The sequence below is a fragment of the Setaria viridis genome, chromosome 8 (genome assembly GCF_005286985.2).
Source record: "Setaria viridis chromosome 8, Setaria_viridis_v4.0, whole genome shotgun sequence".
Taxonomy (NCBI): Eukaryota; Viridiplantae; Streptophyta; class Magnoliopsida; order Poales; family Poaceae; genus Setaria; species Setaria viridis.
The window spans coordinates 16,246,044-16,318,132 of NC_048270.2; positions in this window are offsets into that span (position 1 = coordinate 16,246,044).

Sequence of the window (72,089 nt, forward strand, 5' to 3'; positions counted from 1 at the left end):
CTTTTCAGGGAGTTGGTCCAAACACTGCGCCGATTATCGTGGAGTCCTCTTCATCTGATGAACCTATGGCGCAGGCCCCCGAGCAAGGCATGGCGGCTTCTCGAGTGCAACATGAGGAGATTCGCTTCAAAATGGTAATTTTCTGTTTCGGCTTCTATCTTAGCCGATTTGCTCTTACTTACAGCTGGTTTTATTTCTCTTCTTTATTATTTTCAGGAACAGGATACCCCCGACAACAGCCTCTTTTCTTTTGCGGTCGCCATCTCTGATGACGAAGAAGTCGCTTCTCGCCAAGTCGCCTTGAGTTCCGTTCCTGATGACGTCCGAGCCAAACTTTCTAGCATCCGATCCCTCCTTCAAGGGGACATCGGCCGATTAGTAGAAGACGCTTCACCGATTCGGCAGCTCTTTAATGACGTCAGCGGACGAGTACCAGAAGAGGCAGAGGAGGCCCTGGCACCGGCGGCCTTCATCGAGTCTATGAGGATCCCGGTCTTCAGAGCCCTTCGCCACATGGCCGATCGCGCCAAGCTGACCAAGGCTCGCGAAGAGGAAGACGCTTTCAAGCGTCAGGCTCAAGAGGCGAATCGGCGTATTCATGTTCTAGAAGATTCTCGTCCGGCGATCATAGGTGAGATAGACCGTCTCAAACGTCGGAGGGCGGAGCTTGCCAAGGAAATGGAGCAAGTGACCAAGGCAATCAGTGCCGAGGAGAACAAACTCCAAGAGCTTCCCTCTGTTATTGCCGATTTAACACGGGAGAGGCAACGCTTTGCTCACGAGGCACTGAGACTCCATCGCAGCACATCGGAGGTTCCTGGATCGGCGGAAGAAGACCAACGGGTTCTTGACTCTGCCGATCAGATCCGGCGTCGGGCCATCACGACTATCGATACCCTTCTGGGTAATCTGTAAAACACTGACCGTTTTGTACGAATCATTTACTATCTTCTTTGACCGCCCCTCGCGACGCCCTTTCTATTTATTGCCTTCTTATTACCGATGGGACGTAGCTTTAACAGATTTCCACGCATTTTTTTATAAATACCAACCTCGGCGCTTACTCCTGGTAGTACCAATCTTGGCTCTCGGTTTAACTTTTCTGCCCCTTCTCACCGGCGCAATTTCTTTGCCATGGCCTCGTCATCTTCTTCTTCCTCTGTTAACCAGGTGAAGTCTTTGACCTCTACCTTCCTTTCTTTTTTAGACCCTAAGGAAGAGAATATCCCCCCTCATTCCTTCTTTATTTCAGCCTCAGCATCTTAGCCCCGAGCTCGTGCACGCCATTGAGCGCATTCACTCCGAAGATCCATTAACGTCAGAGGACAAGATACTGATCGTGGCTCACCGAGAGGAGCTCCAGGACCACATTACCATGGAGGCTCGCGTAGTCTTGGATTCCGTGGTGAGTGAAAGTAACCGTCAATCTCCACCCGTTAGGAGCCATCGTTGTGGCGATCTTGAAGACGACACCGCCACGGCGGCCCGAACGATCCTGGACTTCGTGGAGAGGAACGGCAGCCGGCGACCTCCCATCGACAGGAGTCATCCACTCCCTCGACAAGTCGTTCTTGAAGACGCGGGAGCGGGGACTTCGCGCCCTCCCGTAGATCTCCCCCGTCAAGTCGAAGCGGAGTTTTCAATGAAGGCCATAGAAGAAGAATACTTTCGACTCATGATAGAGTTAGGTCGGGCTGAGAGGGAGCGTAAGAAAAAGAACAATTAGTTGCTGTATTTTTTGTTCTAAGGGCGACTTAGTGTTTTGTCGGCCGTGCAATCCGTCGTCCGTACCGAATGAATGTAATCGGCCGTTCCGGTCGACTTTATTTGTGTCTCAAAACCGAATAGTATCGGTCATGTATGATTGTGTTGACTCCTTAGGCACCGACCCATATACTTGGGTAATACCTCTTTAAGTATCTCCCATTCAGAGCTCTAGTGAATTCTTCTCCTTCTATTGTTTCTAAGATGTAGGCATTTCCTGGAGCGCATCTGCCGATTTTATACGGCCCTTCCCAGGTAGGAGACCATTTGCCGAATTTAGGATCTTTCGACCCGATCGGTAGTACCAACTTCCATACCAAGTCTCCGGGGGAGAACTGCTTGACTTTGACCTTTTTATCGTACCACCTGGCCACTCTCTTTTTATTCTCTTCGATACTTATCAGAGCCCTTAGTCGCTGGCTGGCCAAATCATCAAGTTCTTCCTTCATCAAAACCGCGTAGTCATTGGCCGACAACTGATCCTGAAGTGAAATGCGCCTTGATCCTGCCCTCGACTCCCATGCAAGTACTGCATCGTGACCGTATACCAACTGATAGGGAGATAACTTGGTAGCCCCATGACAGGCCATTCTGTATGCCCACAGGGCTTCGGTTAAGCATAGGTGCCACTTCTTTGGGTATTCTTCAACCTTCCTTTTGATCAACTTGATTATTCCTTTGTTGGAAGATTCTGCTTGACCATTGGCCTGAGCGTAATACGGAGAAGAATTTAGCAATTTGATGCCCATATCGGTCGTAAATTCCTCAAATTCTCCCGATGTGAACATTGTTCCTTGATCGGTTGTTATAGTTTGAGGGATACCGAATCGGTAGACGATATGATCCCTTACGAAATCGGCCATGATAGCCGACGTCACGGTCCTTAGTGGGATTGCCTCCACCCATTTGGTGAAATAATCGGTAGCAACCAGAATGAACTTGTGCCCCTTGCTCGATGGTGGATAAATTTGGCCGATGAGGTCTATTCCCCACCCTCTGAACGGCCATGGTTTGATGATGGGATTCATGGCCGATGCGGGTGCACGCTGGACATTTCCAAACTTTTGACATTCCTGACAACCCTTATAATATTTGAAACAATCCTCGAGGATCGTAGGCCAATAGTACCCGTTGTTTCTGATCATCCATTTCATCTTATGTGCTGATTGGTGAGCTCCGCATACCCCTTCATGGATTTCTCCCATTAGAGTCTTGGCTTCTTCTGTCCCAAGGCATTTAAGAAGAACACCATCGATCGTTCGGTAGAACAGATCATCTTCGAGCAACACGTACTTGGTAGCATGAAAGCGCACTCGTCGCTCCACCTTTTTAGACGGATTGTTTAGGTAATCGGCAATTTCCTTACGCCAATCATCGGCTGCAAGCTCTAAGGCCATGGCGCCCGGAATCGGCCGATACCCAGATGCGTGTTGAGCGAGTTTGTTTGCTTCCTCGTTGTGGTCTCTTGGGACGTGCTCGATTACTGCCGATCTGAATTCTTTCAAAAGCTGTAAGCAATCTTCGTGATGGATTCGCAATATGTCATCTTTGCACTCAGCTCTTCCGGTTAGTTGATCCACAATTAGCATCGAATCTTCGAAGACCTCAACAGAATCGGCCTTGACTTCCCTCAATAATCGTAAGCCTTTTAATACGGCTCTGTACTCCGCTTGATTGTTTGTGGCGGCGTTTTCTATCGGCAGAGAAAAATCATATCTTGCCCCCCGAGGCGATATGAGAACGATGCCGATTCCCGATCCGACTCCGCATGATGACCCATCAAAAAATAACTGCCAAGGAGCTAGTTCTACGAAGGCGATCTCTGGCCCACAGTGCTGGGCAACGAAATCGGCCATGACTTGACCCTTGACGGCTTTTGCCGATTCGTACCGTAGGTCAAATTCTGATAAAGCTAAAATCCATTTACCGATTTGCCCTTTCAATATCGGCAGTGACAGCATGTATTTCACTACATCATCTTTGCATACGACTATACACTCTGCCGACAGTAGATAGTGTCTGAGTTTGCTGCACGAGAAGTAAAGACACAAACACAAACGCTCCACTGGAGGGTATCTTATTTCGGCATCCAGGAGTCTTCTACTAACGTAATAAATTACCCGCTCTTTGCCTTCAAACTCTTGGACTAGAGCCGACCCGATAGCTTTGTCATCGGCTGATAGATATAGTTTAAACGGCTTACCCGTTTGAGGGGGAACCAGGACTGGGGGTGAGACCAAGTATCGCTTGATGTCCTCTAACGCCTTGCGCTGTTCTTCTCCCCATATAAATTCCTGGTCTGGCTTCAACTTCAGAAGTGGTGTGAATGCCTGAATCCGTCCAGATAGATTAGATATAAACCTTCTGATGAAGTTTACCTTGCCGATTAGAGACTGTAGCTCAGTTTTGTTCTGTGGAGCGACGACTTTGTTGATGGCCGCTATGGTCTTCTGGTTGACTTCTATACCTCGTTCGTGCACCATGAATCCTAAGAACTGTCCGGCGGAGACGCCGAAAGCGCATTTGTTGGGATTCATCTTGAGGCCATGCTTTTTGGTACACTCTAGCACCTGTCGCAAATCGGCTAGGTGTTCCTCGTGGCTTTTGGACTTGACCACAACGTCATCGATGTAGATCTCCACCAGGAGGCCAATGAGTTTGTGGAAAATATAGTTCATGGCTCTCTGATATGTAGCACCAGCATTCTTCAAGCCAAAAGTCATCACCACCCACTCGAATAGACCAAGATGGCCTGGACATCTGAAAGCCGTTTTGGGTATATCCTCTTCGGCCATAAGTATTTGATTGTATCCGGCGTTTCCATCCATGAAGCTAATAATTTTGTGCCCCGCGGCAGCGTCGATCAGTACATCGGCCGTAGGCATGGGGTAACCATCCATCGGTGTGGCCTGATTAAGATTTCTGAAATCAACGCAAACGCGCAGCTTCCCGTTTTTCTTGTACACCGGTACGATATTAGAAATCCACTCGGCATAACGACATTGCCGAATAAATTTTGCTTCAATTAGCCGAGTTATTTCGGCTTTTATGTCTGGTAAAATTTTAGGATTGCATCGCCGTGCGGGTTGTTGGTACGGCCGATACCCTGGTTTTATGGGTAGCCGATGTTCAACAATAGACCGATCTAATCCGGGCATCTCGTGATACTCCCAAGCAAAACAATCCTTGAATTCTCTTAATAAATTTGTCAATTTACACTTGTACTCTGGATCTAAATTTGCACTAATAAAAGTCGGCCTTGGTTTGGTCCCGTCACCTAAATCTACCATCTCCAATGAATCGGCCGACGTGAATCTGTGTCCCAGCTTCCCGTCTTCTCGGGCGAACTGATCCATTTATTGCGCTTCTTCGGAGCCGACTGCTCGAATCGGCTGTAGGCCAAAATCGGTGACCTTCAGGAAATCGGTTTCCCACACCCTACCTGATATGCACCTGACGGTTTCGCAGCTCCACTGCTGTGCGTCGGCTGCTGCGATGCTGTACGCGGAGTCGGCTTTGACCACTTCGATGTTATCACCGACCCATTGCACGAGGCATTGATGCATAGTTGACGGGATGCAGCAGTTTGCGTGTATCCAGTCTCGGCCAAGAAGCATATTATAGGACCCTTTGCCATTGATGACGAAAAATGTGGTAGGAAGGGTCTTACTGCCGATAGTGAGGTCGACGCAGAGAGCACCGCGAGCGTTTGACACCTTGCCTTCGAAGTCCTTGAGCATCATGTCCGTCCTGGTCAGGTCGTCGTCGCTCTTTCCCAGCTTTCGGAGTACGGCATACGGCATGATATTGACGGCAGCTCCCCCGTCGACCATCAATCTGGTGAGGGGGCGACCATCAACATGCCCTTTAAGGAACAGTGCCTTCATATGTTGGCGTTCGTCATCTTCGGGCTTTTCGAACGTGGCCATCATTGGTTCTAAAACCAACCGTGCTGTTTGTTCCTCTATTGCCGACACGTCCTGTTGATCGGCAGAGGTCATGAACTCCATCGGCAATATGAAAACCATACCGATTTCGGCTGCCGATTCATCGCCCACCGACTCATCGTTGCCCTTGTCGTTTCCTTTGGGGCGCCATACCCGAGGCCTCCCTTCCTTCTTGTCCATCGCGCTCTCTTCTTCTTGCTGTTCCCATTGGCGGAGGCGTTGGACTCTTCGTTTTTGTGATTTGGTTAAACCATCGGGACACCATCTGGGGTTTACTGGCCTCCCTTCTTTCCTGGCGCGTTCCCATTCTGGCTCGCGTCCTAACGGGTTCTCGTCTGTTACCCGAGCATCGGCCATGTCTTGGAGCCGACTGTGAACGCTGGCTTTGCTATTTGATTGATCGTGTCGATCGGTCCTGCCCCCCTGCCTATTATGGCTTCTATCTTCTGACCGATCATATCGGTTACTTCTGCCCCCCAGCCGATCACGCATGGAAGGGTGCTGATCATCTGGGTTGCGCCGATTCCTGCTGATCGGTTCTGGCCTTCCGTCTCTGGAGCGAGACCTTGTGAACGGCCGATTGCTTCGATAGGGACCGTTGCACTCTGGGCAAGTATCGGCTGATGGAAGCCTGAGGTTATTTTCCCAACAATGGATGAAGAATGGGCATCTCCAGTGTTCCTCGTGCCGACGCATTGCTTCCTCTCGGGACCTCGATCGTTCATGTTGGCGTTGGTACTTTTGGAGCAGGAACTGGGAAGTAATGCGTGGTCTATCAGACTCACCATCGTCGTCCTCCATTCGCCGTTTCCCTTTGACGTCTTCGGGCGTAACTTGATTTCTGGGATCGACAGAGCCGCTCCTTTTTGCCGATTCGGACGTCAGCACTTTTGTTTGGAGGGGATTCTTACCCGTATCCACCATGTTGGTAGGAAAAGGGTGTTGATCAATCTTCATAGGTTTAGCCGGTTTTGCCGGCACTTCAAATTTGAGTCTGCCTTGCTCAATGGCCGACTGTATTTGTTGCCTGAAGATTTTGCACTCGTTGGTATCATGTGATGTGGCGTTATGCCACTTGCAATACTTCATCTTCTTCAATTGTTCGGCAGAGGGTATCGTGTGGTAAGGCGAGAGTTTAATTTGTCCTTCCTGGAGTAGAAGATCGAATATTTTGTCAGCTTTAGTTGTATCGAAACCAAATGCTTCCGGCTCCTTTTTGCCGAACGGGCATGATATCGGCTTCTTTCCTTTAATCCACTCTGCAAGTCCGATGTCGGCGTCTTCCTCGTCCTCTAATTCTTCCAGGAACGCCACTTTCTTCTGGAAATTCCTTCTTGGATCGAATGGACGCACCTCCTGTCCGGACAATCGGTGGACAATCTGGCTCAGGCTCTCGAACTCTTGTGAAGCATATTTCTCCTTAATGTGTGGCAGCAGGCCTTGGAAAGCTATATCGGCCAACTGCGCATCGGTTAGAGCCAAGGAGTAGCATTTGTTCCTGATCTCCCGAAATCTTTGTATATACGAGGGTATCGGCTCATCACTTCTTTGCCGAAGGCTAGTCAAATCGGACAGCTTCATTTCATGGACCCCAGCATAGAAGTACTTGTGGAACTGCCTTTCCAGATCGGCCCATGTGATAATTGAGTTTGGTGGCAAAGTAGTGAACCATTGGAAGGCCGATCCAGACAAGGATGACGAGAACAGCCGTACCCGTAGGGCATCTTGCGTAGCTGCCTCCCCACATTGGATGATGAATCTATTCACATGTTCTACGGTAGACGTATCATCCATCCCCGAAAACTTGGTAAAATCAGGAACTTTGTACCGATGGGGAAACGGCAACAAGTCATACGTAGATGGGTATGGTGTCCTGTAGGTATACGTTTGCACCTTCGGCTTCAGGCCGAATTGTTCTTGCATTACCTCCGCGATTTGCGCCGACCAATCTGGTTGTTGCTGGGGAATAGTTGGCGGTGGGATCGGCACGTGCTGATAAATCGGAGGTTGAATAAAAGGAGGTTGATGAAAAGGTGGTATCTGAGTATAAGCCGGTAGTGTAGTAAAGGACGGCTGCTTGTAGGCACCACTTGTTTCATTACATAACATGAGCTCTGACGTCTTGTTGACCTCCGGAGTAATAGACTGGTATGGTGGTATGACCGGCCGAGTAGCCGTTTGGGAGGGTGTTTGGAACGGAGGATTTCCTTGGCTGACCGATTGATTCAAACCGGTCGTGTTTAAGGGTGCCCCCCAGGGTAAAGGGATGACTGGAGGGAGTGGTGCAGAGGACGGCTGGATGGAGCCGTATCCCAAAGGAGTTGATGACGTAGAAGCACCGGTTCCTCCGACAGATGATTGGATCGGCTGAGAAGCCTGATAAGCCTGATTCGGTGGAATCGGCTGAAAATACGTAGGTCCCCTGTACCCTTGTGGTATACCTCCGGCGAAGGAGTTGACAACAGCATTGTGCACCATGTTTGAAAGTACCGGGGATTGGTTGATGAAGGCGTGGTGAAGAGATTGTTGAATCATATCGGACATTTTATCCGAATCTTCTGAAATTGTGATCTGGCGGGGAGTAGGGAAAGGAGATTTTTTAACAGTTTCCCCGCTCCTAGAACGACTGAAGGATTTCAAGCAAGTTCTACGGACTTGCTCCAAATACTGATTTAGATCTTCTTTTTGGTCGTCCTTTAGATCTGCTTCCGTCACTTCGATGACGTTATCTTCGGAGACTTCAGCAGCTTTCGACATGACAGCGGTTGTAATGGTCCCACCGGGCGTGCCAAAAGTGTGTTGGCGCTAGAAATCGGTCAACCGAATCCCAGCGACCGACACACGACCCGGGAGAATCTGCTTAGCTCCTGTTCGGGTGAATGCCCTGGTGCGGTTCGCGCGGCGTGCCAGCCAATCTGACCTGTTGATTGGCAAGGAAGAACACGTGTCAAATTCAGTAACTACGATCGGCTAAGTTTCCGATCGAGAGAGTTTATCGGCAGATCGGCCGATTTACTATGGTAATGAAATCGGCTATAAGACAGCACGATCCCTGTAGCCTTGTAGGTAGAAAAATACTAAAGTAATCGGTACAAAGCACGTAATAACAACACTAGAAAAAGATTTAATCGGCAACAGATGGATCTGACAATAGAAAGTAATAAAAGCCGATACTACCGATTTCTAGCGGGATAACAGGTGATAAAAACTAGGAAAACAGGTAAAAACCTATGAATCTAGTCGATATCGATAACTGATGAATAAATCTAAACGAAACAACAGCGATGCGCCGGAAGTTAAAGCTTAGATATTACTCGATAAACGGAACTTACAGAATCAGCCGGAGATCAAGATGATGCAGCCCTGCCAACCCGCACGAACTCGTGAGAAGGAAAAGTGATGGCGAAGTCGCCTGCTCGAAAGTAAGTATGAAGAATAAAGTAACTTGTTGTATTGATTGATTGTTGTGTTTACAGATTTACAAAGGTAGCTATTTATAGCCCCGTACAAATAATCTTCTTAACCGACTAGAACTCTATCTCTAACAGAAAACAAATATCTACAAGCACAATCCGTGCTAAACTAATTACTCCACGCTTCGTGGGCTGAACTCCACCTTATCCCTCCATCTTTCCAAGCCCACACAGGCCCACCTTAGTCCACCTTCCTGATCGGCCGACTTCTTATCAGCAAAGGATTGCCGATTGGGAATCTAGCGCGTTCACCCTGAAGCGAAGTAAGAGCTACTGACCGATTCTGCTTTATAGCATCTTTTGACCGATTCCGCATTATAGCATCTTTTGACCGATTTCATCCGTACTTCTTCGACTTCTTTCCTCCTTGGCGCCGATTCTACTGATGACGAAATCCGGCGTCAACAGTTCCCAGCGTTGATTGTTGTTCTGTTTTGTTTGGCTAAGGGAAACATTTGTTTCCTATTGTGTCTCATGAGTATGCTTGTAAGCGGAGGTGGTTTTAGATGAAGGATCGGCATCTGCGTAATCTTGGAAGATTAGGTGTTGTAATTGTAGCCGCTGAGTTCCTTTCTTCTAATTTTTTACAAATTTTTGTTTATTCTATAAACTAATTTGTTCGCATTGGTTTGTGAATAGGTTTTTGCAAAATATACCCTCAGTTTCTTGGGAGCATTTTGCTCTAGAATATATTGAATTTTTGAAAGGTAATCGAAGTATGTATATATAGTACTCTTTTGTTTCAATTTGTGTGTTATACTAACTGTACGTTTTTTTTGAAACTCTATTACGGATGAAGCAATATCCTATCCTGGTCGGTCATACTACGGTACTGCTAATTATGAATGTGCATTCTGTGCTGCTATGTTTTGGTATGGAGATCATAGTAAAAGTGATTCGACGGAACATCGTGTGACCTACAATCTATGTTACAGAGGTGGCAAGGTGTTCCTGCCGTCTTTTTGAGCAGTGCTGGAGTTTTTGGCTTCTTTGTAGCATTTTGATGGAGATTCTCAGTGCAAGAACTTCTTGAACAGAATTAGGCAATACAATTCCTTGTTTGCTTTTACTTCCATGGGCGCTAATACCGACGAAGGAATTAATGACGGCGGTGGCCCTTATGTGTCCAAGATCAATGGTTTAGTGTATCATCGTATTGGTTCTTTGATGCTTGCTGAAGATGAGTCTCCTAAGTTTGCTCAGTTATACATATATGATATGGAGCACGAAATTAGGAATAGAATTTCAGCTATTGTCTCTGAGGATAGTGATGATTCTAGTGTTGGAGGTATGCCTTGGAGGCAATCATAGAGATGATGATATCTGATTGTATCCATGATTTGTATATTGTGTTCATTTAATATCCGTTAAAGGCTGCTTGAATTGATTTGCAATTATGTGAATTGTATGTGAAACTCTTTACTTGTATGGTTATTCTAAAGTTGTCCCTAGTCGGAGTTCATGTGAGGGCACACATGAATATTAGACTAGTACATATATTAGTTGATGACTATGTTCCACAAGTCATGGACATGGAGATGTCAAACTAATAATGTAGGCATATGTGGAGACATATGCTAGGACTGACCCAACACGAGAAGCAGTTCTCTCTTTACACAACATGTACGCTTTGTCCTTAGACCTGAGATTGTCGCATCTACTCAAGATGTGAATCGAATTACATAGGGGCTATCAAACGCTACACCGTAACAGGGTAGTTAAAAAGGTAGCTTTCGGGTTTGTCAAGAAGTATGCTATGAGACATGGTCAATCAAGATGGGATTTGCCCCTCTCTGATTGAGAGTGATATCTCTGGGCCCCTCGAGTAATTGGATCCAAAAATGCATGGCCATGCTACGTACGGTTAAGAGTTAACCTACAAAGGGATTCCGAATCACAGGATCAAGAAAGAGGGGTCAGCTTGAAGCTAGACTAAATACCGTTTTCCGTGAAATTAGATTTCCCAAATTCGGCTTGGAAGATGGAGTTTCGAGCCTCTGAAGTTTGGAACATTAGAACGCCTAACTCTGTTTTTGCAGGATGTATGTATCTTGTTATCAGTATGGCCCTTTGTGTATGTGATGCATGTGTGTAACTCATTCGTGACCTGCGTGTCGCGCGTACGGCAACACGGCTGGAGCCATATGTGTTGTCACTTTAATGTATTTAATGGTCCGCGTATCAATCTGTGATGATCCAAGCAACTATGTAATCTTCATTACTAGCTATTAGGAGCAATAGCATGTTCTAGTTCTTGGAGGACTCATCACCAGGAGGATGGCGCACATGGAACATGGAGATGGAGATCACCATGGTGAACAGGTTCTGTGGAGATGGAGATCACCATAAGAAAATGGGCCATACTGTGTCACAACTGTGTGCATTCTATTCTGTTTATGTTTTACTTCCTGCATGATGTGCTGTTAGAAGTAGAACGATTCCTCACAAAGTTTAAGTTAGTATGCCCTCCCAACTAAAACTTGCACCGTCCCATGTCTTGTACAATTGGTGGTGGGTCTATGAAATTAGGGTGCCACTAGTTTTCCTTGACTAGACGGGTTTGTGTCAGACACTTACACGCAGAAGGGTTGGTTTGCTTAACAAGGGTATCTTAACGGTTAAGGACCTTGGGGCATAAAGGTTGGGCGCCAAGACATGGAGATGTCACCCAACAACAGGAGTCATATGTGACATGATTAGCAAGACGTTGCTTACCGATCTACCTTGTTTGCTAGCGGTAATGCTAAAGCTCACTAGTAGACTTGTTAGTTGTGGATCCTGAATCACTAAGTATCAATAGATGGATATTGATTTTAGTGGGGGTAGATTCTGTTAAATAGTTTATTGTGTTTTGCTCTATCATGGATACGTTTGTCTTAGTGTATTTTGCATTACTTTTGTTGTAGATTAAATGGCACCTAGCAACACCACACCGTTTGCTTTGCGTTCGGTCTTTGAAAAGGACAAGTTGAATGGAACAAACTACTCGGATTGGATCCGTAACCTGAGAATTGTTCTCAGGGCCGATAAAAAGGAAGATGTTCTAGACACCCCACTACCACAAGTACCTGCTGATGATGCATCTGCTACCGTTCAGGCTGCTTACAAGAAGGCATTTGATGCTAATCTTGAGGTAAGCTGCCTTATGCTTGCTTGCATGGAACCTGAGCTGCAGATGCAGTTCGAAACAAATCATGAGGTGCACGATATGATCGTGACACTCAAGGATATGTTCCAGACACAGGCCAGGATTGAAAGGTTCAATGTGTCGAAGGCCTTTCTGGAGTGCAAGTTAGAAGAAGACGCAGCAGTAGGACCACATGTAATCAAGATCGTTGGTTACACTCAACGATTGAAGAAGCTGGGCTTCCCAATGGGCAAAGAGTAGGCCACTAACTTCATTCTTTCATCTCTTCCTGTTGGAGGTATGCCCTAGAGGCAATCATAGAGATGATGATATTCCATTTGTATCCATGATTTGTATGTTGTGTTCATTGAATATCCATTGAAGGCTACTTGAATTGATTTGCAATTATGTGAATTGTATGTGAAACTCTTTACTTGTATGGTTATTCTAAAGTTGTCCCTAGTCGGAGTTCATGTGAGGACACACATGAATATTAGACTAGCACATGTATTAGTTGATGACTATGTTTCACAAGTCATGGACATGGAGATGTTGAACTAATAATGTGGACACATGTGGAGACATGTGCTAGGACTGACCCAACATGAGAAGTAGTTCTCTCTTTAAACAACATATACGCTTTGTCCTTAGACCTGAGACTGTCGCATGTATTCTAGATGTGGATCGACCTACTTAGGGGCTATCAAACGCTACGCCGTAACAGGGTAGTTATAAAGGTAGCTTTCGGGTTTGTCAAGAAGCATGCTATGAGACATGGTCAGTCAAGATGGGATTTGCCCCTCTCTAATTGAGAGTGATATCTCTGGGCCCCTCGAGTGATCGGATCCGAAAATGCATGGCCATGCTATGTACGGTTAAGAGTTAACCTACAAAGGGATTCCGAATCACAGGATCGAGAAAGAGCGGTCGGCTTGAAGCTAGACCAAATATCGTGAGGTAAAGGGAATAGCATGTATATTATGTTGTGATGGTTCGTCTGATATGATCTTCGTGTGCGTATAGGAGTTGGCACGTCTTGCTAGAGGCCGCTACCGACTATTGGGCTGAGTAGGAGTACTCGGGCCATGTCTATACGTATCCGAACCCATAGGGTCACACACTTAAGGGGCTAGAAGCCCAATTCGGATCTGATCCGAGTTGGATTAGGTTTAGGAGTACTAATGGGCCTCGGATCCAGAGGCCCATCAGGAACCTCTATAAATAGAGGGGTGGGGGCGCCCTAGGGTTTACACCTTTTTGGCGAAACACACCTGCCGCGCCTCCCACGCCCTCGCCTGTTGCAACTCGCGGATCTAGCAGTCCGGCTTGCGACGCTTCCTCCCTGCACGTGTGGATACCTTGGAGGTGTTGCGCCTGCAGCACTTGGACGAGCCGCCGACGAGCCGCCGACGAGCCACGACAAGCCGACGACGAGCCGCGGTACCGGAGGCGATCTTGCTGCACGTGGACAAGCTGCTGAGGAGCTGCTGGACGTGATCGACTACGTACGACTACGTGATCGTCTTCACTGCATCGACGCATATCTACATCTTCCGCACCAGTAGTGCGTCGAGTGGTAATCCCGTGATCCTTATACGGCAGTTCTTCCTGGTTATACGCGGTAGAATTTTGAATTGCGCTAGTGTAGCCTACCTCGTATTCCAACAGTGGTATCAGAGCCGTAGCTGCTTAGTTTTGGATTCGGGATGTGTGCATATGGAGATATGCGAGTTTTCTGTTTGATCTATGTCCTGGTTTCGTGCCCTTGCTGCAATGGTAGTGTAACGACATACTCCTACCGGTCGGTTTCCGCCATCGGAGTTAAGTGATACACGTAAATCCAGTTGCAGTGAGGGAAGATCAATATGATTGGTCAAATCGAAATCCAGGGTCATACGCCAGGCGCATTAGATGTGCAATAGTAGATGGGATCTACTGCCGGGGTCGGGATTTTGCCGTATGCGTGTGCTTCGGTAAATCAGCCGTAACTTTTCGGTACGATCTCGGATCGGGGCGATTTTTATACGAAAATTGATCTACAGAAAAAGTTACACATGAATTTCAACGGCTTTGCCGTTTTCGGCGAAATTAGATTTCCCAAATTCGGCTTGGAAGATGGAGTTTCGGGCCTCCCAAGTTTGGAACATTAGGACGCCTAACTCTGTTTTGCAAGATGTATGTATGTATCTTGTGATCAGTATGGCCCCCTTGTGTATGTGATGCATGTGTGTAACTCATTCGTGACCTGCGTGTCGCGCGTACGGCAACACGGCAGGAGCCATATGTGTTGTCACATTATTGTATTTAATGGTCTGCGTACCAATCTGTGATGATCCAAGCAACTATGTAATCTTCATTACTAGATTCTTTACTAGCTATTAGGTGTAATAGCATGCTCTAGTTCTTGGAGGACCCATCACCAGGAGGATGGCGCACATGGAACATGGAGATGGAGATCACCATGGTGAACAGGTTCTATGGAGATGGAGATCACCATATGAAAATGGGCCATACTGTGTTACAAGCTGTGTGAATGCTATTTTGTTTATGTTTTACTTTCTGCATGCTGTGATGTTAGAAGTAGAACGATCCCTCACAAATTTTAAGTTAGTATGCCCTCCCAACTAAAACTTGCACCGTCCCATGTCTTGTACAATTGGTGGTGGGTCTATGAAATTAGGGTGCCACTAGTTTTCCTTGACTAGACGGGTTTGTGTCAGACACTTACACGCAGAAGGGTTGGTTTGCTTAACAAGGGTATCTTAACGGTTAAGGACCTTGGGGCATAAAGGTTGGGCGCCAAGACATGGAGATGTCACCCAACAACAGGAGTCATATGTGACATGATTAGCAAGACGTTGCTTACCGATCTACCTTGTTTGCTAGCGGTAATGCTAAAGCTCACTAGTAGACTTGTTAGTTGTGGATCCTGAATCACTAAGTATCAATAGATGGATATTGATTTTAGTGGGGGTAGATTCTGTTAAATAGTTTATTGTGTTTTGCTCTATCATGGATACGTTTGTCTTAGTGTATTTTGCATTACTTTTGTTGTAGATTAAATGGCACCTAGCAACACCACACCGTTTGCTTTGCGTTCGGTCCTTGAAAAGGACAAGTTGAATGGAACAAACTACTCGGATTGGATCCGTAACCTGAGAATTGTTCTCAGGGCCGATAAAAAGGAAGATGTTCTAGACACCCCACTACCACAAGTACCTGCTGATGATGCACCCACTGCTTCTAAGAATGCTTACAAGAAGGCATGTGATGCTAACCTTGAAGTAAGCTGCCTTATGCTTGCTTGCATGGAACCCGAGCTGCAGATGCAGTTCGAAACAAACCATGAGGCGCACGATATGATCGTGGCGCTTAGAGATATGTTCCAAACACAGGCCAGGACTGAAAGGTTCAATGTGTCTAAGGCCTTTGTTGAGAGCAAGCTAGCAGAAGGCGCAGCAGTAGGACCACACGTAATCAAGATGGTTGGTTACACTCAACGGTTGGAGAAGCTAGGCTTCCCACTGGGCCAAGAGTTGGCCACTGATTTTCATTCTTTCATCTCTTCCGCCTAGCTATGGGAACTTCATCTCGAACTACCATATGCATGGGACGGAGAAGGGTCTGAATGAGCTGTGTGGTATGCTTAAAACAGCAGAGGCTGACATCAAGAAAAGCGCTAGTACCAGCCATGTGATGGCGATACAGAACAAGCCTAGCTTTAAGAAGAAGAGCAATTCTTGGAAGAAGAAGGGCAAGGCTGGAACATCCAAGCCAAACCCAACGCCCAAGGTTAAAGCTGGACCTGGACCTGCTCCAGACAAGGAGTGCTTTTACTGTCATGAACTTGGTCACTGGAAGAGAAACTGCAAGCAGTACCTAGCTTCCTTGAAGAATGGCGGAAGTAAGAGTACTTCTACCTCAGGTACGCTTGTTGTTAATGTTATAGACAACATATTTCTCGCTCATACAATTATTAATTCTTGGGTATTTGATACCGGATCGGTTGCTCATATTTGCAATTCGATGCAGGGAATGATAAGAAGTAGAAGCGTTGAAAGAGGAGAAGTTGATTTCCGCGTGGGCAATAATGCAAAAGTTGCTGCTTTGACCGTCGGGACGATGCAACTCCACCTCCCGTCAGGATTTATTATGGAGTTGAATAATTGTTATTTTGTTCCTAGTTTAAGTCGAAACATTTTGTCTCCTTCATGCTTGATGAAGGGTGGTTATTCATTTGCGAGTGAAAACAATGGTTGTGTGATCTCTAAGAATAATATGTTTATGGCTTTTGCACCCATTGTGAATGGATTATTTATTTTAAATCTTGATGGTTCACCTGTCTGTAATGTAAGTGCTAAAAGGCCTCGGCCTAATGATTTGAGTCCTACCTACTTGTGGCATTGTCGTTTGGGTCATATAAGTGATAAGCACATGAAGAAGCTCCATTCTGATGGACTTCTAACTTCATTTGATTTTGAATCATACGAGACATGCGAGGCTTGCTTGCTAGGCAAGATGACCAAGACGCCTTTCACAGGATTTCCTGAGAGAGCAGTAGACTTGTTGGAACTCGTACATAGTGATGTATGCGGACCAATGAGCACGACGGCTAGAGGAGGATTCCAATACTTCATAACTTTCACTGATGATTTTAGTAGATATGGCTATGTCTACTTGATGAGGCACAAGTCTGAAACCTTTGAAAAGTTCAAGGAATTTCAGAATGAAGTTGAAAATCAGCGTGGCAAGAAAATTAAGGCCTTACGATCTGATCGTGGAGGCGAGTATTTGAGCCACGAGTTTAGCAATCATCTGAAGAGTTGCGGAATTGTTCCACAACTTACGCTGCCTGGAACACCTCAGAGAAACGGTGTATCCGAGCGACGTAATCGAACTTTGTTAGACATGGTTCGATCAATGATGAGCCAGTCGGACCTACCGTTGTCATTTTGGGGATACGCTCTAAAAACAGCAGCTTTCACACTTAATAGGGTACCATCTAAATCCGTAGTTAAGACACCATATGAGATGTGGACTGGAAAGGTTCCCAGTTTGTCTTTTCTAAAGATTTGGGGATGTGAAGTGTTTGTCAAGCGACTTCAGTCGGACAAGATCACACCCAAGTCGGATAAGTGCATTTTCGTGGGATATCCAAAGGAAACTTTGGGATATTATTTCTACAACCGATCAGAAGGCAAAGTGTTTATCGCTCGGAACGGGGTTTTCCTAGAGAAAGAGTTTCTCAAAGGAGAAAAGAGTGGAAAGACAGTGCATCTTGAAGAAGTTCAAGATGAGCCAATCGGGCAAGAATCAATGAGTGATGCTAACGTAGCAGAACAAGTTGAGATACCCATGGCAAGAGAAGCACCGCCACAACCACGAAGGTCAGCAAGGCTCCGTGAAATGCGAGAAATATTATTGTTGGACAATGATGAGCCTACGACATATGCAGAAGCAATGATGGACCCAGACTCCGAAAAATGGCAGAATGCCATGCAATCCGAAATAGAGTCCATGGGAGACAATCAAGTTTGGAACTTGGTTGACCCGCCTGATGGTGTTAAAGCCATAGAGTGCAAGTGGATCTATAAGAAGAAAAAGGACATGGATGGAAATGTTCACATCTATAAAGCATGACTTGTCGCAAAAGGTTTTCAAAAAGTTCAAGGAGTTGACTACGACGAGACCTTCTCGCCCGTAGTGATGCTTAAGTCCATTCGGATTATTCTAGCTATAGCTGCATATTTCGATTATGAGATATGGAAGATGGATGTCAAGACAGCTTTCCTGAATGGAAACCTAGCTGAGGACGTGTATATGATACAGCCCGAGGGTTTTGTCGATCCGAAAAATGCTGGAAAGGTATGCAAGCTTCAGAGATCCATTTATGGATTGAAGCAAGCATCTAGGAGTTGGAACATTCGTTTTGATGAAGTGGTCAAAGGGTTTGACTTCACCAAGAACGAAGAAGAGTCTTGTGTTTACAAGAAGGTTAGTGGGAGCTCTGTAGTATTTCTAATCTTATATGTGGATGACATATTACTGATTGGAAATAACATTCCTATGCTTGAGTCCGTAAAGACTTCACTGAAAAATAGTTTTTCGATGAAGGACTTAGGGGAAGCGGCATATATTCTGGGCATTAAGATCTATAGAGATAGATCGAGAAGGCTTATAGGTTTAAGCCAAAATACTTACATTGACAAAGTGTTGAAGCGGTTCAGCATGGAAGAGGCAAAGAAAGGGTTCTTGCCTATGTCACATGGCATACATCTCAGCAAGACTCAATGTCCTTCGACTGCTGATGAGCGGGATCGCATGAGTAGAGTGCCATATGCCTCGGCTATTGGATCTATCATGTATGCAATGATAAGTAATCGCCAGATGTTTCATATGCGCTAAGTATGACAAGCAGACACCAATCTGATCCAGGTGAGAGTCACTGGACAGCGGTGAAAAACATTCTTAAGTACTTGAGAAGGACTAAAGATATGTTCCTCGTCTATGGAGGTGAGGAGGAGCTCGTTGTAACAGGTTACACCGATGCTAGTTTCCAAACCGACAGAGATGATTCAAAGTCACAATCAGGATTTGTGTTCACGCTGAATGGTGGTCCTGTTAGTTGGAAGAGTTCCAAGCAGGAGACGGTGGCCGATTCTACGACAGAAGCCGAGTACATCGCGGCTTCGGAAGCCGCGAAGGAAGGTGTTTGGATAAGGAATTTCCTCATTGAGCTTGATGTGTTCCCGAATGCGTCCAGCCCATTGAATCTCTACTGTGATAACAATGGGACAATTGCGCAAGCAAAGGAGCCAAGGAACCACCAGAAGAACAAACACGTAATGCGGCGATTTCATCTCATTCGAGACTTCGTTAACCGGGGTGAGATCAAGATATGCAAAATACACACGGATTTGAACATTTCTGATCCGTTGACAAAACCACTCCCGCAGGCTAAGCATGATGCGCATGTAAGAGCTATGGGTATTAGGTACCTTCTAGATTGACTCTAGTGCAAGTGGGAGACTGTTGGAGGTATGCCCTAGAGGCAATCATAGAGATGATGATATTCCATTTGTATCCATGATTTGTATGTTGTGTTCATTGAATATCCATTGAAGGCTACTTGAATTGATTTGCAATTATGTGAATTGTATGTGAAACTCTTTACTTGTATGGTTATTCTAAAGTTGTCCCTAGTCGGAGTTCATGTGAGGACACACATGAATATTAGACTAGCACATGTATTAGTTGATGACTATGTTTCACAAGTCATGGACATGGAGATGTTGAACTAATAATGTGGACACATGTGGAGACATGTGCTAGGACTGACCCAACACGAGAAGTAGTTCTCTCTTTAAACAACATATACGCTTTGTCCTTAGACCTGAGACTGTCGCATGTATTCTAGATGTGGATCGACCTACTTAGGGGCTATCAAACGCTACGCCGTAACAGGGTAGTTATAAAGGTAGCTTTCGGGTTTGTCAAGAAGCATGCTATGAGACATGGTCAGTCAAGATGGGATTTGCCCCTCTCTAATTGAGAGTGATATCTCTGGGCCCCTCGAGTGATCGGATCCGAAAATGCATGGCCATGCTACGTACGGTTAAGAGTTAACCTACAAAGGGATTCCGAATCACAGGATCGAGAAAGAGCGGTCGGCTTGAAGCTAGACCAAATATCGTGAGGTAAAGGGAATAGCATGTATATTATGTTGTGATGGTTCGTCTGATATGATCTTCGTGTGCGTATAGGAGTTGGCATGTCTTGCTAGAGGCCGCTACCGACTATTGGGCTGAGTAGGAGTACTCGGGCCATGTCTATACGTATCCGAACCCATAGGGTCACACACTTAAGGGGCTGGAAGCCCAATTCGGATCTGATGCGAGTTGGATTAGGTTTAGGAGTACTAATGGGCCTCGGATCCAGAGGCCCATCAGGAACCTCTATAAATAGAGGGGTGGGGGCGCCCTAGGGTTTACACCTTTTTGGCGAAACACACCTGCCGCGCCTCCAACGCCCTCGCCTGTTGCAACTCGCGGATCTAGCAGTCCGGCTTGCGACGCTTCCTCCCTGCACGTGTGGATACCTTGGAGGTGTTGCGCCTGCAGCACTTGGACGAGCCGCCGACGAGCCACGATGAGCCGCCGACGAGCCACGACGAGCCAACGACGAGCCGCGGTATGAGGACGATCTTGTTGCTCTACGTCGATGAGATCGACTACGTGTTCGACTACGCTGATCGCCTTCGCTGCCCCGACGCGATTCTACATCTTCCGCACCAGTGCGACAAGTGGTAATCCCGTGATCCATATACGTCAGTTTTCCTTGTTTACGCGGTAGAAAATTTTTGATTTGCGCTAGCGTAGCTTACCTCGTATCCCAACAGTGAGGACATCGGCGGTGGCTGCTGGTGCCTTGTTGTCTGATATTATCACAAGTGGTGAGTACTCTATTATTCTGGTAGTCGTGCGTACGTAGTCTCAACCTTGGTTTCTTCAGGACTCGGCGAAGGAGTGGAGGTCGTTCTTCCCACGGCCCCTGTAGTCCTGAGTATCCAACCGGCGGTAGCTGAGTAGAAACGTGTTCAATTGCCTCCGCAATCATCCCGGTGAGTTCTTTTATGTAATCTTTCCCTTTGATTGTTTTTGAATTCTTAAAAGTAGATAATGACCTCGTGTTTTGATTCAAGGATGCTGAAGATACTATTCCCGTGGAGACAGGGGTGGAGGCTGGTCTCCCGACTACGCTCTCTGGCCCCTTAGTTGATTTGTCGATGGATGATGCACTTGAGGTTGAAGACACAAATCGTCTTGGTGCCACTATATCCATGCTGCAAGAAGTTATTCGCTCAGTGGAAGGCCCAACAGTTCCCTCGAGTTCTGGAGGTATGCCATCTTCAACGACTGCTGGTGGCACCTTGGCTTTGGTTGATGCGACTAAAGTGGGTGAAGTCGGCGCATCGGGTATGTTGCTGGAGTATAGATGCTTTTGAAGGGGAATTCCTTTGTATCCAACAATTACCCATAAGTTTTTGTTGTTAGGGGATGTTGTGGGTGAAAGTCCGGAGCCTCAAATTGCTAAGAATACTGGGGGTCAGGTACTCGAGCTGCCGCCAGAATCAGAGTTTTGAAGAGCTATCCAGAGCTTTCATGTGTGTATGAACTATTTTCTTTGACTAATTGTGTTTTGACAACTCTTGATGACTTGTTTTGAGTTGCTTGTAGGACGACGAGACCGGCCGCGAAGGAGGACGGGGGAGGCAAGGAGGCTGGCCGCGGGAGGAAAGTGGGAGGAGGGCGGGTGGATCTACGGGAGAGGAGCTGTGGGAGAGATGGGAGTGGCGGCGGATCTGAGGGAGGGAGAGGGAGGCGTCGGGGGAGGCAGGCGCGGCCGGGAGAGGGAGAGGGAGGAGTGAGTTTGAGTTTGGCCTAGGGATCACGTTATATACGATGGGAACGCGATCAGAGCCATTGAATCTACGATGAACGGTCGGAAATAGTTAGGCCATTTGGGCCAAAACAGGCCATCTTTCATTCCTTCTCTGCTTATTGTTTTTCTTTTTCTTTTTTCATTTTATTACACTATTGTGAAGTAAGACACAAAAATAAATTATCTAATATGTACCAATATATTTTTTATATACAATAGACTACATATAAGTTGTCATGTAGGAGTTTTATTAATTTTTGAATAGAATTACTATTTTTATCATTTAAATGATTTTCTACGTGCTTATTGAAAGTAATTCCAAGTTGAACTATGCGTATCTCCGGTAAGATTTGAAAAATTACAAAAAAAATTATATTTAGGCTCATATGTTTCATTATAGCCCATGTCTTGGAGATAGATGAAAAATTCAATTGTCTTCTAGGGACGATTCAAACTTCAATCTCTAAATTACCACATAATAATTATAATAATATCTAAATTTGGTTAGAAAATTCTACAAATTGACATGACAACATATTTTTGGTCTATAAGCTTGTCATAAAATTTTTACAAGATTTTACAAAAATTGGAGTGTACGTTGTTGGCAAAATAGATAGACATCTCACATTGTTTCACACAACTAAAATCAAACTTTGAGATTTAAATACCTCGTAATATGTTTGAACTCGTATGCACCTCAAATTTAAACACAACCTTACCTTTACCCTGTTGTTGACATTTATGGATTTAGATTGCCACTTGTTGTGGAAAAAAGTTATGTTTCTATTTTTTAACTAACTAATTAATACACCCTTATGAAGTAACTTGCAAAATAATTATTTTATATACCCCTAATTACATTTTTACATGTAATATACAACATATAAGTTGTCATGTAGGAGTTTCAAGATTCTTTAAATAGATTTAGTATTTTCTATCATTTAAATGAATTTCTATGTGCTTATCGAAAGTAATTCCAAGTTGAACTATGTGTACCTCCAATAAGATTCAAAAAATGCACAAAAATTATATTTAGGCTTGTATGTTCAATTCTAACCCATGCCTTGGAGATATATAAAATAATTCAATTGTCTTCTAGGGACACTTCAAACTTCTATCTCCAAATTACCACATAATAATTACAATAACATCTAAAGTTGGTCAAAATTTTTTATAAATTGACATGACAACATATTTTGGGTCTATAAGCTTGTCATAAAATTTTTACAAGATTTTATTAAAGCTGTACTATATATTGTTTATAAAATGATACATCTCTCACATAGTTTCTACTAACTCAAGTCAAATTTTGAGATTTAGGTAGCACTTTACATGTTCGAACTCGTATGCACCTCAAAATTGGCTAGAACCTTATGTCTACCACGACATTAGAAACACTTTACATGTTCGAGCTCGTATGCACCTCAAAATTAGATAGAACCTTATGTTTACCACGACATTAGAAAATATGAAGTTATGTTAGCAGTTGTTACGTAAAAAACATGTTTTATCTATTCTCTATTTAGTTCAAAGAAAACATGTCAAATGAAAAAAATCAAGAAATAGCAATTAACATACAAACAAACGCCATTAAAGAAAATATGGTAATTTTAGAAAAATTTGAAAAAAAAATCTCATCAAATTTGGATAATGTATGATGGAGAAATACCAGCTACAAATTTTGATTCTAAATTAAAAAAAGAAAGATCAATTATTCATATGTTCTTCAACCTAAATCAGCTTATTAGTTTCATGTTATATAAAAAGTGGCCGTGCAAAGACAAAACACAAATGAGGCAGTAGTGGTAAGGCATGCCAGATTGCACCGCAAGGTGTTGTGTTTGATTCCAGGTTCCAGCGGTTGCTCTCATTTTTTGCCATTTTAGCTCGGCTATATCTATTTGTTTATAATATAAGGTCGTGCCATGACAAAACATAACTGAGCCAGTAGCCCAGTGGTAAGGCAAGCTTTACTTCACCGCAAGGTCTCAGGTTCGATCCCCTTTTGCTGCTCTTCTTTTTTGCCATTTTAGCTCGCGCAGCACAGCATAGCACAGTAGCAGGCCCAAGCACAGCAGCAGCACACAGCGTGCAGGCCTACCAGCCCAAGCCGAGCAGCAGCACAGCAGCAGCAGCGGGTGTCCTAAAAAAAAAAAGCAGCAGCGGCCAGCTTGTGTCAAAAAATCATTTCCCCTTTTTTTCCCAAAAATTCTATTTGCCCCCTTATGTCATGACAATTCTAAATTTGTTAATCATGACGAATTTATTATAACATCACAGGTTTTAGACTGCTTCATGATAAATTTATTATAACGTCACAGGTTTTGGGCCATTTTGTGACGAAATTGATATAACACTAGAACTCTTTTTTTTCCGGATCGATGGGAGCTCATTTTTCTTATTTTTTTTTCTTTTTCCGTATCTAGCACAACACCCACGTTTTATAAGAAAAAAAGTAACGCATCTTATTTTCTTTAAAGTAAGTGACACATTTATTTTATCAAAATTGTAGCTTCAAATCTGTGACGATTTTCATTTTCAATCTATGACGGTTACCGATGTTCGTCAAAGAAACCGGGCCCGAATTTGAGCCTGAATGGACCATTTGTAGATCTGTGACGCAAATTCACATATCGTCACATATTAATAGATTTCTTGTAGTGACAGTTGCCAATAATATTATACCTCGAATTAGATTAATTAATAATCAAAACTGATTTTGGCTTATTTAATCAGGAGCAAATTAGATTAACCTCTACCTTCATGAATTATATTTGCCCTCATACAGATACATTCATGACTTTTGGTAGTAGCACATTCTTTTACTCTATATACAAATAACCCTCTTTTATTTCCTATAACAAACAATTGCAACAAACATGAATCTAAGGGATACAAATAGAGAAGCCTACCATCCTGACTCATCAATGCGTGCCATATTTTTTATGGTCTAGTGCAGTTAGTATTGTACAAAGGGTGCAAAATTCTAGGTATCCTATATATTCACCGTGACCCTATTTTCTCCTGAATGGAGGAGGATTCCTATGACTGTGTGCTGTATTTCAAAAAAATGAAAGTGTCAATGTCATTCTCTGCTAACAGCGATGATGAAGGCAGTGACAATGTCCTTTCTGCCAAACAGGTGATAGTCCTTCCCTTACCTAATCATCCGTCATTTACATATGGTAACATCGTTTTCTGACTTGGAATCTCTGGAAAAAATTGATGCCGTTGTAAAATGTCAGATCAAATCCAAGGCGGAGGAGCTTTGCATTACTATCAAGCGAAGGACGATGGCAAGCAAGTTTTATTATCTAGGATGAAGTATAGTTGAGGTTGCAAGACTTTACATGCCTCTCCGCTTTACTCTAGTTCCACGAAGATAGACTTCGTATATGTTAGTTTTCCAATCTATATGTAACGCATTCACTACGTTGGATGCCTCTGCCTCATCTCGGTCACATGGGCAACAACTTCATACTTATATGCGCTAACCAAGTACTTCGTGGAAGGTTACACCTCTCGTCTGCTAATGGTTCAATCTGTTGCGTATGTTTATCTGGTCAAATCTGTTGCCTGCTTATACATGCTGTGCAACGCAGCTCCACTCGAGTGAAAGTACTACTATAAATTCAAATTGTTCAAGCGCTAAAACTACACCTAAAACTCCAAGTTCATGCAAGAATAACACTAAATCAACATTTTTCATAGAAATACCCTGTTCAGTAAATATCACTCATATAGAAGTTACGTAAATGATGATTTTGCAAGAAGATGAACCCACCTCATTCAGTGGACTCATGCTTATACAATTCCACAAACAGCTTAAACTCCTTTATGTTTTCCTTAAGATCAAGGACCTACAATACATAAACATCTTAATAAACAGCATTGCCTTAATAAACCAGCACCTTCTCAAATTGGTACAGAAAAATATTAGTATTAAAAGGCTCTGAAGTTAGAAATCAGATGAACAAAAGAAAACACTTACCAAAAATTAAAGTTGGCTTACATCAGATCAAGCATGGGCAGATCTGCATGACGTTTCTTCAACTTCTTGCTCCTACAAAAATACACAGAATTGACATATTGGCAAACCAATGCCACAACACTTGCACACTGATTGTGCAAACTAACAAATGAAATTTACATTTCTGGTTAGGATGCTAGATAGTGAAAGAACTTCTGCTCGCAAAGCATGCAACTGTAAGGAAGCATCCCTGTGTTTGGACAGTTTACTTTGCACGGCACCGATTTCCCTTGGTAGTGATGACACCAGAGCTCCAAATTCTACGATAACTTGGTTCCAACCTAACAGTTGCAAAAAATTTACTACTTCTTACTTTAAACAATGACCAGATGGGAAAGTATTCCAGGCATGTCATGGTGTAATTACGGCACCAGGCTCTCTTGGAGCCTCTAAAAGTTTCAGTACCAGCATATCCTTTTCATTACACAGTTTCTCAACATCCTTTCAGAGGTCAGCAGAGCCTTAGCGTAGCAGATCCTTGTCTATAACTTTACCTTTGCACTCCCTGTAAGTATTCACTTATAGTCTCGACTTTTTCAAACATGTAAGAAAAGATTGTGATCTCAATCTGTGAATTGGCTGCAAGTAAAAATTCTGAAAATCAGTCAAAATAAATACATAATACGTCTTTTTTCTTAACGAAGAAAATAACCACCAGTTGAAAAGATAGCCGAGAGAGTACAAGCACATACATAAAATCAACATCATAATGAACCACACCATCCATAACACTTCAGTGGTCACTAAGAAAGCGATTGTCTGAGCGAAGCAAACACTTCAAGGTACACACTATTTTTTGTGTATTCTCCACATCCGTTGTCACCATCTTCTATTAAAATCCTGAGACCTTTTTTAGAAGTGACTCTTGACACTGCAACGTATAACTGACCATGCAAAAAAACTAGATTTCTTAAATATAGCCCAACAGCTGACAAAGTCTGCCCTTGACTCTTATTAATAGTCATAGCATAGCACACTCGAACAAGAAATTGACGACTTTGCAAAGTAAAAGGCCACTTCTTATTTGCAGCAGTCAAGACTGTACGAGGAACATATACTGTGTCACCAATGTTAGAACCAGTAATAATACATGCCTCTAGAATCCTGTTAGCGAAATTAGTGACAATGAGTCGCGTACCATTACATAAACCAGCCATCTAATTAAGATTCCTGAGAAGCATCACTAGAACTCCAACTTTAAGAATAAGGCAGTGATCAGGAAAATTATTAACCTCGAATTCAAAAATTCAACCAGATATAATAAATCAACGTCACCAAGAGTATCCGAACACTTGGAAACACAATCAAAACTCAAATATTCTTTACTTTCTCCTAGGACCATTGATATCACTGCAGAATTAATCTCGTCTGCCACGTCATTATTAGGAGACACAATGGCTCGCTTGCACAAATAAGATTTGTACTTAAAATTAAAGTTGAAGTTGTCATAAACTGTATCAATAGGCTGTTTTTTCATAAGTTGATAATGAGAGAAGTAGCAGTGAGGGCGCTAAGCAGGTGTCAAGTTAATTGGTCTGAGAGCCAAGCCAGCTTTCAAGTAGTAAAAAGCATGCATTAAAGTAGGTGAGTAAGTTAAGTTCTCTATATGCTTGAAGCTGATTACCCACCTTTGTTGCCTTCTGTCTTCTTCCCTTTGGTAGTTCTGTTTCCAGCTGAGGAATTGGAATAAATAAGTAAGGCTAACTAAAAGAGAGAAGAGGGTCTACAGTCATTCTATCTCAACACTGAAGAATAAGACGTCTATCCTTACTCTTGCATTAAATAGAATAATCACGAAGGCGCCATCTTAGCCTTGCCTTCCCAGGATCGCTCCCACACCTGTCACGTTCGTGATCGGCCTCCTCAACTGTGTATCGATCGAAAGGAAGGGCGGCAGAGCGCCCAACCGACGGGAGTTGTTACGTCCAGTATGTCCCCCCTCGATTCCCGACATGCTATGATACCCTAGAGTGGGCAGGAGCCGCAAGTATTCTGTCATCAGTAGTAGTCACAACTAACATGTCATCAGGAATTTGTACCCAAGCACCATCATCTTTAGGTGCATGAGAAATAGTAGGCAAAGTACCATCACGTACTGAAAGAACCCAGTCACTAAATTTAGAGAGCTCCTCCTTAGCAATGGAATCTAAACCATCTGCAACTAATCTCATATTCATTGTTAGCTCCAAAACAATAATAGACCTCCATAGCGGAGAATTAGTAATCGCAGCATCCACTGTCTTTGAGCACACACCACCTTCAACAATAGGCAGAAGCTGCCTTAAATCACCATTGAGAACCACAACCATACCACCGAAAGGCAGTAACCCCATATCTGCATTGTTCTCTGACATGATGTCGCGTAACGAGTGATCCAAAGCTTCAAAACACTGTCTATGCATCATCAGTGCTTCGTCCCATATTATTAGAGATTTTTTTACACGAGATAAGCTAGCATGGTACCTCTCTTAATATCACAAATTCTAGTCTCATCAATGTCTGTTAGAATCTTAAATATTGAATGTGCAGTTCTGCCACCCGACAGTAACAACGAAGCAACGCCTGACGATGCAACAGCAAGAACGATCTTTCCAAGAGATCTAACATACGTAATTATATTGTTCCAAAGAAACATTGTGCCAGTATCTCCAAAATGTGACACGAAGTAAAATGCAGGTTCATTACCCATGACGCTTCTAACAATGGAATCATAAGCAGCCCGTTGACAATCATTCAGTCTACTGTACAATAGAGGAGCCTGATCTACCAATGTAGCAATATCATATGCCTCTCCATCATCAATAAGACGATTTCCAAAACCTGAACTCGGCACTGAAGATGGCAAATTGTACTTCGTAATTCAAACCCATTTTTAGAAAATAATTCATATAGCTCATCAATTACCATACCTATCACCTGTGAATCAGGTATAGAATAAGAAGAACTGCCCATACGCTTCTGAAGAACATAGTCTATATCATCAGCCATGGCTCGCCAACATATAAAGAGGCTTCATCAGAGACACCACAATACATCACCATCAACACGAACAAATATCTTAATTGAGATCTCGTAGCCTAGCAATCTGCTTCAGCAAAAGCAGCAAACCATTCGCAATCATCGCCCAACAAACCTCGTGCTGAGCAAACCTCTTTAAACGTGTTATACAAAACTCTGTTAACCGCGCGTACATCCTCATAGCATTGAGCTCCTTTGACAACTAACATAAGCATTTGAGATAGTAATTCTCACCCTGAGAAGGATGAACATTATACATGCGTCCAATCTTATAGCTCCCACTGCCCCTGGGGTTCCACAATCGGGACGAGCTATCCCATGTCCACCTAGTAGGAAAATCACAATACGATAATTCACGAGCAGCATGATATTTACGATTTGCTACAAAACATTCGGTCAACATGGTCTTTTGGAGAAAAGAAGTAGCAATCCAAGCCGCCAAGTTAGCTTCAGTGGCATATGGCACCATATTCATGATAGGTAAGTAAACTGCCAATCTCTCAACAACTTGAATCTTGTGGTGCAGTTCAAAACAAAAAATATGCCAATATACTTCCTTATCACATATATATATCAACAATGAATATGTTCCATTATTTCGTCTCTAGCATATGGCACACTGGATTTATCTATTGATCGCAACCTTTTGTTCACCAGAAGAGTGCTACTTGATGAGGCCTTCCTTTTCCCAGTCCTCCGAAATGCAACATTTGCTTGGTCAGGTCCCTTAGTCACATACTTACACAAGTACTTAGCAATGTTTGACTGATTGCAAAATTCAACATTTATATGTGCTTGATATTTCTTCAACAAGAACATGTTGGAAGGAACCACATAACAATTATCCAATTTAACACCATTCTTAATAATGTACCGTCTCGTATCACGTCGCTTGTACATAATGAAACCCTTCCCATCAGCAATAGTTTCTACTTGGAATTGCTTAGGAAAATGCTTTGAACACGAACCATCTTTCATACAGGGGCAATTTTTATTTCTCGCCACATGGACCATGCATCACAAATTCTTCCATGAGAGCATATCCAAGTGGATCCTCTTTAGGATCTGGTATTTTAGCAGATATATACTTATCAACGACTGAAATAATGTCCCCCGCCGCTATATCTTGAAGCCAAGCCAATATATGAGCATGTGGCAACCCTCTTTTCTAAAACTCAGCACTTTCTAGAGCTGAAAGGAAGTTGCTTCATTAGTATATAAATCGTAGAACAATAGTCACACAAGATAAATTCGAGGGAAAAAAACAATTTTACGATACCATTGTAAACTGCAACAGAACCCAATAATGCATAAATCATACGTGCGTACCTGCAACAATAGGTCCAAAAATAGAACCAGACTTAATATTATCCATTAACTCGCTCAACTTCATATGCATCAGGTCTATCCGATGGCCGCTGCCCACACTCCAGCTCCACGATCTGTTTTATTTCTGGCCATTTTGGATTGCATGTAAATGTCGTAAAAAAAATGAGGACCATGCACTCTGCATATAGCAATTGCATCTTGAAATTGCTGAGTTAAATACCGCCGACCACCAACGAAAGAAACCGGAATAACGCATTGTTTCCCTATAGAAGAACTAGCAATGCAGCCTCTACTCACAGCATCAGTGATACCTTGGAAATGTTCGCATCTAAAGTCATCCTGGCGATCAGCTATCCAAGTCAGCCTACATTCTTCTATGCAGGCAACAATATCAACTGCTAATTGAAAAGACAACCTTCCACAACATAGATCTGTACGCCTATATGGAATCCCAAGACGAAAGCCCTGCTCATCATAGGGAAACAACAATGGATATTGCAGTGCCATATAAGCAGGATGGAGACAAGAAATGTGCTGCAGGCTAGATGGTATACTATCCACTATGATATATCGTTTATAATTCTCAAGAGAAAAATCACCAACAACAAACCCAGCTATTTCACTTGTTGTTGGCACATCAAACTGAGTAGGATAATCTTCATGTGCACCTACAAATCTTATACCTATATGTTCACAACCATGTTCAGCAAGAAGATCACGTGCCTTTCTGAATTGCTGCACCAAAAGGTTACAATTATCCAGCATTAATATCGTCGTCGGCTCGTCGTGGCTCGTCGGTGGCTCGTCGTGGCTCATCAGTGGCTCATCCAAGTGCTGCAAGCGCAACACCTCCAAGGTATCCACACGTGCAGGGAGGAAGCGTCGCAAGCCAGACTGCTAGGTCCGCGAGTTGCATCAGCTAAGGGCGTGGGAGGCACAACAGATGTGTTTCGCCAAAAAGGTGTAAACCCTAGGGCGCCCCCACCCCTATATTTATAGAGGTTCCTGACGGGCCTCTGGGTCCGAGACCCATTAGTACTTCTAAACCTAATCCAACTCGAATCACATCCGAATTGGGCTTCAAGCCCCTTAAGTGTGATACGTATAGACATGGCCCGAGTACTCCTACTCGGCCCAATAGTTGGTAGCAGCCTCTAGCAAGACGTGCCAACTCCTATACGCACACGAAGATCATATCAGACGAACTGTCACAACATCATGTACATGCTATTCCCTTTGCCTCACGATATTTAGTCTAGCTTCAAGCCGACCGCTCTTTCTCGATCCTGTGATTCGGAATCCCTTTGTAGGTTAACTCTTAATCGTACATAGCATGGCCATGCATTTTCGGATCCGATCACTCGAGGGGCCCAGAGATATCACTCTCAATCAGAGAGGCGCAAATCCCATCTTGATTGACCATGTCTCACAGCATGCTTCTTGACAAACCCAAAAGCTACCTTTTTAACTACCCTGTTATGGTGTAGCGTTTGATAGCCCCTAAGTAATTCGATTCACATCTTGAGTAGAAGCGACAATCTCAGGTCTAAGGACAAAGCATACATGTTGTGTAAAGAGAGAACTACTTCTCGTGTTGGGTCAGGCCTAGCAGAGACCTCCACATATGCCTACATTATTAGTTTGACATCTCCATGTCCATGACTTGTGAAACATAGTCATCAACTAATACATGTACTAGTCTAATATTCATGTGTGCTCTCACATGAACTCCGACTAGGGACAACTTTAGAATAACCATACAAGTAAAGAGTTTCACATACAATTCACATAATTGCAAATCAACTCAAGTAGCCTTTAATGGATATTTAATGAACACAATATACAAATCATGGATACAATCAGATATCATCATCTCTATGATTGCCTCTAGGGCATACCTCCAACAGTCTCCCACTTGCACTAGAGTCAATCTAGAAGGTAGCTAATACCCATAGCTTTTACATGCGCATCATGCTTAGCCTGCGGGAGTGGTTTTGTCAACGGATCAGAAATGTTCAGATCCGTGTGTATTTTGCATATCTTCATCTCATCCCGGTTAACGAAGTCTCAAATGAGCTGAAATCGCCGCATTACATGTTTGTTCTTCTGGTGATTCCTTGACTCCTTTGCTTGCGCAATTGCCCCATTGTTATCACAGTAGAGATTCAATGGGCTGGACGCATTCAGGAACACACCAAGCTCAATGAAGAAATTCTTTATCCAAACACCCTCCTTTGCGGCTTCCGAAGGCGCGATGTACTCGGCTTCTGTCATAGAATCGGCCACCATCTCCTTCTTGGAACTCTTCCAACTAACAGCACCACCGTTTAGCGTGAACACAAATCCTGATTGTGACTTTGAATCATCTCTGTAGGTTTGGAAACTAGCATCGGTGTAACCTGTTACAACAAGCTCCTCCTCACCTCCATAGACGAGGAACATATCTTTAGTCCTTCTTAAGTACTTAAGAATGTTTTTCACCGCTGTCCAGTGACTCTCACCCGGATCAGACTGATGTCTATTTGTCATACTTAGCGCATATGAAACATCTGGGCGAGTACTTATCATTGCATACATGATAGATCCAATAGTCGAGGCATATGGCACTCTACTCATGCGATCCTGCTAATCAGTAGTCGAAGGACACTAAGTCTTGCTGAGATGTATGCCATGTGACATAGGCAAGAACCCTTTTTTCGCCTCTTCCATGCTGAACCGTTTCAACACTTTGTCAATGTAAGTATCTTGGCTTAATCCTATAAGCCTTCTTGATCTATATCTATAGATCTTAATGCCCAGAATATATGCCGCTTCCCCTAAGTCCTTCATCGAAAAACTATTTTTTAGTGAAGTCTGTACAGACTCAAGCATAGGAATGTTATTTCCAATTAGCAATATGTCATCCACATATAAGATTAGAAATACTACAGAGCTCCCACTAACCTTCTTGTAAACACAAGACTCTTCGTCATTCTTGGTGAAGTCAAACCCTTTGACCACTTCATCAAAATGAATGTTCCAACTCCTAGATGTTTGCTTCAATCCATAAATGGATCTCTGAAGCTTGCATACTTTTCTACCATTTTTCAAATCGACAAAACCCACAAGCTGTATCATATACACGTCCTTAGATAGGTTTCCATTTACAAAAGCTGTCTTGACATCCATCTGCCATATTTCATAATCGAAATATGTAGCTATAGCTAGAATAATCCGAATGGACTTAAGCATCACTACGGGCGAGAAGGTCTCGTCGTAGTCAACTCCTTGAACTTGTCGAAAACCTTTTGCGACAAGCCGTGCCTTAGAGATGTGAACATTTCCATCCATGTCCTTTTTCTTGTTATAGATCCACTTGCACTCTATGGCTTTAACACCATCAGGCGGGTCAACCAAGTTCCAAACTTGATTGTCTCCCATGGACTCTATTTCGGATTGCATGACACTCTGCCATTTTTCGAAGTATGGGTGCATCATTGCTTCTGCATATGTCGTAGGCTCATCATTGTCCAACAATAATATTTCCCGCATTTCGCGAAGCCTTGCCGACCTTCGTGGTTGTGGCGGTGCTTCTCTTACCATGGGTATCTCAACTTGTTCTGCTACGTTAGCATCACTCATTGATTCTTGCCCGATCGGCTCATCTTGAACTTATTCAAGATGCACTGTCTTTCTACTCTTTTCTCCTTTGAGAAACTCTTTCTCTAGGAAAACCCCATTCCGAGTGACAAACACTTTGCCCTCTGATCGGTTGTAGAAATAATATCCTAAAGTTTCCTTTGGATATCCCACGAAAATGCACTCATCTGACTTGGGTGTGATTTTGTCCGACTGAAGTCGCTTGACAAACACTTCACATCCCCAAATCTTTAGAAAAGACAAACTGGGAACTTTTCCGGTCCACATCTCATATGGTGTATTAACTACGAATTTAGATGGTACCCTATTAAGTGTGAAACATGTTGTTTCCAGAGCGTATCCCCAAAACGATAATTGTAGGTCTGACTGGCTCATCATTGATCGAACCATGTCTAACAAAGTTCGATTACATCGCTCGGATACACCGTTTCTCTGAGGTGTTCCAGGCGGCGTAAGTTGTGGAACAATTCCGCAACTCTTTAGATGATTGCTAAACTCGTGGCTCAAATACTCGCCTCCACGATCAGATAGCAAGGCCTTAATTTTCTTGCCACGCTGATTTTCAACTTCATTCTGGAATTCCTTGAACTTTTCAAAGGTTTACAACTTCTGCCTCATCAAGTAGACGTATCCATATCTACTAAAATCATCAGTAAAAGTTATGAAGTATTGGTACCCTCCTCTGGCTGTCGTGCTCATTGGTCCGCATACAACGGTGTGTAGAAGTTCCAACAAGTCTAATGCTCTCTCAGGAAAACCTATGAAAGGTGCCTTGGTCATCTTGCCTAGTAAGCAAGCCTCACATGTCTCGTATGATTCAAAATCAAACGAAGTTAAAAGTCCATCAGTATAGAGCTTCTTCATGCGTTTCTCACTTATATGACCCAAACGACAATGCCACATGTAGTTAGTACTCAAATCATTAGGCTGAGGCCTTTTAGCATTTATGTTACAGACAGGTGAACCATCAAGATTTAAAACAAACAATCCATTCACAATGGGTGCAAAAGCCATAAACATATCATTCTTAGAGATCACACAACCATTGTTTTCACTCGCAAATGAATAACCATCATTCATCAAACATGAAGGAGACATAATGTTTCGACTCAAACTAGGAACAAAATAACAATTATTCAATTCCATAATAAATCCTGACGGGAGGTAGAGTTGCATCGTCCCGACGGTCAACGCAGCAACTCTTGCATTATTGCCCACGCGAAAATCAACTTCTCCCATTTCAACACTTCTACTTCTTATCATTCCCTGAGGTGGAAGTACTCTTACTTCTGCCATTCTTCAACGAAGCTAGGTACTGCTTGCAGTTTCTCTTCAAGTGACCAGGTTCGTGACCATAAAAGCACTCTTTATCTGGAGCAGGTCCAGCTTTAGCCTTGGGCGTTGGGTTTGTCTTGGACATCCAGCCTTGCCCTTCTTCTTCCAAGAATTGCCCTTCTTCTTGAAGCTAGGCTTGTTCTTTACAGTCATCGTATGGCTGCTACTAGCGCTTTTCTTAATGTCAACCTCTGCGGTCTTGAGCATACCACACAGTTCATTCAGATCCTTCTCCGTCCCATGCATATGGTAGTTCGATATGAAGTTCCCATAGCTAGGCGGAAGAGACGAAAGAATGAAGTCAGTGGCCTACTCTTTGCCCATTGGGAAGCCCAGCTTCTTCAATCGCTGAGTGTAACCAACGATCTTGATTACATGTGGTCCTACTGCTACGCCTTCTGCTAACTTGCACTCTAGAAAGGCCTTCGACACATTGAACATTTTAGTCCTGGCCTGTGTCTGGAACATATCCTTGAGTGCCACGATGATATTGTGCACCTCATGATTTGTTTCGAACTGCATCTGCAGCTCGGGTTCCATGAAAGCAAGCATAAGGTAGCTTACCTCAATATTAGCATCAAATGCCTTCTTGTAAGCAGCCTTAACGGCAGCAGATGCATCATCAGCAGGTACTTGTGGTAGTGGGGTGTCTAGAACATCTTCCTTTTTATCGGCCCTGAGAACAATTCTCAGGTTACGGATCCAATCCAAGTAGTTTGTTCCATTCAACTTGTCCTTTTCAAAGACCGAACGCAAAGCAAACGGTGTGGTGTTGCTAGGTGCCATTTAATCTACAACAAAAGTAATGCAAAATACACTAAGACAAATGTATCCATGATAGAGCAAAACACATTAAACTATTTAGCAGAATCTACCCCCACTAAAATCAATATCCATCTATTGATACTTAGTGATTCAGGATCCACAACTAACAAGTCTACTAGTGAGCTTTAGCATTACCGCTAGCAAACAAGGTAGATCGGTAAGCAACGTCTTGCTAATCATATCACATATGACTCCTGTTGTTCGGTGACATCTCCATGTCTTGGCGCCCAACCTTTATGCCCCAAGGTCCTTAACCGTTAAGATACCCTTGTTAAGCAAACCAACCCTTCTGCGTGTAAGTGTCTGACACAAATCCGTCTAGTCAAGGAAAACTAGTGGCACCCTAATTTCATAGACCCACCACCAATTGTACAAGACATGGGACGGTGCAAGTTTTAGTTGGGAGGGCATACTAACTTAAACTTTGTGAGGAATCATTCTACTTCTAACATCACATCATGCAGGAAGTAAAACATAAACAGAATAGAATGCACACAATTGTGACACAGTATGGCCCATTTTCTTATGGCGATCTCCATCTCCACAGAACCTGTTCACCATGGTGATCTCCATCTCCATGTTCCATGTGCACCATCCTCCTGGTGATGAGTCCTCCAAGAACTAGAACATGCTATTGCTCCTAATACCTAGTAATGAAGATTACATAGTTGCTTGGATCATCACATATTGGTACGCGGACCATTAAATACATTAAAGTGACAACACATATGGCTCCAGCCATGTTGCCGTACGCGCGACACGCAGGTTACGAATGAGTTACACACATTCATCACATACACAAAGGGGCCATACTGATCACAAGATACATACATCCTGCAAAAACAGAGTTAGGCGTTCTAATGTTCCAAACTTCAGAGGCTTGAAACTCCATCTTCCAAGCCGAATTTGGGAAATCTAATTTCGTGGAAAACGGTATTTAGTCTAGCTTCAAGCTGACCCCTCTTTCTTGATCCTGTGATTCGGAATCCCTTTGTAGGTTAACTCTTAACCGTACGTAACATGGCCATGCATTTTTGGATCCAATCAATCGAGGGGCCCAGAGATATCACTCCCAATCAGAGAGGGGCAAATCCCATCTTGATTGACCATGTCTCATAGCATGCTTCTTGACAAACCCGAAAGCTACCTTTTTAACTACCCTATTACGATGTAGCGTTTGATAGCCCCTAAGTAATTCGATTCACATCTTGAGTAGATGCGACAATCTCAGGTCTAAGGACAAAGCGTACATGTTGTGTAAAGAGAGAACTACTTCTCGTGTTGGGTCAGTCCTAGCACATGTCTCCGCATATGCCTACATTATTAGTTTGACATCTCCATGTCCATGACTTGTGGAACATAGTCATCAACTAATATATGTACTAGTCTAATATTCATGTGTGCCCTCACATGAACTCCGACTAGGGACAACTTTAGAATAACCATACAAGTAAAGAGTTTCACATACAATTCACATAATTGCAAATCAATTCAAGCAACCTTTAATGGATATTAAATGAACACAATATACAAATCATGGATACAATCAGATATCATCATCTCTATGATTGCCTCCAGGGCATACCTCCAACACTAGTATCATCACTATCCTCAGACACAATAGCTGAAATTCTATTCCTAATTTCATGCTCCATATCATATATGTATAACTGAGCAAACTTAGGAGACTCATCTTCAGCAAGCATCAAAGAACCAATACGATGATACACTAAACCATTGATCTTGAACACATAAGGGCCACCGCCGTCATTAGTTCCTTCGTCGGTATTAGCGCCCATGGAAGTAAAAGCAAACAAGGAATTGTATTGCCTAATTCTGTTCAAGAAGTTCTTGCACTGAGAATCGCCATCAAAATGCTACAAAGAAGCCAAAAACTCCAGTACTGCTCGAAAAGACGGCAGGAACACCTTGCCAACTCTGCAACATAGATTGTAGGTCACACGATGTTCCGTCGAATCCCTTTTACTACGATCTCCATACCAAAACATAGCACCACATAATGCGCATTCATAATTAGCAGTACCGTAGTATGACCGACCAGGATAGGATATTGCTTCATCCGTAATAGAGTTTCAAAAAAAATGTACAGTTAGTATAACACACAAATTGAAACAAAAGAGTACTATATATACATACTTCGATTACCTTTCAAAAATTCAATATATTCCAGAGCAAAACGCTCCCAAGAAACTGAGGGTATATTTTGCAAAAAACCTACTCACAAACCAACGCGAACAAATTAGTTTATAGAATAAACAAAAATTTGTAAAAAAATAGAAGAAAGGAACTCAGCGGCTACAATTACAACACCTAATCTTCCAAGATTACGCAGATGCCGATCCTTCATCTAAAACCACCTCCGCTTACAAGCATACTCATGAGACACAATAGGAAACAAATGTCTCCCTTAGCCAAACAAAATAGAACAACAATCAACGCTGGGAACATATATTTGACAATTAAAAAACAACAAATACAGAGAGTACTCCATGTACTTACATCGCCTACCGATGACACCCAATTCTCCTGTCATTTGATTCACCGAATCCGATTCAGATGCTTCAGCAATAGGAAAAATAAACATGCATACATACAACCACAAAATAATATGATAGGGTTAACATGACAAAATAAATGGATCAAACGTAAACGCACACGCTCAACTAAAGTAAAAACTAATAAGAAATCCAAACCAATCGAGCACAAGCACAAACACTGAGTTAATTCTAAGAGACGCTGATGACGTTGCCTTCGATCAGAAGCTTGCATACGACGATGACCTGTAGGTGGCGCCATAAAGCCTAAACAGGTCCTCCAAATTCGGAAAATGCAGAGTGTGAAATAGGTATAGCAAAAAGAGCAGAAGTTTAGCAACAAAGCATTTAAAGATAAAAACGCACAGTCAACACCACAAATCTAGGAATCTCAACACGTAGGCATTGAGCTGTAACCAACAAGCAAGAACACGTTAGCACATCATCCACCAAAAGTGTTTGTTTATGTTAGATGCATAAAATCTGTTGGAGCTTATCGGTTCCGGGTCAGGGGGGACGGCAACGGTGGTCTTCGTCCCGTGTGGCAGAACCACCCAAATTAACCTAGCTAAAAGTGTGCTTAACATCACCTCAATGCGAACAGACACTTTAATCAGATCAAAATGGTAGTCTGTCGGGTCTCACCCGATACAACCACGTATTTCTGATCAAAACAAGCATACAACACTCATACGAAGATGAGCCCAGAGATTACAACAATCCAGATAAAATATTACAGAGGTCCCAATTAAGTTATTACAAACCGAGTTTCAATGCATACAGTAGTTTAGAGTTCAAAAGCATAAGTAGTTTAGAGTTCAAATGCAGCGGAAATAAGCGATAGTTCTAACATCGATACACGATACCATGGTGAAGCCGTCCATGATATCACTCACCACGGTCCTCGCCCACCGAGGACGGGTCCCACTCAACCGTCCATCCCGGAGGGAGCTAGTACGGCCAAGTAACACTAGCAACCACATCATCCACATCATTACCTGAAAATATAGCCACAAGCAAGGCTGAGTATACTAATACTCTGCAAGACTTACCTGTCAGGTGGTATCTAATCCACCGACTTCTAGACATGCAAGGCTTTTTGGCTGAGGGGTTTGTTTTTGCCAAAATCTTCTAAAGCGGATCCTTGCTTTCAAGTTTTGGCATCAAGTTCTAGTTGATTAACCATTCTAGGTAAGCACCTGTTCTTAGTAAGCATGGTAGAACAAGCAATTTAATCAAGCATCAATATTAAACATCATTATTGCTCATCTTCTTACTCAATGTAGCACAGTGATCAAGTAGTCCCAAACTGTGAGAAGCAGATGATTCGAATCAAATTTCTTAACCTTACAAGGTGGACCTAAACACACGACATAAGCGTACCATGATGGGTTCACATATATCAACATCTCCCATCGATCCCCGACATGTGTCTAGGGCCCACTTTCCTTGGATACAAGGCCCCACCGGTCCCCAGAATGACACCATGCTGTGGCCGCACTTGTACCTACATGATGCACCAAGGGAATCTGGTTCCAGAGAGAGCGAGGAGAAAGTTCATGCCCTGATTCAATCAGGTACTAGGCTTACTGATTCCCTATACTCTTAGCATGTGTTTAGTACGTTCAAACACTTGACTACGAATGCCGACACGTTTCGACCTTAGCAAATTTTTCCTCTACATAGGCGGGGTATCCACCATTTCAGAAACATAGAACCAAGCCCCGCCCGTCAACCTTATGATTCCAACATAAGTAAATAGGCAACTCCTATAGCTCGCGAGTGATAGGAAATCACTCAACTTTTACCGTGTCCCTATTTAGCATAGCAACTACGCGACTTAACATGCTAGTATTCAACACATGGGTACTAGGGAGCATGCAACTAAGGTTTCAAGGCAACTCCTACAAACTTAATGCACAAACATAAGTAAACAGGATATTGCATAATTTTAGAAACCAGGGTTATGCTCTGGGGCTTGCCTAACCCACATTAAACTATTTAGCAGAATCTACCCCCACTAAAATCAATATCCATCTATTGATACTTAGGCCCTGTTTGGCATGGCTCCAACTTCGGGTGAAGCTGCTCTACTCCAGAACTTCAGGTGGAGCCAGCTCCACTCTAGAAGTCCATAAATAAAATGGGGTGTTTGCCTAGATGGGTGCTCTCAGCTCCAAAAAAGACCGATTTTAGTGTGAATTGCCATTGTTACCCTCCAATTCAGGCCCCACTTGTCATCCTTGCTATCCCATCTGTTCTTCTTCCCCTAGATAGTTTTCGCACCGGATAGTTTACGCACTACGTGTATCTGGGAGGCGGCCGAACGCGGATCTGGCGGTGGCAGCGTGGGGAGCGTGCACAGAATCAACCAAGCAGATTACTGAACCATCACGAACAAATTGAACTAATTACCTTATCCGAGAATAGGAAAACAAATAAAACAAATTGAACTGATTACCTTATCCGAGAATAGGAAAACAAATAAAAATAGCATCGCAGACAAAACATAACAGATCTGAAGAATTCGCGCATCACATGCATACTGGAGCTTCCCGACAGGGAAGATGCTACGGATGTCAGCGGGCGCAGACCGCACGTCGAGGAACGCGTTGTTAGTGAGGCCGCCCCCGGCCGGCGGTGTGACGAGCACCTACTGCAGGCTCTTGGCCCCCAGAGCCACCAGGCTCCCGTCCTGGACCGCGATCCCGGCTATCACGGGCTGGAGAGCAGCATGCCTTCGCGGGAGGTGGCGACGGCATCGCCGGGCCTCGCGATGGAGATGTGTGGTGTGGGTGCCATGACGTCGACCCCAGTGACACCGCTGGGGAGGACCACGCGTCCGCCGACGAGGACAACCGATTCCTCGGGCCGCAGAACTCCTCCGCAACGTCGACCCAATCGTTGTCCGGTGGACCTCTCCGATGCGCCTGACGACCGGTGGGTGGCGACGCCACGCAAAGCTCGCGACGCTCTCCTGGGCACCCACCCGCTGTGGCCGCCGGCGGGGCGCCGCGGCCGGCGCAGGGGGCTGGTGGTGGGGCGCTGCGACCGTCGGCGGGCTTCGGCGGCGGGGCAAGACGGCCGGCGTCGGGCTTCGGCGGCGGGGAACTCCTGCGGTGGCGGGCTTCGGGGGCGGGGCGCTGCAGCCGGCGGCGCCCTTCGGCGGCGGGCGCGACGGCCGGCGGCGGGGCGCGTCCAGATGCGGCGGGAGGCGGAGGTAAGGTGACCGGGCGGGGCTAAAGCGGCTGGCGGCGGGGCTCGGCTGGCCTGCGGCAGGGCCGAACGGCGGGTCTCCGGCCGCCAGCAGGGCCTACGGCGGCGGCGCAGGGGCGATCGGCGCAACCTAGGTGCGGCCGGGTGTGAGTACTCGAGAATGAAGAAGGAACAGAGGCGCGAGGCATGAAAGAATGAAACGTTATCTTGTGTAATCAGTGGCAGTGGTGGGTAATTACCCACTAACTCCATGAGGAGGTTCAAAAGAGGACGTTTTGGAGCAGCAAAAGGGGTGCTCCAAAACTCCATCCCCAATTGCACTACAGCTCCATGGAGTTGGCAGCTCCATGGAGTTTTGAAGTTGACGTGTTTGGCTGGTTCTTTTGCTGGAGTCGCTGGAGTTACGGAGTGGAGCCATGCCAAACACCCCCTTAGTGATTCATGATCCACAACTAACAAGTCTACTAGTGAGCTTTAGCATCACTGCTAGCAAACAAGGTAGATCGGTAAGCAACTTCTTGCTAATCATATCACATATGACTGATGTTGTTGGGTGACATCTCCATGTCTCGGTGCCTAACCATTATGCCCTAAGGTCCTTAACCGTTAAGATAACCTTGTTAAGCAAATCAGCCCTTATGCATGTAAGTGTGCGACATGAACCTGTCTATTCAAGGAAAACTAGTGGCACCCTAATTTCATAGACCCACCACCAATTGTACAAGACATGGGATGGTGCAAGTTTTAGTTGGGACGGCATACTAACTTAAACTTTGTGAGGGATTGTTCTACGTCTAACATCACATTATGCAGGAAGTAAAACATAAAAAATAGCATTCACACAGTTGTGACATAGTATAGCCTGTTTTCTTATGGTGATCTCCATGTCCATAGAACGTATTCACCATGGTGATCTCTATCTCCATGTTCTATGTGCGCCATTCTCCTGGTGATGCGTCCACCAAGAGCTAGAACATGCTATTACACCTAATAGCTAGTAATGTAGATTACATAGTTGCTTGGATCATCACAAATTGGTACGCAAACCATTAAATACATTAAGGCGACAACACATATGGCTCCAGCCGTGTTGCCATACACGCGACACGTAGGTCACGAATGAGTTACACACATGCATCACATACAAAATCATAGCATCCTGCAAAACAGAGTTAGGCATTCTAACATTCCAAACTTCAAAGGCCCAAAACTACATCTTCCAAGCTGAATTTGGGAAATCTATTTTTACTGAATCATGTGTAACTTTTTCTGTAGATCAATTTTCATATAAAATTCGCCTCGATCTGAGATCGTACCGAAAAGTTACGGCTGTTTTACCGAAGCACTAGCATACGGCAAAAATTCCGACCCAGTAGTAGATCCAATCTACTATTGCACATCTCATGTGCCTGGCGTATGAACCTGGGTTTTGATTTGATCAATCACATTGATTTTCGCTCACTGCAACTGGTATTACGTTTATCACTTAACTCCATTGGCGGAAATCCGACCAGTAGGAGTTTGTCGTTACACTACCATTGCAGCAAAAACACGAAACCAGATCATAGATAAATCTGAAAACTCGCATATCTCCATATGCTCACATTCTGAATCCATAATAAACAGCTATGGCTCTAATACAACTGTTGGGATACAAGGTAGGCTACACTAGTGCAAAATAAAAATTTCTACCGTGTAAACCAGGAAAACTGTCGTATGTGGATCACGGGATTACCAGTCGATGCACAGGTGCGGAAGTTGTAGAATCGCGTTGGGGTAGCAAAGTCGATCAGCGTAGTCGAACATGTAGTCGATCACGTCAACGTGGAGCAGCTCCTCAGCAGCTCGTCCACGTACAATGAGGTCCTCCTCATGCCGCGGCTCGTTGTTGACTTGTTGTGGCTCGTCGGTGGCTCGTCGGCGGCTCGTCCAAGTGCTGCAGGTGCACCACCTCCAAGATATCCACACGTGCAGGGAGGAAGCGTCACAAGTCGGACTGCTAGGTCTACGAGTTGCAACATGGCAAGGGCGTTAGAGGTGCAGCAGCTATGTTTCGGCCAAAAGGTGTAAACCCTAGGGCGCCCCACCCCTCAATTTATAGAGGTTCCTGACGGGCCACTGGGTCCGAGCCCCATTAGTACTGCTAAACCTGATCCAATTTGGATTACATCCGAATTGGGCTTCCAGCCCCTTAAGTGTGTGACCCTATGGGTTTGGATACATATAGACATGGCCCGAGTACTCCTACTCAACCCAATAGTCGGTAGCGGCCTCTAGCAAGACGTGTCAACTCCTATACGCACATGAAGATCATATTAGACGAACCGTCATGACATCACGTACATGTTATTCCCTTTACCTCACGATATTTGGTCTAGCTCCAAGCCAACCGCTCTTTCTCGATCCTGTGATTCGGAATCCCTTTGTAGGTTAACTCTTAACTGTACGTAGCATGGCCATGCATTTTTGGATCCGATCACTCGAGGGGCCCAGAGATATCACTCTCAATCAGAGAGGGGAAAATCCCATCTTGATTGACCATGTCTCATAGCATGCTTCTTGACAAACCCGAAAGCTACCTTTATAACTACCCTATTACGGCGTAGCGTTTGATAGCCCCTAAGTAAGTCGATCCACATCTTGAGTACATGCGACAATCTCAGGTCTAAGGACAAAGCGTACATGTTGTGTAAAGAGAGAACCACTTCTCACGTCTCTATATATGCCTACATTATTAGTTTGACATCTCCATGTCCGTGACTTGTGAAACATAGTCATCAACTAATACATGTGCTAGTCTAATATTCATGTGTGTCCTCACATGAACTCCGACTAGGGACAACTTTAGAATAACCATACAAGTAAAGAGTTTCACATACAATTCACATAATTGCAAATCAATTCAAGTAGCCTTTAATGGATATTCAAGGAACACAATATAAATCATGGATACAAATGGAATATCATCATCTATATGATCGCCTCTAGGGCATACCTCCAACACAGGAGAGTGTTCTTCTTCAGCTTCCGGGATCAGCTCAGAAGTTCCGTCATCAAGGTTAGCTTCTACACGAGATTCATATGCACAAGATTTTATTTATAATCTTTCATGATGTAGGTCTCACTTTGTTAATCATTGCAAAAGCATAGGGTGTATTTTCAGCCACATTCACCTAGACAAGTTTGTAACATTTCTTTTCTTCACAAAACAAGGTTGGTTGGGAAGAAAACATGGATTTTATTTTGATGGTGATTGTGTACACACATAAGATTCTTGGAAGCTTATTATTCAAAAGACAATAGGTGGTGTCATGCTGGTACTATTTAGCAACCCTTTTAGGAGTAATCATGTTACTGATGAAAAGCACAAATAATTACTTGTGAGCCTACAAGTCCTAATAGTAATTATTATTAATGATTAAATTAGCTTTCAACATGAATAAATGTTTTAGGAAGTATCTGTTAAGATATGAATATGAAATTGTTGCAGGAGCTTACCCTCCCACAAGAAACCTACTGTAAAATTTGAGATGAATTTGACAACTACAGAAGTTACAAAAAATCAAATTGTTTTAAATTCCAAATTATGAGGAATGATTTTTAACTAGAGTTTTATCATCAGTTTAGTTCCACAATTTTTACAGAAGGATTACCAACACTAACGTTTGCTACTGTAAATTTTTTAAGGTTTTATGAGCATGAGAACTATTTATCCAATAATAAGGAGATTAAACAACATGTATTTTTATTAATCAATATAAACACATATTTCAGAGGAACCAATATTTTTACTAGTCATGCATGAGCATCAAGAATCTAACAAAATTTATTTTGCATTTTTATCGATTTTTCACTAATTATCATGCAAATAACAATATTAGGACAGCAATTAGGAAATTAGATTTAAAATAGTATGAACACCATAGGTTCTACTAACACACGTTGCAGATCTGGAACATGCAAGTTAAATAGAAGCTAGCAAAATTGGCTTCACAATTTTTAGAGCACCACATGATTTATAAAGCATTTAATGTCTTTTAGACAAAATAAAACATAGCACTAGATACAGGACAGTAACATGCACATAAATATTTTTGAAATAAACTAGACATCATCAAAAACTCAACAAATCAAGTTCACATTTTTATCATTTTCTACAATTCTCTAAGCATTTTCCAAGTTTTAGCTGTTTTAACTAAATTTTAAAAGGAGAAACACATTTTGCGACCAGACCCTTAGGCTTTTCAAAACCTCACAACGATGCCCCTACATATTTGCATCTAGGCCCCTGAAATCAAAGCTTGGTTTAAAATGTGGCCCTTAGCCAGCCGGCGGCGCATGCGGCAAAATTCTGGCGAGGGGCCGCCGCAGGGGTGCGGGATAAGGGTGGAGGAGTGGTGAGGGATTCACTGGTGACCTTTCGCTTTAGGTCTTGAGGTGGGAGAAGGGCCGGGAAGGGAGCTCGATGGAGCAGTGGTGGGCTCGGCGCTTCGGCTCGAACTCCGACGAGGGCTGTAGCGGTGGTGGCCGGCTTTGGGGTAGGGAAGGTGCAGTGGTGGTTGGGGGCAGCTCTGGTGTGCTTGGGTGACGGCGGGAGTGGTCGGAGGTTGGTGCTCGACGGGGCGGCTCTAATGACGGATGGTGGTGGGTGTGAAGGATGGCTGGGCGGCATGGGTAGTGGCCCTTTTATAGAGGCAAAGGGGAGGGATGAGGGTGAGTCATCCAGGCGTGCTTCTCCGCGCATTGGCCAAGCAAGCGGTGCCCAGGTAGTGGCTGGTAGTGGGCAACGCATGGGGTTGGCCGGCGGTGGCGTGCGGTGCGCCGGTGCATGGTTTGTCGCATTTAGGGGTTGGGCGGGTGGGATGTGGCGTGCCAGGAGAAGGATAGCGCGCGCGCGGTTGGCCAGAGTTGCACCTTGTGCTGTCGCTCGCTGGCCGGCGGTTGGGCGAGACGGCGGAGCCAGAGGGGCTGTGCGGCATGGCACCGGCGAGTTTGACGTGGTGCGGGGTGTCGCGCGCACATGGTGTTCCTAGGTGTCGCGCAAGGGCTGATCTTCTGCGCTGAAATTTCTCTCAAAATCTGAACTGCGCGAGGAAAACTTCAAATACAAAAGTTTGAGACCAATCTATAGGCTGCAACTTCTACAAAGTCTAATAGGTGAAAAACTCAATGAATCTGGAGATAGAATCGAGTGAACTTTGGTAGAACGCCGATCAACTGATTTTGAATTTGATTTGAATCTTGGCTGAAGTTCAACCTAGTTTTTGAACATCTTCTACTCAAAATAAGAAAAAATGCTAATTATGAAAGTTGTTCAATTTGGAGAGATCTACTCCTTTTATATTGGCCAAATTTTGAGTTCTTATGTAAAATTTGTTTTTATTTCTTGCCCAAAGAGCACCATTTAGGGTGTGTTTTGACACTTACCTAAATTTGTGGTGTTTTAGAATCTTAACACCTTGATTTGTTTCTTAATCTCTTGATGTTTCTTTGATTTAGCTTCTTAATTACTAGAGATATCGAAGCCCGCTAGTTGGAAACCTCAAGGATAAGGATGCGCTTGATTGCTCTGTGTTTGTTTATGTTAGGTACAAAAAATTGTTGCAAGTGGCAGCAGTGGTCTTCGTCCCGCTAGTTAGAAGCCTCAAGGATAAGGATGCGCTTGATTGCTATGTGTTTGTTTATGATAGATACATAGAATTTGTTGCAGAGTTTCCCTTGCTTCGAATCGCCTGATACGACCATGGCGTGGTCTGGGCTGCGTGATGTTTCGCCGACGAGCAAGAACCAGTGTGTGTGTGCTCGTATCGCTCGCATGACGGGATTACTGCTGACAAAATGGCACACGTAACAACCGGCACACAGAAACATCTATTTATGCGGAAGTTATTTAATTGCCTGGAGACACCTCAACCAACTAGGAACGCACAACTGAAGCTCAGTCCACGATTTTTGGCCCACCATTTACATGGACCTAATCAACTCTTAATGGCCAAAAAACTGGTAACGGCCCATTACATGTTGTATTCACCAAAACACGGAGGCCAACAATCCTTGATATGAGCCTAAAAATACACCAGCTACAGCGCAACAAGAAACCAAACAACAGTGATACGAGGCAGTAACAAACCATCATACTCCCCAGCGTCCAATACGATAATTGAAAACATATACCAAGTCATTCCAGCACTTACACTGAAGCAATGCAAAAGCAGCGGTGCCGAAGAAACTCGAATCACCAAAAACACGATACAATAGCACCGCTAATAACAGAACAACCGTCAACAAGGCATGTACAATAACAACAAGGTCGCTGGTTCCAACGTAGTGTTTGCCGTGTGTCCACACGAGGAACGAATCATACAACATACTGCACGTTGGCCACCGAACAGACAGCTTGGAACTGCTACTCACCAACGACACATTGAAGTAGAACAAGCACCCAAGAAATCGATATGCTCACTCTGGTGAACCACAGGTGCCACGTATTCGCACCTGTGGTGCAGCAGCAAAAAGGGCAACCACCAAAGAAATTATCATCACCAGGAAAGACACGAAACAACCTAAATCTGGCAACCACGCCCGAAGAGAAAAACCGTGGAAAAATCTAGCCGCCTCATCTCCAACTGTGCATTCCTCCTTTGTGTCATAAAAAAACACTAGCACAATGCCGAACACACGAAAACAGAGAATCCACGCATGCACAATGCTGCAGGTACTTAAGTATATATATTACAGATCCACAAGTTAAACCAGCCAACAACATCAACCATAAAGGCAAAACAATAACAACAACAACAACAAATACAACAAGTACAACAACACAACCCACAAAGCACCCTAGACCATCACCACTCTGCTTTCTTCACAAAGAAACACTCTTCAACATCACTTGAACATCAAGAACACCAGGCTAACCCAACTATTGCCTATAGGAAACCGTGGCAATATCATCATGAATGATTTGACCTTCGCCTGCTGGAAATCGAATCAATATCACTACAATCAGATAACGCAACGAAAAATAAGTACATGGACCATAGAAAAAAAAGAGTGGAATCAAAGAGCAACCTCTTCGTTGCTACCAATTTAGCTCCCTTAGCATCCGTAACCTTCTCATGCTCGTCGGCACCATCAACCTTATTGCTATCATGGCCATCGTCGTCCCATTCCCCACTCTAAAAACATTATACATAAGTAACCACACAGGGAGCAAACAAACACACACAATGCAGAAGAACAAAATCTTAGGATTCCTTTCCTTGGCTTCCGTATTATCAGACAAACCATTTGCAACCACAGGAATCTTCAAATTCTCTGCAACAACACCACCAGGCGCACCTGCTACCAATAATTGTAGAAGAAATTAGGTAGTTAAATCCAGCAGTTGGCGAACAAAGGATAACACGCATGAAACCCAAAAGAAAAAGAAAACACGTAACTGGTCAAGCGTTACCGATGATGAACTTGGTCCTCCAAACCTTCAACCTACGTATCCCTAGAGCTATCCACTCGCTTAGCACCCAGAGGCTGCATACAAGCACAAATAAGAAATGGCCAGAGATCGAATTTACCTCACCACAAAAAAAATACCATTAGAGGCCATCATTACCACTCGGCGTGATAAGTTACGCGTTCTCCGCACAGGTAACCCAATAGAAGCAGAAGGTTGCTTAGGGGGGTCAGCATTGCTGGAGAAAGACAATGTCTCCGTACCTTCAGCGTCATCGTAATCCCATATATCTGGCATACAAGCTTGCCTCCCAAGAAAAGACTCCACCCCCATTAACTTGAAACGACACATCCCTCTACTTCAAACTATTCTGACTAACAGACATGACAAAAGTAAACTTTTGAGACACAATAGCAGCAATCTCCCTCGGAATCTCGTCACTTTTCATAAGAGCCTGTTGGCGCTAAAAGTCGGCCGATGATCTTCAGCGTCGGACACACGACCTGGGAGAATCTGCTTAACTCCTGTTCGGGTTATCGTCCTGGTGCGGTTCGCACGGCGTGCCAGTCAATCTAACCTATTGATTGACAAGGAAACAAAGGTATTAAATTCCAAGGGTTTCGATAGGCTAAAGTTCCGATCTGTATTGAAAAATGTATCAGTGAATCGATCGATTTACTGTGAAGATGATCGGCTATAGAGCAGCCGATAATCACGTAGCGATTGTAAAGAAACTACTAGAGTAGGCTAAATAACACTACAAATGCTACACTCGAAATAGAACTAATCGGCTATACGGCGATAAATAAGAATAACAATAACGAAGCCGACAGTTCGAATCTCAAGATGGATAACTAATGATAAAACTAAAACAATAGATAAAACCTATAGTTCTAGTTAATATCGATAACTGGTGAATAAATCTAAATGAAACGACAGCGATGCGCCTGAAGTTAAATCTTAGATATTACTCGGTAAACGGAACTTACAAATCAGCCGGAGATCGTGTCGATGTAGCCCTGTCAACCCGTACGAACTCGTGAAAGTACAGATGTATTGGCGAAGTCGCCGACTTGAAAGTAAAGTACGATGAAAAAGTAGATTGTTTGTATTGATTGATGAGTTTTTTACAAATCTCTAGAGATGGCTATTTATAGCCTGTTACAAATGATTTCCTAATTGACTAGCATCTATCTCTAATTTTAAATGATAACAAATATTTACAAATACAACTTGTATCAGAGTTGGTTATCATACTCCCACGGGCCAATCTCTTTCTATCTTCTTCTTTCGCCCACCTTAAGCCCATATTGGCCCAGCTACCCAAACCTTCCAAATGGCCAACCTTCATCAACTACGTTCGCCAATCGGCCGATATACTGTAGCACCAATTGGCCGATTCCCAATTGCAGCTTTTAATCCACCGCATCGGCCAATCTTTTCCTTCCCTGATGCCGATTTAAAACACGTGCCAAAATCTGGCGTCAACACATGCCCCCAAGTTTCGGAGTAAAACATAACTTTTACTTCGAAATTCTTCTTTAACTTTCTCTTCAAAACAAACACGGCAAAAATCCCCTTTTGTTTTGCAGTCTTCTACCTCATGATTGCAATCTTTTCGAACTGGGCGCCTGAGACAACCTCTCCTCCAAAATTCGTGTAGACGGCGCTTCTTCTCCACGAGCTCAGTAACTCTCCTTTCCCCGGCGAATCATCTTCCATCACATCCCAGCGCCCCTTTGCCTCCCGGTCGCATCTCTCTAGCGATCTTTCTCTCATCTTCATCCCGCTTCACTTTCCTCAATGGCGGCTCCATCGGCGACTCCATCAGCGACCATGAGCTTCATTCCAGAGGTAAACACCCGAAACTTTCCTCTTTACTTTTTACTGACCATGCATCTTTTAGATCTATTCTTAGTTCTTCCTTTTTACCTTCCTTAGGCGGTCAGAAAGCAAATCACCATTCGCTTTTCTGATGCACCTGGTCTTATCGGCCTAGGCCCTATGGGGAATCCAGACCCGACTGATCTGATCAATCTAGAAACCCATAGGATCCCTTTTAAGCAATCGCCCATGGATTTGAACCAGTGGACAGGCACATTTAGATCTTGGCCAAACGAAACTGTTGGCTGGAAAGAATGGTATCAAAGAATGGCCAACTCCAAAAGAGTTCTCTGGGATGAATTGAAAATCGGCCAATGCATAAATCTATCCTTGTCCCAGATGGAGAAAAATGAACCCCTGGTGATAGCAGCCTCTTATTTTTGGTCTGACGCGCTCAATGCGTTTCTTTTTGGGCACGGAACCATGACCCCAACTCTGGCAGATGTTCTGATGCTGACTGGTCTCGACATTTCCTCCCCCGATACACCTTTTGATTATATGATCAAGCCGACCCATCAGCTGGAGACGAAAGGAATCGGCGGGTCGAAGGGATATATCAACAAAAACATGAAGACCGGGACGATTGGAGAGAGAGAATATACAGCCTTCTTAATGATGTGGTTAGAGAAGCATTTCTTTTGCGGCAGAGCAGTCGGCCCTTCTTCTAATACACAAGCTCTGGCCGAAGCCCTGGCAAGAGGATCCACTATCCCTCTAGGGAAATACCTGTTAGGATCGGCCTACCACATGATGCATCAGATCGCCGTGAAACTGTCAACCGAAGAGCCGATTGGTAATCCTAGTGGTCCCTGGTGGTTCATTACTCTCTGGCTCAACTTATACATGAGTAAGGTTTTCCAGCAGCAAATAGAGACCAAAACATTCCCCAACAACGAATCGGAGGAAAACCCTACAGTACGATGATGGTGCACCTCTTTTGGTGAAACGGTATCAGCCTCCCTGGTAGCCAGTTCACCCCCACCCAGATAGCCCAGTATTTCAGATGCTTCTACAACGGCTTTAGTGAAGAAACTACAAGTTGGTACCTATACCAGAGAGCTGAGCTTCCCTTCTGCTTTGACTCGACGACCAATTCCTTCGACAATGAGCTCACAGATGTCTTGATCAAACCAAGGATCCTACCAGCGAACTTCTTTTCTAGGAAGGATTCTCCAACTTATGAGTTTTATAATCCGTCGGTTGCAGGACGACAGCTCGGCCTTGGTCAATTGCCGATTTGGGTTTACTTTGCCGGCCGCGCAAAGTTTTGGGATGAGCTCACCAAGGGCCTTGATTATAATCGGTTGTGCAGTTTGGTGCCAGACTTCAGTACCATTGATCTAAACAACTGGGTGGTGGCTCCTTTCGCTGTCCAGCAATTCAAATTATGGTGGGGAGAATGGAAGCAGCATCTCTTCTGTGTATCTCCCGCAACATATTGCAATGACCTGGATCCAGACAACATTGATCCAAATGCAGCGGTACTACCCTCTTCCCAGCCGATTTTCAATGTCGTTTCTTTTGTGCTACAAGTTTATCGCTAACCTTTATTTTCCTTTACAGTCCGAAAGTCAACTTCCTCCAACGCGCAGCCGAAGCAGTAGGCCGATAGAAAATCGCCACCCATATACATCATTCCTACTTATCGGCTTTCAGGCCCCAACCATCGAGGACATCACCACCGGCCGATCAAAACAGAAGCTGAAGATAACCTCTACCAAGAAGACAAGCCGTTGATTGCGCACCCGCATAGAATCGGCCGATCAGTCAGCGGTGGCATCGGCTGAATCTTTAGCTGCGCCAACCCTGCTGATTATCAAAGAAGTCGACCCCCAGGCCGCCACAGAAGCTGGAGCAACTGCTGCATCATTGATGCTAGAAGCAGTTCAGGTAACTTCATACGCCTGGCGTTCTTCTAAGTATTCTACCGGCATTAACTTCTTCTTTCTATTAGGCTGCGCAAATTGCCCCAGTACAATCTCCGCAGTAATCGGCCACATTACAGGCAGAAACCGGGACGCCAGCAATCCCTCCCACTGAGGTAGAGAATATCTATTTTAAATCAAATTTCTTATTCTTTAATTAAAATCCAATCAATTTCTGATGCAGGCTACCTTGGGTACGTCGATTGTGCCCTTTCAACAACCATCAGCCGGATGACTCGCAGAGGTATAGCAGTCATTAGCTGTCATTAGACTTAGTCACTTGCCTCATACTTATAGATATCCATTTCTTGAACCTTTCCAAGAGGCTGGCCCGAGTACGGCACTGATAATCATCGAATCCTCTTCCTCCGATGAGCCAGCCGCGCCAATTCTCGAGATGAGGGTAGCACTCCCACCGGCACAAGTAGAAGAAATCCACTTTAAAGAGGTAAGAAACTTAACACCCAAATCGGCCGATTTCCCATTACTGTCGGCTAATCTGTATTTTATTATTTATTCTTTCTCAGGATCAGGATACGCCCAACAATAGTCTCTTTTCCTTTGCGGTTGCACTTTCCGATGATGAAGAAGTTGCCTCGCGCTAAGTCACTCTGAGTTCAATCCCTGATGAAGTCCGTACCAAGCTCCAGAGCATACGGATCCTCCTCCAAGATGATATCGGCCGACTGGTGGAAGACGCCTCACTGATTTGGCAGCTTTTCAGCGAAATCAGAGGCCGAGTTCCAGAAGAGGCAGAAGAAGCTCTAGCATCGGCAGCATATATCGAGTCAATACGGATCCTGATGTTCAAAGCTTTACGACACATGGCCGATCGTGCCAAATTAGCAAACACACACAAAGAGGAGGACTCCTATAAACACCGAGCTCAACAAGTGCACCAAAGAATCAGCTTCCTCGAAAACTCTCACCCGGATATCGTCATCGCCATAGGTAGCCTCAAACGGCAAAGGGCAGAACTTGCCAAGGAGATGCAGCAGGTGACCAAGGCCATAGTTGCTGAAGAGAAGAAACTCCAAGACCTCCCATCTGTCATCGCCGATTTGAAGCAGGAGAGGCAAAACCTGGCCCACGAAGCAATAAAACTTCATGGTCACATGCCAGAAGTCCCTGGATTAGCTGACGATCACCAGAGGACTTTAGACTCGGCCGATCAGGTTAGGCAGCGAGCGATTGCGGCCATTAATGCCCTCCTTGGGCGAATTGTAAAAACCTTGAATGTTTTGTACAAACATTTAATGTTCTCTTGCCGTTGACGTGTGGATCCAAACTTGGACCCTCCTCTGTGGTAGCTTTTCATTTAATGATCCTTTACTCCGATGGGATGCGTCTTACCAACCCCTCATCTTTTTCTTTCTATAATAGACCCCCATATTGCTTTCTAAAGGCATTCACACCTCGCCCATCCTCTTTTCCTCAAGTAGTCTAATTTCCGTACTCTTAGACTAGGTGCCGAGATGTCTTCTTCTTCTTCTTCTTTCTCCGTCAATCAGGTACAAAATCTCCCTTTGTTCCTCCGTCTGACATTTCAATCAATATGACAACGGGTGTTTGTTTGCTCCCTTTCATCTGAGATGCCTTAGTCCTGGCTTGGAACAAGCCATTGAGGTTATGCATTCTGACGAACCGCTGACGCAGGCGGACAGAGATCTGATCAGGGCTCACCACAAAGAACTCAACGATCATATCCCCGCTCATGTCCAGAAGATCCTGTATCACATGGATGCCAACTGTTCGAAGCGGCCGCCAATCGAGAAGATTCACCAGCTTCCTTGTCAGGTCGTCCTCGAGGATGTCATGGTAGGGACATCCCATCCGCCTCTCGACAGAAGCCACCAACTTCCTTGTCAGGTTGCGATTGAAGCCGCCATGGAAGATCTGGAGGAAAAGAGCACCCGCCTCTTAATAGAATTGAGAGGGAGATTAAGAAAAAATGTGGTCAATGAATGTATTGGTACTTTTTAGTCTAAGGGCAACTTGCACATGTTGGCCATGTATCCTATTACTGTACCGAATAATGAATCGGCCATACTAGTCAAAGATTCTGTCCTCGAGGCAATGTCTCCTCGCATCGGCTATTTGAACACGAATCAATAGGAACCGGCCACATCTCGACATTCCATATCGTCGGCTACGCATCTACCCATATGCTAGGGTAATACCTCTTCAGATATCTCCCATTTAAAGCTCTTGTGAATTCCTCTCCTTTGGTAGTTTCTAGTATGTATGCATTTCTCGGAGCGCATCGGCCGATTCTATATGGCCCTTCCCAAGTAGGCGACCATTTACTAAATTTGGGATCCTTAGACCCTACGGCAGCACCAACTTCCACACCAAATCTCCTTGGGAGAATTGCTTGACATTGACCTTCTTGTCATACCACCTGGCCACCCTCTTCTTATTCTTCGATGCTGATCAGGGCCCTTAATCGCTGACCTGCCAAATCGTCGAGCTCCCCTTTCATGAGGAGGGAATAATCATCGGCCATCAACTGATCTTGAAGTGATGTGCGCCTAGACCCTATCCTTAATTCCCAAGGCAATACTGCCTCATGACCGTACACCAACTGATAAGGGGATATTTTAGTGGCCCCGTGGCAGGCCATCCTATAGGCCCATAAAGATTCAGTTAAGGATGCGTGCCACTTTTTGGGTTGCTCTTCTATCTTCCTCTTGATCAACTTGATTATCCCCTTATTGGATGATTCGGCCTGACCATTAGCTTGAGCATAATACGAAGAAGAATTCAACAATTTAATTCCCATATCGGCAGTGAACTCTTCAAACTCTCCTGAAGTGAACATCGTCCCCTGATCAGTTGTGATGGTTTGAGGGATACTGAACCGATAAACAATATGGTCTCTCACGAAGTCGACCATAGCGGCCGATGTCACGGTCTTTAATGGAACTGCCTCCACCCACTTGGTAAAATAGTCAGTGGCTACTAATATAAACTTGTGTCCCTTGCTTGATGGAGGATAAATCTATCCTATGAGGTCTATTCCCCAACCTCTAGACGGCCATGGCTTGATTATTGGATTCATAGCCGAGGCTGGTGCACGCTGCACATTGCCAAACTTCTGACAATCTTGACATCCTTTATAATATTTAAAGCAATCTTGGAGTATTGTCAGCCAATAATACCCGTTGTTCCTGATCATCTACTTCATTTTATGAGCCGATTGATGAGCCCCGCACACGCCCTTGTGAATTTCTCCCATCAGAACCTTTGCTTCTTCTGTTTCGAGGCATTTGAGAAGAACCCCCTTAATAGTCTGGTAAAACAAATCATCTTCGAGTAGCACATATTTCATGGCCTGAAAACGTACTCGCCGATCCACTTTCTTGGACAGATCTTTCAAGTAATCGGCAATCTCTTTTCGCCAATCATCGGCCGCAAGCTCCAGAGTCATGGCACCTTGAATCGGACGATACCCGGACGCGTGTTGGGAAAGCCTATTGGCCTCTTCATTGTAATTTTTGGGAATATGCTCAATAACCGCAGACTTGAATTCCTTTAAAAGTTGGAGGCAATCTTCGTAGTAAATCCTCAAGACATCATCTTTGCATTCAGATCTCCCTGTCAATTGATCCACAATGAGCACGGAATCCCCAAAAATCTCCACCGCATCGGCTTTGATCTCTCTCAATAATTGAATACCTTTTAGGATGGCTCGGTATTCCGCCTGGTTATTGGTCGCGGATGCCTCTATCGGTAGAAAGAAATCATAAATTGCCCCCCGAGGTGATATGAGGACGATGCCGATTCCTGATCTGGCCCCACACGAAGATCCGTCGAAGTATAGAGTCCATGGAACTAGTTCAACGATAGCGACTTCTGGTCCACAATGCTAAGCCACAAAATCGGCCATTACTTGGCCCTTGACAGTTTTGGCTGACTCGTACCTTAGGTCAAACTCTGATAGAGCTAGGATCCACTTTCCAATCCTCCCTTTCAAATTGGTAATGACAGCATGTATTTTACTACATCATCCTTGCATACGACTATGCACTCCACCGATAACAGGTAGTGCCTGAGCTTGGTACATGAGAAATACAGACACAGGCACAACCGTTCTACTGGGGAATATCTTGTTTCAGCATCCAGGAGTCTTCTGCTGACATAATATATTACTCGTTCCTTTTCTTCGAACTCCTGTACCAGCGCCGATCCGATAGCCCGTTCATCGGCCGATAAGTATATCCTGAACGGCTTGTCAGCCTGTGGCGGGACTAACACAGGTGGCGAAATCAGATATTGCTTGATGTCTTCCAATGCTTTTTGCTGTTCCTCACCCCACACGAATTCATGGTTGGGTTTCAACTTCAACAAAGGAGTGAAAGCTTGAATACGCCCGGACAAGTTGGATATGAATCTTTTGATAAAGTTGACCTTGCCGATTAGGGACTGCAGCTCAGTTTTATTCTGCAGGGCCACAACCTTGTTGATGGCAGCTATGATCTTCCGATTGACTTCTATCCCGCGCTCATGGACCATGAATCCTAGAAATTGTCCAGCCAAAACCCCAAAGGCACATTTATTCGGGTTCATCTTCAATCCATGCTTCCTTGTGCACTTCAATACTTCTCGTAAATCGGCCAGATCTTCCTGATGCCCTTTTGACTTGACCACGACGTCGTCGATGTAAATTTCCACCAGTACACCAATAAGCTTGTGAAAAATATAATTCATAGCCCGTTGGTATGTAGCGCCAGCGTTTTTTAATCCGAAGGTCATTACCACCCACTCGAATAAATCGAGGTGGCCCGGACATCTGAAAGCCGTCTTCGAAATGTCTTCTTTGGCCATTAATATTTGATTGTACTCAGCATTACCGTCCATGAAACTGATGACTTTATGTCCTACGGCGGCATCTATCAAAACATCGGCTGTAGGCATTGGATACCCATCCATTAGCGTAGCCTGATTAAGGTTCCTGGAGTCAATGCACACGCGCAGCTTTCCATTTTTCTTGTATACGGGTACGATATTAGAAATCCATTTGGCATAATGGCACTGCCGAATAAATCTTGCTTCAATCAATCTTGTAATCTCAGCCTTTATATCAGGTAGAATTTTAGGGTTGCACCGTCGTGCGGGCTGTTGATATGGCCAATATCCTGGTTTTATAGGCAACCGGTGTTCGACAATGGATCGGTCTAGACCAGGTATCTCATGGTATTCCCAAGCAAAACAATCTTTAAATTCTTTCAACAAACTTGTGAATTTACACTTGTACTAAGGATCTAAGCTAGCACTAATATACGTCGGCCTTGGCTTGCTTCCATCTCTTAAGTACACCATCTCCAATGAATCGACTGACATAAATCCATGCCCAAGCTTCCCGCCTTCCCGGACGATACCAGAGGAGCTGCTCGACATCGACGTGATCGACTACGTTCGGCTACGCTGATCGACTTCGTTGCCCCGACGCGATTCTACATCTTCTGCACCAGTGCGTCGAGTGGTAATCCCGTGATCCTTATACGGCAGTTTTCCTGGTTTACGCGGTAGAAAAATTTTGATTTGCGCTAGCGTAGCCTACCTCGTATCCCAACAGTGGTATCAGAGCCGTAGCTATTTAGTTTTGGATTCAGGATGTGCGCATATGGAGATATGTGAGTTTTTAGTTTGATCTATGTCCTGATTTCGTGTTCTTGCTGCAATGGTTGTGTAACGACATACTCCTACCAGTCAGGTTTCCGCCATCGGAGTTAAGTGATACACGTAATGCTAGTTGCAGCGAGCGAAGATCAATGTGATTGGTCGAATCGAGATCCAGGTTCATATGCCAAGCACATGAGATGTGCAATAGTAGATTGGATCTACTACCGGGTCGGGATTTTGCCGTATGTGTGTACTTTGGTAAATCAGCCGTAACTTTTCGGTACGATCTCGGATCGGGGCGAATTTTATATGAAAATTGATCTACAAAAAAAGTTACACATGAAATTCAATGGCTATGCAATTTTCTGTGAAATTAGATTTCCCAAATTCGGCTTGCAGGATGTATAGATCTTGTGATCAGTATGGCCTCCTTGTGTATGTGATGCATGTGTGTAACTCATTCATGACCTACGTGTCGCGCGTACGGCAACACGGCTGGAGCCATATGTGTTGTCACTTTAATGTATTTAATGGTCTACGTACCAATCTGTGATGATCCAAGCAACTACGTAATCTTCATTACTAACTTCTTTACTAGCTATTAGGCGTAATAGCATGTTCTAGTTCTTGGAGGACTCATCACCAAGAGGATGGCGCACATGGAACATGGAGATGGAGATCACCATGGTGAACAAGTTCTGTGGAGATGGAGATCACCATAAGAAACCGGGTCATACTGTGTCATAACTGTGTGCATGTTATTCTTTATGTTTTACTTCCTACATGATGTGATGTTAGAAGTAGAACGATCACAAAGTTTAAGTTAGTATGCCCTCCCAACTAAAACTTGCACCGTCTCATGTCTTGTACAATTGGTGGTGGGTCTATGAAATTGGGGTGCCACTAGTTTTCCTTGACTAGACGGGTTTGTGTCGGACACTTACACGCATATGGGTTGGTTTGCTTAACAAGGTTACCTTAACGGTTAAGGACCTTGGGGCATATAGGTTGGGCGCCGAGACATGGAGATGTGACCCAACAACAGGAGTCATATGTGATATGATTAGCAAGAAGTTGCTTACTTATCTACCTTGTTTGCTAGCGGTGATGCTAAAGCTCACTAGTGGACTTGTTAGTTGTGGATCCTGAATCACTAAGTATCAATAGAGGGATATTGATTTTAGTGGGAGTAGATTCTGTTAAAATAGTTTAATGTGATTTGCTCTATCATGTTGGAGGTATGCCCTAGAGGCAATCATAGAGATGATGATATTCCATTTGTATCCATGATTTATATTGTGTTCCTTGAATATCCATTAAAGGCTACTTGAATTGACTTGCAATTATGTGAATTGTATGTGAAACTCTTGAATTGTATGGTTATTCTAAAGTTGTCCCTAGTCGGTGTTCATGTGAGGACACACATGAATATTAGACTTGCACATGTATTAGTTGATGACTATGTTTCACAATTTATGGACCTGGAGATGTTAAACTAATAATGTGGTCACATGTGGAGACATGTGCTAGGACTGACCCAACACGAGAAGTAGTTCTCTCTTTACACAACATGTACGCTTTGTCCTTAGACCTGATATTGTCGCATGTACTCAAGATGTGGATCGACTTACTTAGGGGCTATCAAACGCTACACCGTGACAGGGTAGTTAAAAAGGTAGCTTTCGGGTTTGTCAAGAACCATGCTGTGAGACATGGTCAATCAAGATGGGATTTACCCCTCTCTGATTGAGAGTGATATCTCTGGGCCCCTTGAGTGATTGGATCCGAAAATGCATGGCCATGCTACGTACGGTTAAGAGTTAACCTACAAAGGGATTCCGAATCACAGGATCGAGAAAGTGCGGCCGGCTTGGAGCTAGACCAAATATCGTGAGGCAAAGGGAATAGCATGTACATAATGTTGTGGCGGTTCGTCTGATATGATCTCATGTGCGTATGGGAGTTGGCACGTCTTGCTAGAGGCTGCTACCGACTATTGGGCCGAGTAGGAGTACTCAGGCCATGTCTATACGTATCCGAACCCATAAGGTCACACACTTAAGGGGCTGGAAGCCCAATTCGGATATGATCTGAGGTGGACTAGGTTTAGAAGTACTAATGGGCCTTGGACCTAGAGGCCCGTCAGGAACCTCTATAAATAGAGGGGTGGGGGCGTCCTAGGGTTGACACCTTTTTGGCAAAACACATGTGCTGCACCTCTCACGCCCTCGCCTGTTGCAACTCACAGATCTAGTAGTCCAGCTTGCGATGCTTCCTCCATGCACATGTGGATACCTTGGATGTGTTACGCTTGCAGCACTTGGACGAGCCGCCGACGAGCCACGACGAGCCGCTGCACGAAGACGATCTTGCTGCACGTGGATGAGCTGCTGAGGAGCTACTCGACATCGACGTGATCGACCACGTTCGGCTATGCTAATCGACTTCGCTGCCCCAACGCGATTCTACATCTTCCACACCAGTGCGTCGAGTGGTAATCCCGTTATCCTTATATGACAGTTTTCCTGGTTTATGCGGTAGAAAAATTTTGATTTGCGCTAGCGTAGCATACCTCGTATCCCAACAGAACTGATCCATCTAATCTGAATCTTCAGAGCCGACTGCTTGGATCGGCTGTAGGCCAAAATTGGACACCCTTAGGAAATCGGTGTCCCAGGTTCGGCCAGATATGCACTTGATGTGTTCGCAGCTCCACTGTTGCGCATCAGCCGCGGCAACACTGTAGGCGGAATCGGCGGTGACTATCTCGATGTTGTCGCTGACCCACAGGACGAGGCACTGGTTCATTGTAGACGGGATGCAGCAATTCGCGTGTATCCAATCGCGACCGAGCAACATGTTGTAGGACCCTTTGCCATTAATGAAAAAGAAAGTAGTGGGTAGGGTCTTACTACCAATGGTGAGGTCGATGCAGAGTGCTCCACGGGCGGGGGATACGTTGCCTTTGAAGTCCTTAAGCATCATGTCCATCTTGGTTAGATCTTCATCACTTTTTCCCAATTTACAGAACATGGCATACGACATGATATTGATTGCGGTGCCTCCATCTACCAGTAGCCTGGTGACAGGTCGCCCATTGACGTGTCCTTTGAGGAATAGGGCTTTGAGATGTTGTCATTTTTCGTCCTCGAGTTTTTCAAAAGTGGTTGTCATTGGCTCCAAAGCCAATTGCGCCATTTGCTCCTCAATCCTTATCACATCGTCCCGATCGGCGGGAGCCATGAACTCCATCGGCAAGATGAACACCGTGCTGACGTCAGCTGGCGATTCCTGATTGTCGTCTTCCTCATTGGTTCTTCTTTTGGGGCGCCAGACTCGAGACCTATCGTCCTTCTTATCCATCATCTGCCTCTATTCTTCTTCTTGTTGTTCCCATTGGCGCAGACGTTGGATTCTTCATTTCTGGGATTTGGTCAAGCTGTCGGGGCACCATCTGGGGTTCACCGGTTTGACCAGCGGTTTGGCACGCTCCCAGTCTGGTTCTCGCCCTAGGGGGTTTTCAGATTATACCCTGGTGTCGGCCATCCTTTCTAGCCGATCATGCGCTCTGGCCCTACCCCCCAGTCATTCGCGTTGGTCAACTCTGCCCCCCGGCCGATCATACTGGTCAACTCTGCCCCCCAGCTGATCATGCACTGAAAGGCGCCGATCTTCTTGTTCGTGCCAGTTTCTGCTGATCGACTCTGATCCTCTATCTCTGGAATGTGACCTCTTGAATGGGTGACTGTTGCGATATGGACCGCTGCACTCAGGGCAATTATCGGCTGATGGTAACCTGAGGTTGTTTTCCCAGCAGTGGATGAAGAACGGGCACCGCCAGTGATCTTCGTGTCGGCGCATCATCTCTTCGCGATGTCTCAAACTTTCTTGCTGCCGCTGATACTTGTTGAGTAAGAATTGGGAGGTGATAGGTCTACGTGATCTTTCTGATCCTTCGCCCTCGTCTTCTACCCGTCTTTTCCCGTTGACATCCTCAACCGTAGCCTAATTTTTGGGGTCCACGGCGCCGCTTCTCTAAGCCGATTTCGATGTCAGCACCTTGGTTTGGAGTGCGTTTCTTCCCGTATCGACCATGTTAGTAGGGAAAGGATGCTGATATTCATTGGCTAGACTGGCTTTGTCGGGACCTCGAACTTGAGTCTGCCTTGCTCAATGGCCGATTGTATTTGCTGTCGGAAGATCTTGCACTCGTTTGTGTCGTGAGACATGGCATTGCACCATTTGCAATACTTCATCTTTTAGAGCTGTTCGGCCGATGGGATCGTGTGATAAGGTGAAAGCTTCATTTGCCCTTCCTGGAGAAGTAAATCGAAAATTTTGTCGGCCTTTGAGGTATCAAAGCCGAATGCTTCTGGTTCCTTCTTTCTGAATGGGCATGATATCGGCGTCTTCCCTTTTACCCATTCTACTAGGCTGATTTCCGCTTCCTCTTCAGATTCCAACCCCTCCAAGTATGCCACCTTTTTCTGAAAATTCCTCCGTTGGTCGAAAGGGCGCACCTCTTGACTGACTAATCGGTGAATGATTTGACTTAAGCTTTCAAACTCCTGGGAGGTGTACTTCTCTTTGATGTGTGGCAAGAGACCTTGGAAGGCGATATCGGCCAACTGAGCGTCAGTCAGGACTAGGGTGTAGCACTTGTTTCTAACCTCTGTGAACCTCTGCACGTAAGTGGTTACTGGTTTGTCGCTCCTCTGCCTGAGGCTGGTCAAATCTGAGAGCTTCATCTTGTGGACTCCCGCGTAGAAGTACTTATGGAATTGCTTCTCTTGATCGGCCCAAGTAACAATGGAATTAGGCGGTAGCGTAGTGAACCACAGGAAGGCCGATCCGAATAGGGATGACGAGAACAAACGCATTCACAAAGCATCTTCTGTGGTGGCCTCTCCACACTAGATGATGAATCTATTTACGTGCTCTACGGTTGAAGTGTCATCCAGCCCCGAAAACTTGGTAAAGTTGGGAACCTTGTACCGATGGGGAAACGACAGCAGGTCATAAGCAGGCGGGTATGGCATCTTGTACGTGTAGGTTTGAACCTTCGGTTTCAACCCGAATTGATCTTGAATTACTTTCGCTATCCTTGCAGTCCAATCCACTTGCTGCTGATGAATGACCGGTTGAGGAATCAGCACATGTTGCTGGACCGGTGGTGCAATGGCTAGGTGATGGATCAGAGCGTGCAGCGGATTTTGCGGCTGCGCAGCCGGCTGAGCAGTTGACAGTTGGTGGCATAGAGAATCTGCCATCCCATCGTATAGCATCATCGGCAATGCACTTCTAAGTGTTTCCGCAGTGTCTGCCCCCTGCCGATTTCTGACGAAGCTGGTTGATATTGCGGGACCGTCGGCTGACTGGCCAAGTGGAAAGAAGCTTGGACCGGAGATTGTTTGTAACCGACTGGCTGATCTGGTCCGGCCGTTGTTGCTGGTGCCCCCCAAGGCATTGAGTGAGACGGCGCTTGTGATTGGTAGCATGGCATACCGTTATACCCTATGGGCATTGAGGCATTTTATCCTCCATGTTGCGTTGGTATCGGCTGAGGAGCCGAGTGGGATGTGCCTAGTAAGCCTCTGACTGGAGCTACGATGGGTGGAGCATACGCTGGCCCCTGATACCCCTGAGCTACTCCGCTGACCAGGGAACTGATGACAACATTGTATACCGTGTTGGTCATTACTGAGGATTGGTCGATGAAAGCCTGGTAAATGGATTGTTGAATCATATCGGACATCTTCCCCGAGTCCTCAGTGACGGTGATCTGGCGGGGAGTTGGAAGAGGAGCTTTCTTAACGGTCTCCCCGCTTCTGGTATGACTGAAAGATTGCAAGCATGTCTTCCTGTATTCTTCTAGGTGTCTTGCCAATTCTTCTTTCTGGTCGTCCTTGAGATCTGCTTCCGTAACTTTGATGATGTTATCTTCGGAGATTTTGGCAGATTTTGACATGTTGAATGTTGTATTGGTCCCACTGGGCATGCCAAAAGTGTGTTGGCGCTAAAAATCAGCCGATGATCTTCAGCATCGGACACATGACCTAGGAGAATCTGCTTAACTCCTGTTCGGGTTATCGCCTTGGTGTGGTTCGTGCGGCGTGCTAGTCAATCTAACCTGTTGATTGACAAGGAAACAAACTGTGGCGGATCCACTTCGGATCTACTTGGTTAAACATGATTTAGCCGCATAATACGCGACTCTCATGCCTAAGCCGAGTAAACACGAAGTGCCGTCGGATTTCTTCCGATTTAACCACTTGAACAGGACCATTTTAGCAGACCCACACGAAGGTGAGTGGTTCCAGAGAATACAGCAAGTCCACCAAGTTAACAACTTCACCATTTAGTTTGGTTATTAAATAAACATCAGAGTTTTACAAGGTTTTCAGAAAGACAACAGAAGGTAAAACCACTAGCGGAAGCAAAACGTCGGGGTCGGACGTCCCTAGTGAGGCCAACCGGGACATCACTGATCCCTCTCCTCGCCGTCCGAGGAGGGATCCCACTCGACCGTCCAACCCGGAGGGAGCTGGGGCGGCCAAGTGCCAGCGGGAGAAGGGTCGGGAGCAGCAACTTCACCTGAAAAACAGGAGCCACAACAAGGCTGAGCTACTAAGCTCAACAAGACTTAACCGATAGGGAGTAAAGCTACTCCACAGAACTAGACATGCAAGGCTTTTTGGCTGAGGGGTTTGTTTGCCAAAAGCACTAAGTAAAACCCTATTTTCAAGTTTTAGCTCCGGTTCTAAGTTTATTATCTGGTCTAGGTTTTTGCAACCTATTCTAAGCAATCATAGAACCAACCAAGGTATGCATATATCAACAAAACCATGTCATCATCAGATTCCTTATTTACTCAGGGTGACATAGCGATCAAGCAGTCTCAAACTATGAGAGGCAGACGAATCGATTCGAGTTCTTTAACCATGCATGGTGAACCTAACCTCACGACATCCGCGCACCCAGAGGTCACTTCCTGTGTCGGTCTTCCCCATCAATCCCCTAACCCGTGTCGGGCCCATTTCCTTTGGTGCAAGGTTCCACAGACCCGGCCTCTGCCGTTCTGTGACCACGCATGCCACCACGTGCGACATCCAGCAGGGAAAACTCCGTTCCAAGAACAATGGGGCGACCGCTCACGTCTAGGTTCAATCCAGTACTAGGCTTCCTCATCCCATACTAAGTATGAGGTTAGTACTTTCACACACTTGATCACGAACACCACCACTGTCGGGCCTTAGCAAGTTTCATAGACAGACAGGGCGATCAACCGACCACCAAAGAGTTATCCAAAACCCTGCCTCGTCCACCGTCCTTACAGTTGTAACAGAAGGGTAGACATCCAACTCCTACCACTCGCGAGTGACAGGAAATCACTCGGCTTTAACCGCTTCCTATTTAAGCAAGCAGCTACTCGGTCCAACAGCTAGTGTTCAGATCAGGGACGCTACGTTATGCATCTAGGGTTCCAAACAACTCCTATACGTAAATGCACAAACATGTTAAGGAAGGCATGCGCAAGTCTGGTAAAACAACACAGGGTTTTCATGCAACCGGGGCTTGCCTTCGAGCAAGGAGGAAGAGAATTGCTCGACTTCTGGGGCGGCTTCGGCTTCAGAGGGCAGGAGCTCAGCTACACCATCGCCTTCTGGCGCCGAGTGCAGCTCGTAGAAGCCGTCGGCAAGGCGCAGCTCTACACGAATGCAATGCATTAGTTAGCATAGACGGTTATTTGAACAGCAACACTTGCAAGTCTGAGCCCAGAAACTCGCGACACAAAGCAGGAGGGTGGAAAGGTTCAAGGGAGCTGGTGGAGATCAAGAGGTAAGGGTCGGAGGAAAGGAACTTATGATCTGATCCTTAAACTAGAGGGTTTGGTGTGCTAGGGATCCTCAGACTCAACGCTGAAGGGTTCCCAAGTTTTACACATATACCCTTGGTTTGAGGAAAAAGGTTACAGCCGAGCCCTCAGGCGAGACGGAGAAGGGTCGGCGGAACAGACAGGGTCGGGTGAGACGGAACCGGGGTCGGGTGGATAAGAGGGGTCGGGCGAAGCGGACAGGGGTCGGACGAGGCGGACCAGGGGTCGGCAGCTTACCTTCTTCCCACAGGGAAAGCTTGGGGTCGGGAAGAAGCAGACTTGGGCGGAGGGGTTAAGGCTTTGAGCAACGGCTAGGTCTGGCAGTACTCCGGCGGCGGCGGTGCTTCTTGTGGATCACAAGTGAGCTCTTACGCAGCACGGAAGGGCAAGCGGCTGGATGGCTTGGGGAAAACGGAGTGGAGCGGAGAGGAGAGTTCCTCAGGAACTTAGTGTGTGGCACTGGGAGCTCGAGCAGGGAGCAAGAGAAATGGCGGAAAGGCAGTGATGGCGGAGGGAACTCCGGCGGGGTTTGCGCATTCCCTTTTATAGCGGCTGGGAAGGGAGAAGGGAAGCAGCGCGAAGGCTGGGAAAGAAGCAATGGAGTGTTCTGCCTGGGCGACGATTGAGCGACGAGGGCGGTGGAGCAGGACTTCGGGGATGACGCCAGCGGTCATTGGGCTCTGGCGTCAGGGCGGCGTAGGAGCGGGTATGCCGGTGGTTGAAATTTGGTGGAGGCGGGCGTCGTCGTGCGGTAGATTTGATGGAAGTGACCGGGTTAACGGCGCTAGAAATGAGGGCGCACAGGTGAGAAGACAAGCAGCCGCGGGCGCGCGGGCGAGCGCGGAGCAACAGATTGTCGGGCGGCTTCTGACAGGGCAGGGAAAGGAGCTGTCGCTGCCGTGGTCAGGGTTGGCGAAGGAGGAATTGTCGGGTAGCGAAGACCAGGCGGCGCGACTGTGTCGAAGTGATGGAAAAGACGGGCGACATCGGGCTCTGCAGCCGGGATCTGGCGATGTGATGATGGGCGCGGGAGGCGAGGCGTTGCAGAAAGGTTGCAGAGGAGCTTCCGCTGCGATTGGGGAAGGGGGCGCGAGAATCCATTCGGTCGCGGGCCAGAGACAAGGCTGAGCGGCGGGCGTCGGAGAAGTTGAGCCACGCGGCGGGGAAACTCTGAAGCGGGCATGCAACTCGAGTGCGCCTGTCGCGGAAGATCTGGAGGAAAAAGATCTCGTGGGTCCACCGGTCAGATAGAACGGACGTTTTGGGAAGGACTTAGATGGATTCGATGGTAAGCTGGGTTGGCGGGGTCGGAACTGGAGACAAGCGGGGAGGGGTCGGGTCTCAGGGGTCGGGACCGGTCGAGAGGTTGAACACTTAGACTTTGGAAAAACTTAAGGCAGGTGATCAGGGGCTCGGATTAAGATTAACTTGGAAGATTTGGGGCCGGTCGTCACACAAACGTATTAAATTCCAAGCATTTCGATCGGCTAAAGTTCCGATCTGTATTGAAAAATGTATTAGCGAATCGGTCGATTTACTGTGGAGATGACTAGCTATAGAGCAACCGATAATCACGTAGCGATTGTAAAGAAACTACTAGAGTAGGCTAAATAACACTACAAATGCTACACTTGAAATAGATCTAATCGGCTATACGGCGATAAATAAGAATAACAATAACGAAGCCAACAGTTCGAATCTCAAGCTAGATAACTGATGATAAAACTAAAATAATAGATAAAACCTATAGTTTTAGTTAATATCGATAACTGGTGAATAAATCTAAACGAAACGACAGTGCTGCGCCCGAAGTTAAAGCTTAGATATTACTCGGTAAACAGAACTTACAAATCGGCCGGAGATCGTGTCGATGCAGCCCTGCCAACCCGTACGAACTCGTGAAAGAAAAGATGTATTGGCGAAGTCACTGACTTGAAAGTAAAGTATGATAAAAAAGTAGATTGTTTGTATTGATTGATGTATTTTTTACAAATCTCTAGAGATGGCTATTTATAGCCTGTTACAACTGATTTCCTAACCGACTAGGATCTATCTCTAATTTTAAACGATAATAAATATTTACAAACACAACTTGTATCGGAGTTGGTTATCATACTCCCACGGGCCAATCTCTTTCTGTCTTCTTCTTTGGCCCACCTTAAGCCCATGTTGGCCAAGCTGCCCCAACCTTCCAAATGGCCGACCTTCATCACCTACGTTCGCCAATTGGCCGATATACTGTAGCACCAATTGGCCAATTCCCAACTGTAGCTTTTAATCCGCCGCATCGGCCAATCTTTTCCTTCCCTAACGCTGATTCAAAACACGTGTCAAAATCTGGCATCAACAGAGCCATAATAGACTTGCCAACCACTTGCTGAGCTACCCTTCCAAATAGCACAAATTCAGCAGCAGCCGTACCATCGGAATAAATTAAACAGAGCTGATACCTACAACCACGAAAATCAGGGGGAAGAACAACAGTAACAAAACAATTGCCACAAAAAAAATGTACTTAGGAACAGTAGTAGTAGAAGTGCAGCCACCGCTACAATGATACTCGGATCCATACGGAGCAGAAGCCTTGTAGCATCTAGCACAGGACGAAAACCACCATGGCTGGGCGGCGCTAATCCTCACTACCATCACAGTAAAACATGCGGAAGCTAAACGTCAATACATAATACCATGGCAAAGCCAACCATGATATCAATTCTCACGATCCACGCTGTCTGAGGATGGTTTCCACTCGTCCGTCCAACCCGGAGGGAGTTGGGTCGGCCAAGTCAAACTAGCAACCATTTCCTCAAAATCAGCACTACCTGAAAATATAGCCACAAGCAAGGCTGAGTATGCTAATACTTAGAAAGACTTAACCGTCGGGTGGTAACTACTCCACCAACTTCTAGACATGCAAGGCTTTTTGGTTCAGGGGTTTGTTTGCCAAAAGCTTCTAAAGTAGGTCCTTACTTTCAAGTTTTAGCAGCAGGTTCTAGTTGGTTTAACCATTCTAGGTAAGCACCTATTCTAAGCAAGCATGTGATCAAGAAATTTAATCAAGCATAGATATTATTCATCATCCTTTGTTTCAGTTCTTACTCAGTGCAGCACAGTAGTCAAGCAGTCTCAAACTGTGAGCGGTAGACAATTCGAATCGAGTTTCTTAACCTTGCAAGGTGAACCTAACCCCATAACATCCGCGTACCACAACGGGTCCACTTCACTTGTCAACCGTCCCCATCAATCCCCAGGCACGTGGCCAGGGCCCACTTCTCTTTGATACAATGCCCCACAGTCCCGGAACCTCACCGTACCGTGACTGCACTTGTACCCACATTGTGCACCAGGGGAAACTCCGTTCCAGAGAGAGCGGAGAGGTATACCCATGTACCAGTTCAATCAGGTACTAGGCTTCCCTATCCCATACTAGGTATGAGCTTATTACTTTCAAACACTTGACTGCAAACGCCGACACATTTTGACCTTAGCATTTTCACCACTAGACAGATGGGACAAAACCACCAAGCCGGAACCAATTCTGGTCTTGTCTGTCATCCTTATGGTTATAGCATGAGCAAGCAACCAACTCCTATAAACTCGCGAGTGACAGGAAATCACTCAACTTTTACCGAGTCCTATTTAGCATTGCAGCTACTCAGCCTACCATACTAGTGTTCAACCAAAGGTACCTAAGATCATGCAACTAAGGTTTCAAGCAACTCCTATAAACATAATGCACAAACATAACTAGCATAAGTAGTGCATAATTTTAGAAATCAGGGTTATGCTCCGGGGCTTGCCTTCCTGAACTATGTTAGTGAGAGAGTCACTAGCAGCTTCTGGGATCTCTTGCTAGGCCTCGACGGGGTGCAGCTCTGTAGATCCTTCCTCAGCAGCAGGCGTCAACTCGTAGGTTCCATCTGCAAGGTTCGCTTCTACACGAGATGCATATGCAATGTTCAAGTTTCACAAGTGTGCGAGCAAGATGCAATTCAAGTTGAAAAACACATATTAAGTGCAATTACCACTACACTTTGAGAAACATTAAACTTTATACACTAGATGAGTAATTTCGTGCTTTAAACCTCGGGTGTATTTGATGGTGATTGTGTACCCATATAGTGTTTTACAACTTAGATTTCACAAGAAAGGTGGGGTCACTCTAGGGTTGCTCAAGGTCCAATTGGAAAGTTATCCTATTTCTGAATGTTTTTCTGTACCTCATCCAAATTACCATTTTACCCTTACTATTACCTAATGGTTTTTATTCATTTTCTATTTGGGTTTAACTTTCATAAATGTTTTTGGTAACTTCTTATAAGATATGGTTCTGAAAATTTTTCAGAGGCTTCCTAATCACATCAGTGAGCTACTCTAAAAATTTTAGATGCATTGAGCTTCCACATAATTAATTAAAATTAAAACGGTACCCTATGGCATAGCATAGGGATCTATTTTTAACTCCAGCTCTAGCAGTAGTTTGGTTCTGATATTTTTACAGGAGGTTACACAGGGGTGACAGGAGCTTTTGTGATTTTTCCATGATTTTTGGTGAAGGACATCTATTTTCCATATTTTGCTATGATTTAACTTGTGCAAAAAGTTAAGCCTCTCTTGTCAAGTTTCATTCAGTGACTGATATTTTTTCCTAGCAAGTATGTTTCATAAGTGATTTAACCCAGGTGGTTTCATATTTTTCTCTAACGGATTACATTACTTATGCAAAAAGAAAAATTTAACCCTAGCTTATAAAGATAAAACTAAAATAGTGACTTAAACATCTATGCCAGGGCTCTAATTATTTTTCTAAGCTTCTACTCACTGAAACAAATATCTCAGAGTTGTATTTGTTATTTGTGCATTTTTTCCTTGATTTACTATGCATTAAAAGGCCTAAACAAGAAATAAATCATAAGTAGAACATTTCTATAGCAACATGTGCACGATTATTTTTCTATGAAACTACACATTTCATTGAGTCCAGCAAAGTTGATTTTTTGTATTTTTCCAATTTTTCTGTGCATTTTTAAAGCTCATCCGTTTATCTGCCAAAATAAATCAAATAAATTGAGGCAGTTTTACACCGGGGCCCTTAAGGTTTCCAAAGTCTCGTAGATAAGCCCTTAACTCTAACAAATAGGTCCCTACAAAATTTTGAACTTCACAACCTTAACCCTATGGCAACCGGCGGCGAACGAGATGAAATCCGGCGATTCTAGCGCGCAATCCAAGGGGATGAGAGGCTGGGGACACGTGTGAGCTCACCTCGAGTAGGGTTGAAGAAGGTGGTGGTGGCGGTGATGGCTCAGAGAGGGCGAACGGAGGTGGGGAAGGAAACACAGGCGGCGGTGGCGGAGCTCGAGTGTTCCGACGCCAGCGACGTCGCTGGAGGGCAACGGGCGGCGGGGAAAGCTCCACGGGGCTGCTGGGAAGCTAGTGGGGATGGTGGCAAGTGGTGGCGCTGCGTGGGTAGAGGCTCTCCACGGCAGGGTAGCGTGGCGGCTTGCGGAGCAGAGGAGTGGGCAGGGGGTGACGGCGCGGGTTAGCTCTTGGGCGGCGCAGTCCTACCTTTTATAGGCCTGGGGAGATGTGGAGGGGTGAGGCGGGGCAAATGCTGGTGCCGGACG